Source organism: Vicia villosa, linkage group LG7 (genome assembly GCF_029867415.1).
Source record: "Vicia villosa cultivar HV-30 ecotype Madison, WI linkage group LG7, Vvil1.0, whole genome shotgun sequence".
Taxonomy (NCBI): Eukaryota; Viridiplantae; Streptophyta; class Magnoliopsida; order Fabales; family Fabaceae; genus Vicia; species Vicia villosa.
In genome coordinates this window covers 51,006,957-51,079,045 of record NC_081186.1, presented here as the reverse complement: position 1 = coordinate 51,079,045, position 72,089 = coordinate 51,006,957, and the positions used below count along the sequence as shown (strand labels likewise).

Here is a 72,089-nt window from a genome sequence, read left to right as displayed (position 1 = left end):
CATGGCATTAGAGACTCAAATCTCCCAACTTGAACAAAAGCCACTAGGACACTTACTTGAGGAGTATATGGAAACAACCATTAGTGAAAAACAAATTGAAATTCCTGAGGAGAGTGATTATGAGGAAAGTAATTACGAGATTGAGGAGAGTGATGGTGTGGTTAAGGAGAGTTCTAGTGAGAAAAGAGTGAAGATTGAGAAAAATCCACCAACACCAACTAAAAGGGAGGTTGTAGAAGAAGTAGAGAAGGAAGCACATATCGTTTTTCCTCCTCCCTATACCCCACCGATTCCTTTTCTGCAAAGTTTTATGGAAGCTACGATAAACTATATGAAGGTATTGAAAAATACCCACACCAGTGCACCCTTGTTTGAAGTCTTGCATAAAAAGAGAAAGTTCGAGGACCATGAAACTAGGGATGTCATTACTGTTAAGAGGGGAAGGTTAGCATTTGAGGTGAAGACTGAAATCACTAAGCTCAAACTTGAAAAGCTGATACTTAGGATAGATCCAGAACCACCACCACAAGTTCAAAAGAATGAACCACCCCACAGAAGAAAGAAAAGAAAAGGTGAGGGATATGTGAGATGGCCCGATAAGTGGCCATGGAAAACGACAATTACTAAAAGTTTAACCGAGGATTCATTCTCGAGAGAACCACCATGAGTGCTTGCACTCTTGAGCCGTCGAGCTATCGACGTTAAACAAAGCACTGCGTGGGAGGCAACCCACGAGATTTCTATTTAATTGTTTTCCTTTTATTGTTTGAACTTGCAGATAATAAAGATATGGATCGCCTGTCATGTCTCGACCATATCTAGGCGAAAAACCTATAGACGATCATCTCAAATATGAACGGGTCTCCACGCACATTCCTACGATGTTGCTGTTGGTGGTGACACAATTGATGAGTATGATAAGAGAAGGTATTTCCTCCGGACGCAAAGCAGATTTGGTCGTGATAGCTCGCTAGTAGTATTCACACAGGTTCTATCTTTCCTTTTCCACCTTTTATCAAAACATTGAGGACAATGTTTGGTTTAAGTGTGGGGGAGGAACTTTACCGCTTTCATTTATCGCTTTATTGTTTTCTAGTTGTGTTGTCGAGTCTTTATACGTGATTTTTTTAGTTGCTATTGAATTTCCCCAAAATTTTAAAAAATTTAACCACCAACAATTTTTTTCTTTTTGACGCATGGCATACACACTCTGAAAGTATAGAGGTTGTCACACTTTCGGCTTTGTTATAAAGACTTGGGGATGTTTCAACAACATCAATACCGTCCTGACAACCTAAACCCCCTCATTATGCGAGATCAATTTGGATGCCCATTATGTCGAGACCTTAGGCTCAAGTTTTCAAAGTAGCTCTTAAGTAGTTTATATTAGTAGTCGGCACCATCTTAAGCACAAACTATGTAGGGAGTCGATGAATATAAGTGAATGATCCTATTTTTAATAAATAAATGATTTAATTGAAAAATAACCTTCTAAGTTAGGTGACCCTCACCCAGTCATTTAGCCCAACGGTTGTTAAGCCTATAAGAATTTAATAATTAGCACCCGCTGTTGGTTGGCCCAGAGGTCACTGGTACTGAGCTTGGTAGGGTGGGCTACAGTCCGATCCCCCGCAACTGCAGTTGGGAAAAATGGGGCTGCACCACTTAAAAACCAGAACCCCGTGCTAAAAAAAGGATCATAGTCGCTAACCGATTTCCCCTACTATGTGCGTGTACGAATAACGGGCTTAATGTGATTGCGCTTGAATGAAAAGAGTGAAAGAAAAATGAGAGATATAGGTTGAGTTATAATGGCATGATTCGAATTGGTTTGTATAAGGAGGGAGTTTTTGAACATTGTGTCGATTCGGTGTCCTTGGTTTTGAACATTTAGTACCTATCGATCTAACATTAGCCTAGCATCCACATATGATTAGGAGTCGTGTTGTGCCTTTGTTTTTAAAATAAAAAATGCTTAATCATTTTCTTTTACCGTGTTGGTTGATTGCTTGAGGACAAGCAATGGTTTAAGTGTGGGGGTATTTAATAACACGAAAATGTATCACATATTTGGCTTGATTTACATAGACTATTTCCCTGTTTTATTTTAATTAAGTTGCTTTATGTTGGTATTATGCTGCTATTTTAATGTGTTTCAGGAATTTAATGTTTACAAGGCTCGCTTGAGAAAAGGAGTAAAAATGAAAAGAAATGAAGTAAAAAAGATAGGAAGTATAGAAGAAAATAAGGGGGTGAAGAAAGAAGCATATGTACAAAGCCCAAAGGCCCAATTGGCCCGCGATAAGGGGCACTCTGCAGCCCCTGCCGGTCGGCACACTCCTGCCCCTGCCGGTCGGCATGCTCCCCCTCCTGCCGGTCGGCAACCTTTGCTATTTTAGTGTGTGACGTGAGTCACACACTCACACTCAGAAGCGCTCGTCACGCCTAACTTCCTCCTATTTTCCAGCCTTCCTCATTTCTCTCCAGAACCAAGTCTGAGACGAATCCACCTAAATTTCCTCCATTATTTTCTCGACCCAGAGGCGGAAGCATCAATATAAATACGGAGCATTCCATCAGTAGGGATATCTCTTCTCTTTTCGGCAGAACTTTTCTTTGTTTAGTTTTTAGGAAGATTTTCTACCATGTAAAAGTGGTAGTTTCTCAAATCGAGGAACTACCACACCATTAGATTTAGGTTCTGTTTCCTTTCATTACGCGAAGATTATTTCAGAAGTTAATTCCAGTACCTTTTATTTCATCATTTACAGGTTTTATTTTATGCTTTCTTATTTATTCTTATTTATCGTCACTAATTTAATTGCCATGTCCTTCTTAATTTCAATCCACACATTTAATTTGTTTACGCTTAATTTTATGTCCGACTAAATTGTTTTGAGTCCGGTATGTGAGGACCGTCGTCTCCGACGGGACTTAGTAATTATTTTGTTGGCTTAAATTATTATTATTAAATTCTGTTTTGGCTTTAGTTTTTATTCTTAAATTAGGTAACCTTGTCACGAGAGTAAGAGGTTACTTACCACGATTTCGTCACAAGAGTGAGAAATCTATTAAGGTTCGAACCGGCACTGCGAGAGCGTGGGGGTCGAACCAGATAGTAAAAACTAGGAATTAATCTTAAATAAAGCGAGAGCGCTTTATGATTAATTAGGACTTGTTTAGTTTTCAAAACACGTTCTTTGATTTAAGTGGGCGAGCGAGAGCAGAATCCTACGGTTAAGGAGCGTGACTTTATTCAAAACCACGAGAGTGTGAGGTTTAGTCTTTAAGCTAATATTTTCTACTAAATATGTTTTTAACATTTTTTATAAGCCAACGCATTACAGAGTTCCCGAAATACACGGAATCACATTCCGGTCTCTCTTCTCCTATATTTATCTTAATCTTAGTTTTATTTCAGTTTTAGTTCTTAGGTTCCCCTTAATCAAACATTCATTAGCCTTAGCTTTACAAAGCAACAATATATTACAGTAGGTTGACTTTGGTCTCTGTGGTTTGATAATCTTTTATATTACTTCGATATATCCGTGCACTTGCGGACGCATCACACTACTGGTCGAATTCGTCAGTTTTAAGATAGGAGGCTTGGAAAGCGAACTTTGGGAGTTCGAGAAACAGTTTGTTGTGAAATTTCAAGCAATCCGTATGATCGCGAGCTGTGAATGGTTTACCTGACCAGCAAATGTCGGTTGAAGAATTGCATAAGCTTCTTGGCAGAAATTGGCTAAAGCCAAATTGTCGAGCCACAAGATTGGGTTGATAACTCGTAAACCCATAACATTTCCCTATTGCTTTGATTCGGTAAGAAAGAAGATTTGGGGTGAGGAAGGCTGACCAAATATCATTCGACCTAGCGTGGGATGCGGGTGTTGTTCCAGGGAAAATAGCTCTGAACCAATCAGGGCCAAAACACCTGTTAGAGAAAGGAGCCATGCTATCCAGGAAAACTTTTGAATATAGAAACATTTGAATAAACCTCATAAATGTTGTTTTGTTGGAATCTCCGTAAGGAGTTTGCAGAATCAGTTTGATGCCTTCGATTCGTCAATTGTGCATCACTCTCATCAGAGCTGGTGACATGGTGTAACCTATACGTGGCTCAAAGGTAGCGTTGAGCCAGAGTTGTAAGAGCTAGAAGGGACCTGAAAGAGACATTTGTTTTGGGGTAGCATGCAAAAAATTTACTTTTAGAGAAGCTTGACCCAAAGAATGGTAAAGACAAGCTAGTAAGAGCTTTTCCAGGGAGATCTTTCGAGCTTCATGAATCTGGATAGCCAGAGGAATATATGCTGTAGATGTTATTCATTGGCTGTATTTTTTGGTAAAACAAATAGTGTCTTTATCATGTCAAACCTGGTGTCATGACATGCATTGTTTTGGAGTTTTTCTTGTGCAGGCTTTTACCTGATGTCAAGACCGATGTTATGACATCCGAAGCTGCTGTGTTTTATTATGTTCTCGGCATGGTTGTTTGATCTGTTAAGACTTTGCGCGCCTCTTTTGGAAACTTTGGATAGTGGTTTGTTTCAGAACAGCTTTATGCGATGGTTATTCATAGGATCTTTGCTTTATGGAAATGGTATTAATTAGGTTTAAAACTAATATTGGATCCAAGGCCCAGCTGTTGCAAGGTTATTTATAACAAGTGAAGAAGCTGCTGGATGTCGTTCTTTTTGTTTTTAGGGTTTGCCGTCCAGAAGTTTGCTGTTTTTCTGTGTTAGCTTTCTTGTAAGCCAAACAATCATCATGATGATTGTCTTGGTCTAGGCGTTTTTGTTTTGTGTTGTAAGAAGTACTCAAAGCTTTTAAGCAAGAGTACTATTGTACTTGATTAAAGCTTTTAAGCAAGATCAAGTTGTGTTTTTGAAGAGTGTCTTCTTTAGTCATTCGTTTGTTAGGTCTTCATCACTGCTGTGATTGAGGGGGAGTGAGTAGGATCTCTGGTCTAAGTTGTTTAGATTGAAGTTGCATTGGGTAGATATTAAGTGAAAGGCGTAATATTGAGTTGTATTACCTTGAATTGATATTACTTATAGTGGACTTCCTCCCTGGCTTGGTAGCCCCCAGATGTAGGTGTGTTTGCACCGAACTGGGTTAACAATTTTCCTGTGTTGTTTTCTGTTTACACTTTGTTCATTTGCTTAAAAACATTCAGATAGTGATGTCGTGACATCCTGTAAGACATCGCGTGTCTGAGTCCAGAATTTCAATTGGCATCAGAGCAGGCACCCTGCCTGTTTTTACTGGGTGAGATCTAGGGAAAGTATTTTCTGGTTCGATGGACAAAGAAGGTGGTGGATTTATAATGAGACCACCCATTCTGGATGGCTCTAATTATGATTATTGGAAACCTCTCATGGTGGCTTTTCTGAAATCTGTGAACAGCAAAGCATGGAGAGCTGTGAACAAAGGATGGGAACATCCTGTTATTACTGATAAAGATGGCAACAAAACTCTTAAACCAGAGGAAGAATGGGACAAAGATGAAGAGGCATTGGCGCTTGGCAACTCTAAAGCTCTAAATGCTTTATTCAATGGAATTGACAAAAATATATTCAGACTGGTTCACCAGTGTGAATTAGCCAAAGATGTCTGGGATATCCTAAAGACTACTCATGAGGGCACCTCCAAAGTGAAGATGTCAAGACTTCAACTGCTAACTACAAAATTTGAAAATCTAAGGATGAGGGATGATGAAAGTATTAAGGATTTTCATATGAATTTACTCGATATTGCTAATACCTCAGGAGCTTTGGGAGAAAAAATGTCTGATGAAAAGTTGGTGAGGAAAATCCTTAGATCCCTACCTAAGAGATTTGATATGAAAGTTACAGCTATAGAAGAGGCATAGGACATCAGCAAAATGAAGGTAGAGGAGTTAATTGGATCCCTTCAAACCTTTGAGATGGGAATCAATGAAAATTCTGAAAAGAAGAACAAAAGCATAGCTTTTGTGTCCAACTCTCAAGAAGAAGTTAAGGAAAGTAGAGAAGAGAATGTATCTGAATCTATAGCTATGCTTGGTAAACAATTCAACAAAATTATGAGAAGGATGCATCAGAAGTCAAGACCTAATGTCAAGAACATCTCATCTGACATCAATAGATCTTATGACTCTGGCAGAGGAGTTAAACCAGAAGAAAAGTACAACCACAACAAAGGGATCCAATGTCATGGATGTGAAGGGTATGGACATATTAGAGCTGAATGCCCTACTTATCTCAAGAAACAAAAGAAAGGATTGTCAGTTTCCTGGTCTGATGAAGATTCTGAGAGTGATTTTGAAGAAGAATCAGCCAAACATGTCACAGCCCTTACTGGAGTTTGCAATTCTGATGAAGATGCTAGTGTAGATGAGCTAACCTTTGAAGAACTGGCAATTTCCTACAGAAAGCTGTGTATCAGAAGTGCTGAAGTATGTCAACAAGGTGAAAAGCAGAAGAAATACATAGCCCAGTTGGAAGCTAATAACAAAGAGCTTAATGAAACTATATCTGATCTGAATGGTGAAATTATCCTGCTACAATCCAAACTTGATCAGATGTCAAAATCTGTAAAAATGTTGAACAGTGGCACGGATATGTTGGAGGAGATCTTGCAGGTTGGAAAAAGTTCAAGAGATATGTCTGGTATAGGATTTATTGGTGCAAAGAAATATGTCCAAGATAGTAGCAGAACTAAACCTGAAGCTGAGATGTTGAAGCCGATGTCAAAACATGTGACTCAACATCACGAGAAAGGTAAAATGAAGAGAAAGTTTCAAAGATGGAGATGTCATTACTGTGGAAGATTTGGACACATTAAGCCTTTTCGCTTCAGACTATATGGATATCCAGATCAAACTCCTTCTTACAAACCTAAGCAGATCATGCCCATCCAGAAGCAACAATGGAAACCTAAAAGTATGGCTTTAATAGCCCATACATCTCTTAGAGTTTCAGCCAAAGAAGACTGGTATTTTGATAGTGGATGTTCCAGACACATGACTGGAATCAAAAATCTGCTTGTTGATATCAAGAGTCATTCTACAAGTTATGTAACCTTTGGTGATGGAGCTAAAGGAGAAATCAAAGGAGTTGGAAAATTAGATTGTTCAGGAGTGCCAAACTTAGAAGGTGTTTTGTTGGTCAAAGGCCTGACTGCCAATCTCATAAGCATCAGTCAACTCTGTAACCAAGGATACCAAGTCAACTTCACCAAAGCTGAGTGTGTGGTTATTAATGAAGAAAAGGAAGTCGTAATGAGGGGTGTCAGATCCAAAGATAACTGCTACTTGTGGGTGTCTCATGAATCAAGCTATTCTACTGTTTGTTCTAAAGAAGAAGAAGCAAAGCTGTGGCACCAAAAACTTGGTCACCTTCATCTAAGAGGTATGAAAAGAATTATTTCTCTGGAAGCTGTAAGAGGAATTCCTAAGCTACAAATTGATGAAGGCAAAATATGTGGTGAATGTCAGGTAGGAAAACAAACCAGGATGTCACATCCAAAGGTTAAACATCTGACTACTTCCAGAGTTCTTGAACTTCTACATATGGACTTGATGGGACCAATGCAAATAGAAAGTCTTGGAGGAAAGAAATATGCTTATGTGGTTGTGGATGACTACTCCAGGTACACTTGGGTAAACTTCATCAGAGAAAAGTCAGATGTGTTTGATGTTTTCAAGGACCTAGGTCAAAGAATTCAAAGAGAAAAAGAAAATGGTGTTGTGAGAATTAGAAGTGATCATGGAAAGGAATTTGAGAATTAAAAGTTTTCTGAATTCTGCTCCTCTGAAGGAATACATCATGAATTCTCTTCCCCTATTACTCCACAGCAAAATGGGGTTGTTGAAAGAAAGAATAGAACTATTCAAGAATCAGCAAGAGCCATGATCCATGCTAAGAATCTTCCTATCTACTTCTGGGCTGAAGCCATGAATACTGCTTGTTATGTCCATAATAGAGTTACCTTAAGAAAAGGAACCTCTACCACCCTATATGAGATCTGGAAGGGAAGAAAACCCACTGTCAAATACTTCCATGTGTTTGGTAGTAAGTGTTACATTCTTGCTGATAGAGATCACAGGAGGAAGATGGATCCCAAGAGTGATGAAGGAATCTTTCGGGGCTACTCTACAAACAGTAGAGCTTATAGAGTATTCAACTCAAGAACCATATAATAATGGAATCCATAAATGTTGTGGTTGATGATGTTCACAATCAAGCAGATGTCACAGAAGATGTCGGAACATTCTGGGATTTTACAGCAGAAGGTTCTACAAGAGAAGATGATTGCAGTCCCACTATCACAGAAGCTGAGACTGAACCCCCTAACAAGAGTCCCTCTATAAGAATTCAGAAAGATCATCCTAAAGATCTTATTATAGGAGATCTCAACAGTGGAGTTATTACAAGGTCAAGAGAAGTTGTCTCAAACTCTTGTTTTGTGTCAAAAATTGAACCTAAAAATGTCAAGGAAGCATTAACAGATGAGTTCTGGATTAATGCCATGCAGGAAGAACTAGGTCAGTTTGAAAGAAATGAAGTATGGGAGCTGGTACCAAGACCTTAAGGTACTAATGTCATTGGAACTAAATGGGTTTACAAGAACAAGTCAGATGAACTGGGAACTGTTATCAGAAACAAAGCAAGGCTAGTTGCTCAAGGATACACCCAAGTTGAAGGAATTGACTTTGATGAAACCTTTGCTCCTGTTGCCAGACTTGAGACAATTAGACTATTGTTAGGGATTGCATGTATTCTGAAATTCAAATTATACCAGATGGATGTGAAGAGTGCTTTCTTGAATGGATATTTGAATGAGGAAGTCTATGTAGAACAACCTAAAGGTTTTGCAGATCCAAACCACCCTGATCATGTATACAAATTAAGAAAAGCTCTTTACGGTCTGAAACAAGCTCCTAGAGCTTGGTATGAGAGACTAACTGAGTTTCTTACTAGCAATGGATACAGGAAAGGAGGGATAGATAAAACTCTTTTTGTTAAAGACGAAGGAGGGAAGATTCTGATAGCTCAAATCTATGTGGATGATATTGTATTTGGTGGGATGTCAGACATGATGACTAGACATTTTGTTGATCAGATGCAATCTGAATTTGAAATGAGTCTAGTTGGAGAATTAACCTATTTTCTTGGGCTGCAAGTCAAACAAATGGAAGACTCAATCTTTCTCTCTCAGAGCAAGTATGCTAGAAACATTGTCAAAAAGTTTGGAATGGAAAATGCTTCTCACAAAAGGACACCAGCACCTACCCATTTGAAGCTGTCCAAAGATGAAAAGGGAACCAGTGTTGATCAAAGTCTATACAGAAGCATGATAGGAAGTCTGTTGTATCTTACAGCCAGTAGACCTGATATTGCCTTTGCTGTTGGGGTATGTGCTAGGTATCAAGCAGAACCCAAAACCAGCCATATCAATCAAGTCAAGAGGATCCTGAAATATGTGAATGGTACTTGTGATTATGGAATGCTCTACTCTCATGGGTGTGAACCCATTCTCATTGGATATTGTGATGCAGACTGGGCAGGAAGTGCTGATGACAGAAAAAGTACTTCAGGAGGATGTTTCTTCTTGGGTAATAATCTTATTTCATGGTTCAGCAAGAAACAAAATTGTGTGTCCCTGTCCACTGCAGAGGCAGAATACATTGCAGCAGGAAGTAGTTGCTCTCAGCTTGTTTGGATGAAACAAATGTTAACAGAATACAATGTCACACAAGATGTCATGACATTATATTGTGACAATTTAAGTGCCATCAACATTTCAAAGAATCCCATTCAGCATAGCAGGACCAAGCACATTGATATTAGACATCATTACATTAGAGATCTTGTTGAAGATAAAACAATTGTCTTGGAACATGTTGCTACAAACCTTCAACTAGCTGATATTTTCACAAAAGCCTTGGATGCAAATCAATTTGAAAATCTAAGAAGCAAACTGGGCATTTGTCTTTGTGAAGGATTATAGCAATTAATTGGGTGTGCGACCAGCACTATCGCTCACTTGAATGTCAAGTATACTCTGCTGATGGTGGTGATGATCATATTGTTGGTAGTGATGGCTGAGGAGGTTAAGGATGCTGATGCCCGGACTAGTAGTTCCAGTGAAGTGGAAATGAGTAAGGAGGATACTGAAGATACTGCTGGTTCTGAAGTGTAAATCTTTATCTGTTGTTTGGCTCCTTTTGTGGCTAGAAAGGGGGAGAAGTGAAAGTGATAGATGATGACTTGGTTGTTGCTGGTTGTTTGCTGTAATTGTTTCTCTTTGTTACTTTTGGTTCCTTGGATGTACTATGATTAATCAAGCAGGATGTTGTTGGCTGACAGAATTTATTTTTCTGGATTCTGTTGTTGGCTGACAGAATTTATTTCTCTGGATTCTTGTTTCTATTGGCTGTTGTGCGTTCTCTAATCTCTGATGGTATCATCTATTATTGTTTTAGCCAAAAATTCGCCAAAGGGGGAGTTTGTAGATGTTATTGATTGGCTGTATTTTTTGGTAAAACAAATAGTGTCTTTATCATGTCAAACCTGGTGTCATGACATGCATTGTTTTGGAGTTTTTCTTGTGCAGGCTTTTACCTGATGTCAAGACCGATGTTATGACATCCGAAGCTGCTGTGTTTTATTATGTTCTCGGCATGGTTGTTTGATCTGTTAAGACTTTGCGCGCCTCTTTTGGAAACTTTTGGATAGTGGTTTGTTTCAGAACAGCTTTATGCGATGGTTATTCATAGGATCTTTACTTTATGGAAATGGTATTAATTAGGTTTAAAACTAATATTGGATCCAAGGCCCAGCTGTTGCAAGGTTATTTATAACAAGTGAAGAAGCTGCTGGATGTCGTTCTTTTTGTTTTTAGGGTTTGCCGTCCAGAAGTTTGCTGTTTTTCTGTGTTAGCTTTCTTGTAAGCCAAACAATCATCATGATGATTGTCTTGGTCTAGGCGTTTTTGTTTTGTGTTGTAAGAAGTACTCAAAGCTTTTAAGCAAGAGTACTATTGTACTTGATTAAAGCTTTTAAGCAAGATCAAGTTGTGTTTTTGAAGAGTGTCTTCTTTAGTCATTCGTTTGTTAGGTCTTCATCACTGCTGTGATTGAGGGGGAGTGAGTAGGATCTCTGGTCTAAGTTGTTTAGATTGAAGTTGCATTGGGTATATATTAAGTGAAAGGCGTAATATTGAGTTGTATTACCTTGAATTGATATTACTTATAGTGGACTTCCTCCCTGGCTTGGTAGCCCCCAGATGTAGGTGTGTTTGCACTGAACTGGGTTAACAATTTTCCTGTGTTGTTTTCTGTTTACACTTTGTTCATTTGCTTAAAAACATTCAGATAGTGATGTCGTGACATCCTGTAAGACATCGCGTGTCTGAGTCCAGAATTTCATATGCCTTTGCTACTTGAACAAAACCCGGACAGAATAAGAAATAATATAACCAATACGCCAGAAAAGCAATGTGCTCCGAGTCGGAGACTTTAGCATTCATCTTGTCATGATGGTCATTGATGTATTTTGTTATGGCGGGATTGCGGAAATTAAACTCCAGTTCAGTCGGAAGAGTGGGGTCTAAGATTTCCCCAAGTGGCGAAAGCCCAGTAATAGCAGCCACGTCAAAGAGAGTGGGAGTTAGCACCCCACGGGGCAGTTGAAAGGTTTTGGTTGAACCTTCCCAAAAAAATATGGAAGCTAGCAACATCGACACATTAACCCTATGTCCAGTTTTGGATAGTTGTATGGCGTCGAAGATTTCCAGTTCTTCCCACCTTGATTTCTTTTGTTCTTGAACCCTGGTTAACCATGCTAGGTAGAGACTATTTCCAGGTGGAGGAGTCTGTAGCAACCTGCCCTAAAAATTTAGCTTTTAGAGTCGCCACCTATTCTGAAGGGCGAATAGGAAACCCTACGCAGTTTAGAGATCGGGGTAAGTTATTATAATCAGGTTGAGGGAAGGTGTTAGGCACCCTCAACCCTTTCCTATTGGCTTTGACTCTAAAGTAAAAGTTTATGGCTAAAATATTTAGGTTTTATAGCTAAGGAAGTGAATAGGGGAAAAATTGAGATTTTAGGGAGGGGGGCTCGCCTTGTTACCAAGTGCCTACGTACCTCCTTATGGAGAATCAGAGTCAACGTAGTTCGGGCACAGGATTGTACGCCTTAGAATTGATTATGGAGGTGTTTGAAGTTGTTTTGAGGCTTTTTGAATGGCCTGTCGTAGTTTTTGAAATACGAAGTTCGAAGGTATTTTGAATTACCTTATCGTAGTTTGAACATCGCAGAATTGAAGAGATGAATTTTGAGCGTTTTATGTGTGTTTTAAGATTTGGGCGTACAACCCCGATTTGATATGTCACCGTTAGATGCGATGACCAATAGATTTGGTCAGTATAGCTAACGGATTAAGGAGCATTGCTGGTTACTCAGATCGATAGATTGATCGTCGCGGGCAGCAAATTCAATGTGTTTTGAATTTTATGTATTTTTTATCCCTCGTCTAATGCGACTAATAGATTTAGTCGGGTCGAGAAGAGAATTAAAAAAGGTTAATGTTTTATTATTTTTATCTCTCGTCTAATGCGACTAATAGATTTAGTCGGGTCGAGGAGAGAATTAAATGAAGGATTAATTAAATTATTTTATTACTTTATTCAGATATTTGATCAGTACGACATAGAGAGTCGACTAATTCGAAGGCGGGATGAAATAGATATTCATCCGCCATTTATCCGTTAAAGGGGAAGTTAGAGTTTATTGTTTTTATTATCTTTATCTCTCGTCTACTACGACTAATAGCTTTAGTCGGGTCAAGGAGAGAATTAGTAAGAATTATTGTTCTTTGCCAAATGGGCAGTGGAATTGGGCAAACCCTAATAGTCATAGACTATTCTAGGGTTTTTTTTTGTGATTTTTGTTATAATTAAAATAATTAATCAAATTAATCGACATAATCGAATAATCGGGGAATCTAATTTTAAACCCTGGTCATAACCCTAATCCTAATTTTTATTTACTCCTAATTTAAATAAATTAATTAAACTAAATACAAGTAGTTTTTATTTAATCTAAATAATAAAATAAATAAAACAAATAAACAAAACAAAGGAATTGCATAGAACCTGGCTTCGATTGCATGTGGCACCTCTTTGAAAGTGTATGGTGAATCTGCCTATTCATGGGCGTTAGATCTGACCATGGGTAGATCTGACGGCTTCAAGCTTGGAGACACACGGTGGTCTCCCTCAGGCAGCGAACATGTGATCCAAATGTGAAAATCATCAAAATTATATTGGGTTTGCTGGGGCTCGAACCCCCGTCCCTGGGATTATCAAGAAAACGCTCTTCCATCTCTGCTGCGCGCCTTAGTTGTTCTTGTATGCAAACCATGTGTATATAACAAACTAATACGAATTTCAAATTAAAAAAATAGCGCTGGCTTCTTCTCCTTCCTCGCAACCACTAAGATACAGCAACAGTTCACTTCCATAGCCATTTATCTGCAAACTTCAAACTCCATATACAAACACCATAAATCACAACTAAAAGCTCAGATTGAATATATGACACATCCCGAATCCATTAAACCTCTTAATTCAACCTAAAATTGACCCTAAACAATTTCCCTAAAATCAAGAACATGAACCCTATCAATGGTGAATTGTTCAAATCGCGACAAGAATTGAATTAAATGTGCAGAAACAATCTTATCATCAATCTAAACACAACTACATAACCAAAACCTGTTTATGATGCCTCCATGGGCGTAACCGAGCATAAGGCCGAGGATCCAAACGTGAGCGAGCGTGGGGGATGATTCTGGGCAATTCGAGCGTCTGCGATCTTCAGATTCAGCCCAGAGGAAATCATAGTCATGTATTTAATCCTTAAAACCGCTCGAATTCTCCCCAAACTCCTTCTGCTATGGCATTGATTTTCACGGTTTCTTTGAGTTCTGGGGTACCATTCTCAGCGGCCAAAATTCCCCCCTCTTCTCCTTGTGGTTTCGTAGTATATATGGGAGAGTTTATTAGGTCAGCTATCTTAAGAAACAAATCCAATCAAATCATATAATTTTGATGAAAAATCTTTGATTGAAATCTCCTATATCAAGCTCTTCTATTTTAGTCCAAATTATATATTCTAGCTTTCTCTCCACGTTTTTTTTTGCTCCTTTTTTATATTTATTTTTTTACAACAAAGCCCTTTTTTTATTTTTCCATGATTTTTTTTTGTATTTACTTAATATAATAATAATTAAATAATTACAGACTAAAACAATAATTGACAACTAAGCTTTGATAATCCTAATAAAATAGTTAGTAATAATATCACCTAATATTAATATTAATATTAATAATAAAATTAATAATATTAAATACTAATAGTTAGAAGTAATAAAAATTACTAATAATAATCCCAAAAATGCAAATGTTAGTAAAAGAAAAATAATATTAACAAATGATGAAACCCTTGAAACACCTGTTAATCGCACCCCGTTTCGTTCTCAGGATATTTTATAAGAGGGCGGGTTTGACAATAGGAATGTCAAACCCCGTGACTCTTAATTTTGACCCTTTGATGAATTAAAAGATATAGATCTGATCGGGCAAATTTTGGGGTATGACAGCTGCCCCTGTTCAATCTTCTTAAACCTGAAGAGGCAGATAGGCACGTCTGCCTATCGTGATCTAAAAGGTGGAAGATGATTGAACACTGAAATGCCCTGAAATTTGCCTTTGTTGGGAAAGAATTCCGCAGGAAATGGGCTTAAAGATGCCATCCAAGGTAAATACCGTTTTCCAGAGTGTGGAGCAAACGCTTTTGAAAGGAACCACTGTGTCTTGGTTGTAGCACGGCCTATAAAGGCAACCTGAATTTTATGCAATGTTATGATGCATGCGATGTATGATGCAGTGAACTTCTCAAAATAAATGAGAGTGATGTATGTATATGCATTATGTATGAATGAGGTATGTTATTTAATGATGCATGACTGTTAGTTATGTTAATTGAAGTATGTTAGTGATTCCGAAAAGAAAGATAACACCTTTGATTGTTATTGAAGATGTTTCAGAGAAGATCACTGCTGAGGGACTAACGTGATAAACCCGTTTGAGAAACCTTTTGAAAATATTGTTGCTCGAGCGTGAGAGAAAAGAACCGTCCTGCTAAAGGCTGAGTCTTACATAGCAAGGACATGCACCAATAGGATCATTTGCGAGGGCTATCGCAAACTCACCTGCACCAATAGGATCCTTTACTAGGGTCATAGCAAACTCACCTGCACCAATAGGATCATTTGCGAGGGTTATCGCAAACTCACCTGCACCAATAGGGTCATTTGCGAGGGTTATCGCAAACTCACCTGCACCAATAGGGTCATTTGCGAGGGTTATCGCAAAATCACCTGCACCAATAGGGTCATTTGCGAGGATTATCGCAAAATTTACCTGCACCAATAGGGTTATTTGCGAGGGTTATCGCAAAATTTACCTGCACCAATAGGGTTATTTGCGAGGGTTATCGCAAAATTTACCTGCACCAATAGGGTTATTTGCGAGGGTTATCGCAAAATTTACCTGCACCAATAGGGTTATTTGCGAGGGTTATCGCAAAATTTACCTGCACCAATAGGGTTATTTGCGAGGGTTATCGCAAACTTTACCTGCACCAATAGGGTTATTTGCGAGGGTTATCGCAAAATTTACCTGCACCAATAGGGTTATTTGCGAGGGTTATCGCAAAATTTACCTGCACCAATAGGGTTATTTGCGAGGGTTATCGCAAAATTTACCTGCGCCATTTGGATCATTTGCCCTGGTTCGGACAAATTTCACCTGCACCAAAGGAATTACCTGCCATGGTTCTGACAAGCGTACCTGCATAAGAGTAATCATTTGCTATAGTTCTAGCAAACTTACCTGCATGAAAAAAAAGATTCACCTGTTTGGAGACTCACGACTCGAGGGTCGGAGAAAATACACCTTTCACAACACGAGGGTTGGAAACTCACGACACGTGGGTCGGGAAATACACCTATCACAACACGAGGGTTGGAGACTATGCTTTTGTAGTATGATTTGAATTTTGATGTAACAGTCAGACGGGAACTAACTACCAAACGAGAATTGGATTTGATGGTTTTCCACGACGAGAACTGGACTTTGTAATGATTTGCCAGGACGAGAACTGGACTTTGTAATGATTTGCCAGGACGAGAACTGGACTTTGTAATGACTTGGATTGCCAATAAAAATTGGGCTTTTTGTGATATGTAGTATGTGAATGCCCCGGATGATATGCGTATGCTAATGCGTATGTATGTGTGCTGATGCGTGAAATGAACAGCAAGGTTGCTATCATCGGTGAGGTTACCGGAAAACATCAATCAGGTGATTGGAAAATAAATCTCAGTAAGGTTACTGGCATCGGTAAGGTTACCGGAAAGCAGGTGGACAATGTGGTGTAGCACCAGGGTAATGACTCAGATGTTTTGATGTATGGGATAATGCTTATGCTCATGCATGTAATGAGTGGAGAGAAATAATGTCTTCTATAAGACTACCTGAAAAGGTTTCTGGAATGGATATGAAAATTTGTCTTGACGAAGACTACCTGAAGAGGTTCTTAAAATGGATAGAAATTTGTCTTAAAGAAGACTACCTAAAAGGTATGGTGCAATGTATTAACCAGTGCATGATATGCATGATATGTATTTGCATGATACTCCGATGATAGGTTGTTGATAACCAAAGCCTATTTAGCTTGCTGGAGTTGCAGGTTTGTTTGATAAGATGGGGTGTGATGCTAGCGCGATTCCCCGATCCTTGTTTTTGCATTTGAAGATCGTAGTTAGGAGAAAGATTTGTAAAGTGTGGGAACACCTTTTTTTTTTGTTGCGTGCCTTGCCCCAGTTTGCCCCTTTGAATTACTCCACGCCTTTAACCTTTTGAATTGTTTACTTTATGGATTTGATATCCAATGCCCCAATGTTTAGTGGCAAAAGATGCCTATGATCTCCAAGCCATGGAGGGAGCGCCCCGAGGAATAACCTTGTCATATGCTTTGACGTTTAGGTTGAAGGGTATGCCCTTGATCTCCAAGATATGGAGGGCTATCCATGGCGTTCTATCCTTTGAATTTGAATTCTTCCCATGTTTGACATGCCCCTGATTGTTATTGCTTCGAGGTGTGCCCCAAGTCGATTGCACCTTTAGGATGATTGCCCCTAGTGAATAGGATGTTTGATTGCATGCCCCTGTGATCTTTGAAATTTTGCCCCTGTTTAGGAGAACCCTCTAGATGTGGTTCCCCCCAGTCCAGAGTCTTTATTAGAAGTGATCACCTTTGATTAAACCAATTTCGAGATTTCCTCGATGCTAAGTGTATATTCGTATTCGACGTTGTACCATTTGAGAAGTAACTCCAATGCAATGTGTATGCAAGTTTTGAAATCGAAGTCCGTTATGAATTAGGACTAGATGATTAGAAGTGAATGCTTGAAGAAGCGCAGTGATTAGAAGTAGTTTTAACAAACTTTAGGAGTCAGTATAACAAAATCCTGCTTAGTATGCTTTCGTGGTTAACCTTGCCTCAATTAGGACTTTTAACTGTTGTAACTTGGCCTGGTTCATGTTTTAAGAAACAATGGATATAAGGCTCAAAATTTTATTTGTCCCACCCCTTTCTCCTTGATGTTCTCCAAATCCTAAAAATTCGCTTAATCCAATGGATGTGCTTTGTTTGCAAGAGAATCGTTTCCGTTGAGCAGAAGCTTTTAGTGAAGATCCAAGCATTGATGTGAAGCTTTGATGGTTTAGCAGTCACAAGATTATCCTTTGTATTTCGCCTTTGTTTTGTTTTTATCCCTTGTTTTGTATGAACCAATTCTTTTTGGATTTGATTCATCGGGATGCCCTAATTTTTGCCTAAGTCATTTTGTTTTCTTTTCATGGAATTTTCCGTTTTGACTTAGCGGGCGTTTTTCTTTTGAAGGCTCCTTTTGCGATTTGATCCTTGGATATTGAATGTCGTGACTGCCATGTTGACTTTGATTCGTAATCTTCACCTTTGATACTTCCTCGATCTTGAATGATGTAATGAGGAAAAAGATTGTTGTGAATGTTATCTCCATTACTTCCTCATTCTTGGCTGAATACGAGGAAGAAGATGTGCTTGAACCTTTGCTTTGCTTGATCCTTTGCTTGAATCCTTTCTTGGATTGACCGATTCTCTTGACAACCAAAATACACCATTGGATTAACCAAAATCTACCCTGCCCCTGGTTGAAATCAAGGTTTATTTGAAAAAGTAGAAGCAAACTCCAACTCCTGGCTCGAGGGGGGTAACGAGGGATTATCATCCTTATATCTCCACTGTTTTAGGAATTGAAGCAATGCCTGTACATCCTCGGCTCGGTCTTACCTTGAAAGCATATGTTTAGCTGGACTTAGTTATTTGTATTCGTCATTCTCCCTTCAGTTTGTTAATAACCCTAAATTTGAAATTGAAAGTCGTAGTAGTGAGCGAATGTATTGACTCCAAAACCTGCATGGTCTTCCCATTAGAATTGCTAATCCGAAGGTACAACTTTTATCTTGAGTGACACTTAGCGATCGTAGGGGTTGAAATTCTGAGCATGACAAAACCTATTGATCCTAGGGACAATCTCCCTTGTATATCCGTTGACTTTGTTTTACTCCTTAGTTAATGAACTTGTAGAAGTGAGGGTAATCTCGAATTCTCCTTGGACATGTCAAACCTGTTAGGAATAAATCGTTGGCGGTGGGTTTTCGTCGTATCGGAACTTCATGAGTTTCCTTTGACTGATACTCTTTTGCTTTTCTTAAGGATAGTATCACCTATGACCCTTTTTCGCCTTGGTGTGGAGTTAACACAGGTCGCCTTCCCTCCATCGTAGTTATGCATCTTTGTTCAAGATTTTGCCCCAGTTGGACAAACCCTTGCCTCCAGGTCATCGTAGAGCGTCCACGTAAGTTTTGGTATGTTCATAGATGAACCCCCTTATGACTAGATACATCTTGAGTGTATCTATGAGGGAACTCTTTGTTGAACTAATCCTTGCTCGATGACAACCTTTATTATATTTATAATCCTGTCATGACAAGGCATGGACATGCGGCATGACGAAAGGCATCCTTTTTCCTCCTTGTGAGACCAAGTTCGTTCTCGATAATTTATCCTCCCTTCTCCATAGTCTACGATCCTTTGATTTTTTTCTTTGCGAGTTTCGGGGAATCGGCTAGTACGGGAAGCGTGGATGCGGGCGAAGATACGAACGTAAATGTATGATTGCATGAAAACGCAAATGCATGCGTATGCGAAAGACTCCTTGTATTGTAACTCCGTGTATGCAATGCAGATGTGTGACATGTAATCCTAGGGATAGCCTTAGAGGCGACATTAGACCCTCGTAGAATCTTTGCAGGATAAATGTTATGACACGCTAAGGGAAATCCCTTAGATTCGAGAGTATGCAGAAGGTAACGGCTGGTGATCGTTCAAGACAATCACCAAGTCTCATGGCCATCGAGAGGCCAATCAACGTGTACCAATGAAGTTGTCCTTAGTGGGAAGGTTCTCTATGCGGAACACAACCTATATAAGGACGATATCGGATGAAGAGAAATCCCTACAGGCTAGGGGTGAAAGATGTATAGATGGGAATCCAAACCCTACAAGTTAGAGGGTGGCGGAAACAAGCATGGAGTGACCGTTCAGGACAGTCACTAGATCTCATAGCCATCGAGAGGCCAATCGAACGCATGCTAATGAAGTTGTCCTTCGGGGAAGGACGCGTCGTTGTGAAAACACATGGATGTAAAAGAAAAATCCCTACAGGCTAGGGAATTCGTAGGAGCAAGCATGGGGTGACCGTTCTAGACAGTCACTGAATCGCATGGCCATCGAGAGGCCAATCAATGTGCGTAAACGAAGATGTCCTTCGTGGGAAGGGCACGTAGTTGTAAAAATACACAGATTTAAGAAGAAACTCCCTACAGGTTAGGGATGCGTAGACGTAGGCACGGAGTGACCGTTCGAGACAGTCACCGGGTCTCATGGCCATCGAGAGGCCAATCAACGTGTGTGAATGGAGGTGTCCTTCATGGGAAGGACATGGTCTTGGAAATAGAGTCCTTGCAGGCCAGGGAACGCGTAGGGGTACCTGCAAAATTGACACGCAAGACATTCGCAGTATATAAATTGCATATGTAATAAGCACGTAAGCACATAAGCCCTAGGTTCATAGGTTCGACGTAACGACTTAGGGCGCCTACCCTTCCCATGGGAATGTTCTAGAAGGTCTCATGGGATCGTTCGTAGCCGCCGAGACTTTTTGTCTCTTTGGATTTTGGAACAACTCATTGGTCCATGAGGTTCGAATTTTAGGGGTTGGTTCCCAGAGAGATCAGCTAAATACCCAGTCCAGCCCTCAACAAGGTCAAGCCTCGTATCAGACCTTTCCGGATATTCAACCCACTCTGAGTGGAATTATAATAAGACTCGTAGGCGATGTAATTCCCCTCTGGCCATTATTATAATTCCCACGCTTATGCTTAACAGCAATTTATATATCCCGCAGAATATGATAAAACACAAATATTCACATCAACAAATATTTAATGAAATTGCTGAATAAAATGAAATAGCAAATAAATAAATTGCCAGTAAATAAATAAATAAAATTTAAATATTTACAATAAACCATAAACCCTAATCTGAAACCCTAAAAATGGCAAAATTTGCCAAACCCTAAAATTCGCCAAAACCTAAACCATTGACCAGAAACCTAAACCCTCTCAAGCCTTAGGAGCCTAATAATTCACCATTAGGTGTTTAATCCCCAGCAGAGTCGCCAGCTGTAGCAACCTGCCCTAAAAATTTAGCTTTTAGAGTCGCCACCTATTCTGAAGGGCGAATAGGAAACCCTGCGCAGTTTAGAGATCGGGGTAAGTTATTATAATCAGGTTGAGGGAAGGTGTTAGGCACCCTCAACCCTTTCCTATTGGCTTTGACTCTAAAGTAAAAGTTTATGGCTAAAATATTTAGGTTTTATAGCTAAGGAAGTGAATAGGGGAAAAATTGAGATTTTAGGGAGGGGGACTCGCCTTGTTACCAAGTGCCTACGTACCTCCTTATGGAGAATCAGAGTCAACGTAGTTCGGGCACAGGATTGTACGCCTTAGAATTGATTATGGAGGTGTTTGAAGTTGTTTTGAGGCTTTTTGAATGGCCTGTCGTAGTTTTTGAAATACGAAGTTCGAAGGTATTTTGAATTACCTTATCGTAGTTTGAACATCGCAGAATTGAAGAGATGAATTTTGAGCGTTTTATGTGTGTTTTAAGATTTGGGCGTACAACCCCGATTTGATATGTCACCGTTAGATGCGATGACCAATAGATTTGGTCAGTATAGCTAACGGATTAAGGAGCATTGCTGGTTACTCAGATCGATAGATTGATCGTCGCGGGCAGCAAATTCAATGTGTTTTGAATTTTATGTATTTTTTATCCCTCGTCTAATGCGACTAATAGATTTAGTCGGGTCGAGAAGAGAATTAAAAAAGGTTAATGTTTTATTATTTTTATCTCTCGTCTAATGCGACTAATAGATTTAGTCGGGTCGAGGAGAGAATTAAATGAAGGATTAATTAAATTATTTTATTACTTTATTCAGATATTTGATCAGTACGACATAGAGAGTCGACTAATTCGAAGGCGGGATGAAATAGATATTCATCCGCCATTTATCCGTTAAAGGGGAAGTTAGAGTTTATTGTTTTTATTATCTTTATCTCTCGTCTACTACGACTAATAGCTTTAGTCGGGTCAAGGAGAGAATTAGTAAGAATTATTGTTCTTTGCCAAATGGGCAGTGGAATTGGGCAAACCCTAATAGTCATAGACTATTCTAGGGTTTTTTTTTGTGATTTTTGTTATAATTAAAATAATTAATCAAATTAATCGACATAATCGAATAATCGGGGAATCTAATTTTAAACCCTGGTCATAACCCTAATCCTAATTTTTATTTACTCCTAATTTAAATAAATTAATTAAACTAAATACAAGTAGTTTTTATTTAATCTAAATAATAAAATAAATAAAACAAATAAACAAAACAAAGGAATTGCATAGAACCTGGCTTCGATTGCATGTGGCACCTCTTTGAAAGTGTATGGTGAATCTGCCTATTCATGGGCGTTAGATCTGACCATGGGTAGATCTGACGGCTTCAAGCTTGGAGACACACGGTGGTCTCCCTCAGGCAGCGAACATGTGATCCAAATGTGAAAATCATCAAAATTATATTGGGTTTGCTAGGGCTCGAACCCCCGTCCCTGGGATTATCAAGAAAACGCTCTTCCATCTCTGCTGCGCGCCTTAGTTGTTCTTGTATGCAAACCATGTGTATATAACAAACTAATACGAATTTCAAATTAAAAAAATAGCGCTGGCTTCTTCTCCTTCCTCACAACCACTGAGATACAGCAACAGTTCACTTCCATAGCCATTAATCTGCAAACTTCAAACTCCATATACAAACACCATAAATCACAACTAAAAGCTCAGATTGAATATATGACACATCCCGAATCCATTAAACCTCTTAATTCAACCTAAAATTGACCCTAAACAATTTCCCTAAAATCAAGAACATGAACCCTATCAATGGTGAATTGTTCAAATCGCGACAAGAATTGAATTAAATGTGCAGAAACAATCTTATCATCAATCTAAACACAACTACATAACCAAAACCTGTTTATGATGCCTCCATGGGCGTAACCGAGCATAAGGCCGAGGATCCAAACGTGAGCGAGCGTGGGGGATGATTCTGGGCAATTCGAGCGTCTGCGATCTTCAGATTCAGCCCAGAGGAAATCATAGTCATGTATTTAATCCTTAAAACCGCTCGAATTCTCCCCAAACTCCTTCTGCTATGGCATTGATTTTCACGGTTTCTTTGAGTTCTGGGGTACCATTCTCAGCGGCCAAAATTCCCCCCTCTTCTCCTTGTGGTTTCGTAGTATATATGGGAGAGTTTATTAGGTCAGCTATCTTAAGAAACAAATCCAATCAAATCATATAATTTTGATGAAAAATCTTTGATTGAAATCTCCTATATCAAGCTCTTCTATTTTAGTCCAAATTATATATTCTAGCTTTCTCTCCACGTTTTTTTTTTGCTCCTTTTTGATATTTATTTTTTTACAACAAAGCCCTTTTTTTTATTTTTCCATGATTTTTTTTTGTATTTACTTAATATAATAATAATTAAATAATTACAGACTAAAACAATAATTGACAACTAAGCTTTGATAATCCTAATAAAATAGTTAGTAATAATATCACCTAATATTAATATTAATATTAATAATAAAATTAATAATATTAAATACTAATAGTTAGAAGTAATAAAAATTACTAATAATAATCCCAAAAATGCAAATGTTAGTAAAAGAAAAATAATATTAACAAATGATGAAACCCTTGAAACACCTGTTAATCGCACCCCGTTTCGTTCTCAGGATATTTTATAAGAGGGCGGGTTTGACAATAGGAATGTCAAACCCCATGACTCTTAATTTTGACCCTTTGATGAATTAAAAGATATAGATCTGATCGGGCAAATTTTGGGGTATGACAGAGTCGAACGAAAAACCCTAATGGAAGGGTCCATGAACTTCAAGTCAAGTTCACGTTTTTTCTCAAATACCACTGGCATAGTGGAATTAAATGCAAGAAAGAAGTTGCTAACCTTGTTAAGGTGAGTCTTGGGATCAGGATGTGGCCCAAGGAAGGCTAGAAGTTTGTCTGAAACCTGATAGGGGATGAGCATTTGGTTTCTCCAAATGATGTTCTTCATATCATTAACAGGAAGTTGAGGAGCGAATGATAAGTCTTTTTCTTCATCTTCTCGCGATAATATAGTGGCCAAGAGGTTCATCCTGGTATCAAAAGCAGTGGACTTAGCAACGACCATTGTTGCAGATTTGCAAGGGTTTTTGAAGCAGGAAATAGGTAAAATCTTGGAAGTGAAAAGTTTTTGAAGAGAAAGATTGATGAAACGCATAAGGAAAAACAAAAAATAAAAATGAAGAATTGCTTTTATATATGGAATCGATTTACCAAAACTCCTGTTTGATGCGACAGCAAAAGGAAAAAGCGTGTAAAGTTCAAATCATATCAAACGCTTTGGAAACTGAAAATAGGTGACGGTGGCAGTTAAGAGCCCACTAACCTAGGGAATAGGCAATGATGATTGCCTTGGAAACAGTAATATAATCATTGCGTTAACAGTTATCACAGTAGTCGAAATCTAGTAGAATTCAAAACGCCAAATTTCTCCTTTTCAGTATAGTTGAAATTGGCCTTTTGAGGGGGAAATTTGTTACCTTAAAGATTTCAACTTACTATTTGGATATATAATGATAACATAAAGATGTCCAAAGAAAGGAGTTAGGGAAGTGAAGTTTTCGATTGTCAAAAGGGAGATTTCATCAAAGGTGTTCGACTGTGGTTGAGTTAGAAAGTCGAAGAAGAATTTTATGTAGAGAGAGTCGGAGAAAAAGACTTAAAAGTTTTTGGACTTATTTCAACCATTTGACGCCAAGAATCGACAGCGAATGGATAAGATCAGACAATTTTTCTCTAGGACACGTGGAAGATTAATGGACGAAGATTGCATGGTCGAGACACGTGTTGGCAGATTATTAGTCGACCATTAGGACAATTATTATTTGAAAGTCTATATAAACGACTTTGTTCATAGGATTTAGGGTCCGCATTGTTACGTTTGCAAAAGAATACTCAATCTATGTGCAAATTAGTGAGAAACGAGTGTAACTTTCTGAAATGTACGTATGCGTACCATTTTACATTATTATGGAATGATTTCCTTTTAATCCCTTTAAATTCTTATTGGTTTTTGCACTTTTTATCACCTTTTATGTCATTTTCTGTCACGTTCCCTTAAATTATGTGCATTTACACCCTTTTCAAGTTTTATCCTTTATGCAATAAATACAAGTCAAAACTACATTTAAACCAAACATAACACAATTAGTTCTGATATTCTCTAGTTGATCTCGTCCGTAACCTTTAATAAAAGACTAGCGTTGTTTACCAGAAATCTGGGTAAGCAAATTGGCACACCTGGTGGGACCCTGTGCTAATGATTATTATAGTTATAAATTGTTGTTTTGAACGTTCTTCATTGACACAAAGTAGTGTTTTTAATTATGAATGAGATTAAGGAGTGGTAGACAATTAAACGAGATGTCTAATAATAACACCAACGCTTCTGATCCCCCTAGAAATGATGTGGAAACCATCCAAACTGGTACACTTCCACAAAACACAACGGCTTTGTCTTCACCAAGAACGTCAACCACCCAAGGGTCGACACCAACGATAGTTTCGTCCCCAATGATTCAAATACGATCGCCTATGAATCTGGAAAAACCATTATTCTAAGGAGGAACCGTTCCTCCTTGTTTTTATCCTTACAAAATGCCTACGTCGATGATGGCAGGGTTACATACAACCCCATCGACTTATACAGAGAATATGATGGCTATTGGGACTTCGTCCAACCCAGGCGGTCAACGACAAGGGACAAGATACTTCCCTCAAGCGCCGCCTTCGTTAAACACAACGTCCATGCTGTCGATAAGGCAAAAAATGGACAAAATTAATTATGATATGGTAAATTCCTTGACTCAGCAAATTGGGACTATTTTTACTCCCATGATAAATAACACCAATCAAAGTTACGAATTATTGGCTGGTCAAATAGACAGAATAGCAGATTTCTAGGTACCCCACAGGTTCCACTTAGACCTACCCCAAAAACATCGAATGTGAGGATTGTCGAAACACCAGAAAACGGGCCTGTTCTAGAAAACTAAAGGCAAGTCCCACATAGGGACGAAAAGAAACGCATTGATCAAACAGTTCCTAGGATGGTCCTGCGTCATCAAGATGCAGACCAAGTACTTAGACATGTCCAACAAAAACAATATTTAGGACATAATAATATATCAAACGTGGTCGAACAAATTTTGCTCCAAAATGGTCTTAACATAGGACTTCATAGGCCAAATTCTGTGTCCCCTTTGTCAGAATACATTCGACAAACTGAGTTACCTAGGGGTTGGAAAGTACCGAAATTTACTAAGTTTGCAGGTGAGACTGGTGAGTCGATAGTGGAACACGTTGCCAGACTTCAAACTGAAGCAGGCGACATATCCAATAATGAGAACTTGAAAATGAAATATTTTCCAAGTTCTTTGACAAAAAAAGTCAGAAAGTTGAAGAAGCAGTTTGTGGAGAGGGAGTCGGAGGAAAAGACTTAGAAGTTTTTGGACTTATTTCAACCATTTGAGGCCAAGAATCAACAGTGAATGGATAAGATCAGACAGTTTTTTCTCTGAGACACGTGGAAGATTAATGGACGAAGACTGCATGGTCGAGACAGGTGTTGGCAAATTATTAGTCGATCGTTAGGACAATTATTATTTGAAAGTCTATATAAACGACTTTGTCATAGGATTTAGGGTCCGCATTTTTATGTTTGCAAAAGAATACTCAATCTCTGTGTAAATCAGTGAGAAACGAGGGTAACTTTCTGAAATATACGTATGCGTACCATTTTACATTATTATGCAATGATTTCCTTTTAATTCCTTTAAATTCTTACTGCTTTCTGCACTTTTTATCACCTTTTATGTCATTTTCTGTCACTTTCCCTTAAATTCCGTACATTTACACCCTTTTCAAGTTTTATCCTTTATGCATTAAATACAAGTCAAAACTACATTTAAACCAAATATAGCACAATTAGTTCTGAGATTCTCTAGTTGATCTCGTTCGTAACCTTTAATAAGAGACTAGCGTTGTTTACCAGAAATCTGGGTAAACACCTATCCCATCCAATACGACACCCTCTACTACTAACAAGAGATTAAGGGTGATCAGTTCCTCAATTTGTCAGTATGTAGCCGAAAACCATAATGGTAGCATAAACCATCGTTACCCAACTGCAATAACATCCTCTATCTTATGCCCAAAGTTACCTAAGAATAATGTTGCACGTAGAACAACTTCTCCCCCACTTGTTTCAATCCCACCTTTGCAGACAAACAACTAGGAACAGACCGAGTACCAACAGTGTTTCACACATATGTTGCATACCAAGGGAATAATTAACAATAAGACACTGGCCACAATGACCGACTATGCTCTGATACCACTATTGTAACACCCTTCTAAACCCCCGCGAAATATTAACTAAATTCAGAGTAAAAACATGTAAAAAGATGTTACAACTCATTAAATAAAAATAAAACATATATTTTTCATGCTTTTCGAGGAACATAATCACATTATTCAGTAAAACATGTTAAACACAGCGAAAATAAATCTCATAATATGGATGATGTAAATCTTTAATAAATCATCACCAAAACCACCATCTCGATCCAACTAAAATCATCCAATAATTGAAAACAAGAGTTCATTTAAAATAACTCTAAAACAAGCGTTCTCCAGTGTTACAAGACTAGATCATGACACCGACATGAAACTAAACGGACTAGCCTACAAGCTATCCTCACTAAGCACAAATGTTGATACTCCTCAATCTGAAAATGATCAACAGTAATGGTGAGACATATCATAATTAAGTTATATTATAAGTTCATAACGACAAAACATCATAAGCAGATTATTCACCTAACTGCAACATATTTAGATTTTCAAAATTATTCACCAATAGATACGAAAATGAAATCAAACACATCACTACGATATAACACTAGAAATCTTCCAATCATCTTATAACAACACATATACAAATTCAATGATTCTATGCATGTGGTACCAATCACCATGGGATTAACCCATCTAACCGATACAACCAACACCATAATACGGCCCTGCCAAGCACAAATTCCACACAATAGGAAATAGCCTCCACTGATCCAAACAACACCGGGATACGACCACTAAATTATTATGAATGCATGCATAACATATAACATACTCATCGCCAACACCGATTATGATGAACAAAATCATCTCAATATAACTCACCGATAGCAACACCAAATTCAATATGTTCATGTTTCAGCACCATTCAATAATCACATCATACATATTCACAACGAATATAACATCAATATCACAGGCATGTTATCACAACATCACCACACCGTCACATTCATCAATAGCATTCACATAGCATTTATCAATAACAAACAACATATTGCATACAAGACAATCAATGTCATTCTCAACCGAAGATTCAAAAAACACAATAAAGGGGTTGGATTGGGTTTTTAATAAAATAAAAACTTTAAACACGTTTGGTTATCCTGGTTCGTTTGAACTCAAACTACTCTAGTCTACCCGCCAAGGTGATTTTGCCTTTCTTACGAGGACTTAATCCACTAAATCAAGCTTGATTACAACTTCACAATGACAACCGTCAAAGTCTTCTTGAGATAATCCACAATTCGGTTTTTCAAGGAACAAAAATAATAAAATTTAATCTTATGTGCTTACGAAAGTGATTCTAACAAGCTGTATCACAACTATGTTGTATACATAATGTTTAATAGCAATGCACAAAAATAAAAGAGTGGATAATAATTTTGAGAGCTTTTCGTAATGATTTGTGCGTGATGATTCTTGTCTTTAACTTCAGTAGTGTCTTCAATATATAGTGAAGCTTTTGGAACCGTTAGAGAGACACACTTTTCACTTTTGGGATGTTGAAATAATATGATTTAAGACCTTTCCAAAGATAAAGATTCTGTCCGTATAATTGATGATCCAGCCGTTAATAGAAGATCTTAAATTTAATACTTCGTAACAGAAAAGAGTATCAGAGCATTATGTCAGCATTGGTGCAAGAAGAGTTTTCATATCAGAACTTTATTAGAACTTCCGCTTCTGAGAAGTCACAGTCAAAACCTGAGCAATTTATAGCCTTAGAATTTGTTGTAGTGGCTTTTAGAACATGATCTTATTAGAACGGAGATCAAGTGGCAAATACTTCTTGTTCTTATAGACTTCCTTCAAAGTCTTCGAAACTTCTTGTTATTATAAACTTCCTTCAGAGTTTAGATCTTCTTATTCTTGTAAACCTCTCTTTATGAAGCCTTTCGATTCTGAGAGACGAGTGTTCAGAATATCTTCTTCTTATAAGCGTCCCCTCAATGCAGCCTTCTGCTTATGTAAAATCACTGTTACCTGTATCAGAACTTCTGTGACATAGATAAACAATTAGGGAGCATATATGTTCACATTAAAATTATGTGTTTGTTATCATCAAAACTATTTCAAAGATGTAGAACCAAACTTTTTTCTAACATCAACAACCACCAAAAATAACATATACATTTGATAAATTTAAGCATCATGTATACATACAATTACCAAAACCTGTGCAATTAAGAATTATCCATATAATCTTAACATTTAAGCATATCACCATAATTCAACATATTGAATTATCTACCTATTATTCAACATACATTCATCATGTAACAATCATAACAATTAGTATTCATCAATTTCATGTATCACAACTAGCACATATTATACAATACCAATAGATGTTATTTCCAAATAACATTAATCCATGACATACACATATACAATTACATGTCATTTACACCACCACATAATTATTAGATCATCTAGTTCTAATCAATTTATTTTCATCACATAGAGCATTTCATTATCTTCCTAACACTTCGAACGGCACACAAAACGGACTTATGGTTCAAAAGTTACGGTTTTTAAAAATCTGTAAAAAAAATTGGATAACCTACGGGAATGCTCAGGCCGACCTATGAGTCGACTCATGCTAAAGAACCCCAGAATTTTGCCCTTGCGGGTTAGATCAGGCCGACCCTGGCTTCAGTAAAGGTCGACTCATGTTGTGTAAAAACCCAAAAATCCCCCTTTTGACAGCATTTCATCTTTTCCAATCCAAACCAAAACACACCAAAACAATTGTAATCATCAAAACAGTACCAATTCAGCATTCTAACTCATTTCTATCATATATTGGGGTTATCTAACATCAACCATAACCTATATCCATTCAATTTCATCAAAATCATCCAATTTACTTTATAGATTCCAAAACCCTAAAACCATTAATACATTCAATTGAGATAAACAACATACATAATAAGTCCTATCATTTTTAAATTGATAATATAAGCTAAAAGGATTAGTCACCCCTTATCTTAGCCAAAGACTTTTAAAAATCTTTTTCCTCTTCTTCTGCTCTTTCACGTACCCTTGATTCTTCTCTTCTTCTCCTCTTTGCTTTCTATTTTTCTTCTCTCCGATTTCCTTTATTTTTATTAAAAATAGAATGACTTAATATGAGGCCTATAAGATAACACCTCCCCTTTTACTGGCTGTCACACCGACCCAATCACTTATTTTCACAATTTTCCCAATAATTCACCAAAAATGCCAATTAATCCAAATAAATAATTTAAATTCTAATTAAATTAAATAATGAAAATTATGGGGTGTTACAACTCTCCCCCACTAAAAGAGTTTTCGTCCTCGAAAACGTACCTCAAGTAAAGAGTTCAAGATAAGAGTTCTTCATCTGACTCTCTAGCTCCTCAAGTAAAGAGTTCAGGATAAGAGTTCTTCATATTATATTGTATTTTGTACTTTAAATTAAAATATAAAAATAAATCTTAGTTATCTCGAAGAAATTAAGAAAATAAGATGAAAAAAAACCTTATGAACAATGTCATAATTTGCTTCCGTAATTTTTATCAAACAAATAGTATCACAAAATTTATGCTACTAGATAAACTCAAATAAGTCAATACAAACAAATATTTAATCTCTCTGATATTTTAATTTGTTAGTCTATATAAAGTTGAGTTGATTTACTTATTTAGAAATGTTCAAACGAAATAGGCTTTTAAGTAGGCTAATAGGCCAATCAGGCCTTCAAAAAAGTCAAATTCAAGTCAAAAAATAAGTCTACGATATACTACAAGCCAAACTTAAACTTTGTATTTTCTAATAGGGCATACTCATACTTGACAAAACCTAACTCGGTCCAGCCTATTCCCACCGCTAATCATAACATGTGTAAAAGTAAAACTCATATTTTATAGAATAGAAATTATGACAAAATTTTCGAGAGCGCGAGTAAGCTAAATAATTAAGTCAAATTAGTGTTGCACTTCTGTCGTCTCTTATTTATATTTCTTTACGCTATATTTTTATTTTTTCATCTCTATGCAATATTTTCTTTTACTTATTTTATTTCTCCCTCTCTTTTGATTTATAAAATTAAATTACATTTTTTAAAATATAATTGGAGAATTAGCATCTTGTCTGCCGAGCTATGCATTATTTTCCAGAAAATCCTAGATCCCTAAGGTCAACTAAAACCTCGCAAGGGGAATCACTAGTTCTCGGGATACTCCCATTAGTCATAGGTAAAAAACACTTTTCCTTCCGTCGAAGGTCTTATGCATGAGGGACTATGTAGTGTTATATTTGCAAAAGACCTTTCCTAGGGCGAGGCCTTGGGATACCATAGGAGAAGGTGACAACATAAAGTCCCCCGAAGGGAGGTATCGCCTCTCCCTTAAGTCTTACTTGCCGATGGAGGAAAATAAAACGTGGGATGATAAATGTCTTAGATAAAGAAAAAATAAGAGTCATTAATGACCCACGTATTTCTTGGAAATAAGGATTCAACTGTCCACCATTTGACTAAGTGGGTGGTGACCTTTTCCGAGAAAACCCTAGATCTTAGAGACCTTTATAAATACACTAACCCTTAAGGGGAAAAGGACAAACTCTAAGTCATACACACTCTCCACTACTCAAAGAGCACTACACTCATTACCACCGTAACAAAGACAACCAATCTAACCGCCCTCCTACAACTAAGCAGCACCGACAGTCTGTAGGATCTCTCACCTCACATGGGATGGTCCCTTAAAACATCCTCAAAAACCACCGCATAAGGCTTCTCTCTGCCATGAGGAACCCTCACTATCCAAACGTGGTATATACTAGAAGGGTTTCTAGGTTTCCCTGTCCTTATAGGGGAATACACAAACCTTGTACTTTTTGACCAGCACAAGTCCCACATTGAAAGTTTTCTAAAACACAGATAAAAATGTGTGTGTTTAAAGGAATACTCATCCTGACATCTAGGAGGCACCATAGACCATAGTAGATACTCCTTGAGAGGAGAGGAGCCGACCACACCATCGTCTAAGGAAGCCTTAAATTTCCAAATATATAGAGGTATTTGCCTCCAAACCAATAAGAAACTTCCCTAAATTGGCCTTATGCTTTTTAGCCTTGGGTGAGGCTTCATTGGGAGGGGATACCTCATGACGGAGGTAAATGTGGTGTGATTAATCCTACTTTCATCATCAATTGAGTTCATTTTCTTGGAAACGCGAGTCAACATGCCATAAAAATTGCTTTTTTGATTGGCAACTCCTACCATGATCCTAATGACCCCATAATGTATTTTGAATCCCTTCACAAAGAGCCAATTATTTAGATGGATTCGTTAGAAAGATACACTGATTGCATTCAAAACTATGCCTTAAAAATGGTTAAAGGGATCTCTACCCAACAATTTAGTTATAATGCATGTGTACATGCAGAAGTACCCCCCCTCTACCCATTGAGAACACCTCATTCAAGCCTTCTTGTTTTCCACACAAGGCTCTAACAAAACATTGTCTTCTTTTCTGGTGGTTGATATGTATAGGTCTTCACAAAATACCTTTACCCTTGTTTCATATTTGAATAAAGTATTAATGTCACCACCCCATAAAAAAATGGCCAAAATTGTGTCTCAAGTCCCCATCGGTAACCCTATTGGTCTTGGGTAAGAAGATACCAAAACAATGTCATTATTTCTACTCTCATCACTACAATGACTATTAGAAATACTATCATAACTCTCAAACATAACCATTTCAAAGAATCTCCAATTTACTTTGCCATTCGCTCACCTCAATCTCTCTACACAATAACACCATAACTCTCACCTCTCCTCGTGAATTTAGTTATGTTATAACTTAAAACTCAGAAATAAATGTATTTATTACAAATTTAAATGAATTTTTCATAATAGGTAAATGAATAATGTTAAATAAATTATATGGGGAGTATGTCTCACAATCTTGTCCCTCCTATGCTTCATATACTAAAGTGCACTCTTGCCTCTTTTAATATCTACTTCATCGTATCCCATATAGAGGTGTATTCATGTAGATATCCTTTATCATTGGCATCCTCGACTAAAGTGATGATACAACTAAATACAAACAACACATCAACAACATGATCTACCTTAACATATTCCTCCTTAATGATATCCTAATGAGTTGGCCTTGGCAGTTTTCCCCATGAAGCTAGCAGGATGTACACATGTGATACTCTATAATACATTTGATGTTACCAAATGCACTAATTAAAGGCTTATCCCCTAGTATACTTTGTACGCCCTCTATAAACAAATTCTATAGGTAGTTATCAAACAATGCATCAATACTCCCCATGAATCAATGTAGGATCCACAACAATTGTGTGATCCCTTAGAATGGTCTACATAAACCTGAATTGCCTTAATATATGCTCTAGTTGGTCATGTGCTAGCCACCCAGAGTACCCATAGATATTATCCATTGGTCATGTTAAGCGGTGATTATCGTACACAGTGAAACAAACATCATCCGCCTAAATATGATCTAGAGAATGCCTATAAGTCTTAGTCGTCATATGCCCCCTATATGAAGAAATTTATTATGCATTGGGAAATACTTTATCATAGTCATCAATAATTAGACGGATAGCAGGAAAATGCTAGAGTACCTAGGACTAAAAATAGGTTAACCTAAAATATTATTAATTATATAAGAATTATATAAAAATAATAAGTTACATGAATATTACCGGAAAGAGACAATTGTTTTTAGCCAACTGTCCACTTTTGAACTTACTTGATTTTTCTAGATTGATGTACAAGCAAACCAAATAGGAAGCTCCCGAAGTATACTCAAGAATCCTCTGTAGGTTTAAGAAGTAATGAAGTAGAAAAAGTATATCATTAAGGCACATTGTTTGTGATACTCTCTAAGTTCATTATTACTATAAGGATTAACAACTCCATACAAATGACACTTGTATATGGTCACCAAAAATTTAAACTATGCATGGCATCCATGCGTCTGCGTAATCTGGAGTTCGACCTTACTAGGTTCAACTCTTATCTGTTGAACCATCGAGTTTAATGCATCAAACATCTGAATTCTATAGTGATCTAGTAGTTCTCTTTTAATAAGTAGATGGAGAAGATAATAAATATCATCAACAATGATGCTCATCTCACCAACGGGCGAATGAAAGGACAACATCTCTAAATATCGCCTCTCGACAAAAGCTGACAATAGTCCAGGTTATATGAATATGTATTTAATCCTAACTACATCTTTTAGCCCATATACTACTAATACATTATGAAACCATACATCCTCGAGCGACGTTTGTGGAGAAACATGGTTCAGATATAGAAGAATTAGTGATCCACCTCATGGGCCCCTAGGACATCCTTAAGGTGCGGGAGTCGAACCATAAGTAGGTGCAAGGGGATGAACCGAGCATGAGGTATGTCAAGATACCGAGAACCCTAACTCTAAGACGACAATCCCAACTCATATTGTGAACCCTTAACAACAATAGTTTTAATATTGATCTTTTAAATACAGTAAAATGCATAAATACACCAAATACTAGTAAATGCCCAAAAAAAAAAATCCATTAAAAATTCACAATGATATAATATTTTTTAAAGAATCTAAAATATTTTATTTTAGTATTTCAATTTCACCTTTTGTTAAAAGAGTATTTTGGTTAAATTGTCCAAGATGTAGTAGGGGTGCTAGATACAAAAAAAGGTGTGTATTAAGAATCTTCCTTATAAGTTATAACTTCTAATTCAAGGCCCAATCATATTTCTTTTGCAGAGCTTCACATCAAGAATTCAAGTCTCAACATGCTTCATCAAATCAACGAAATTACTACTTTGTCCCTGTCCTTGTAGTACCGGAAACAAGCTGGTGTCCCTGCACCGAACTCGCGCAATCGTAAAATCCAAAAGCCGGCCGGAAAACAGCCGGAGTTGATCGTCGGCCGCCATAAACAGTAAGAAATCCCGTCCGTATTTCTCAATTTATTACTTTTCTCGAATTTCCCTCTCCTTTCCTGTAATGCGCATAAGATTGCGATCCCAGCGCGATCTGCAATTCAGCGATTGCATGCTGAAGTGATAATTGACAAGTTAGATTAATTTTTTTTCAATGTTTATATATTGAAATCTTTCTATCAAATTTGATTTTACGATTTACTTCATATATTAGGGTTTTGTCACTCACTGTGCTCACTGTCACAAATAAAGTCAGAAAAATGTCACGAAATAAATTATTTATTTTCTTTGCTTCGACACTCTTTAAATCGGTGTCGGTTTGACGCTCATACAACACATGAGAGACAATTCACACAAGTGATTGAAAAAGAATTTGTTTTTTAACTTCAACACACCTTATACATTTTTAAAACAAATCTCACACATATTTAAAAGGGTTAAACATTAATGTTATCAATGGAAAATAAAGACAATAATTTTGATTAGAATATTTTTAACTCTTTTAATAAAAGATGGATAAATTAAGTTCAGATATTATCATATATGTAGTAGTGTCATTGTCTTTTGTTTTTGACATTATCAGTGTCGGAGCGTCCCTGTCGTGTTCCGGTGTCAGTGTTAGAGTTTATGATTCGTAGATTGCCTCTTCCTCCTCTAGTAGCCTGATTTGTTCCATTTTTCATAATCTATCTGATGGAATTGATTAACATGTTATAAATTGTTTAACAATATTTATCTGAGCTATTTAACTTTTAAGTACTTCCTTTTTTCAAGTATTTTAAAGTTTATTGTTGGCTTAATTCACCTTGTCTTGCTTTAGTTTTTGTGAAAGTAGCTAGCTATAAGTCACACCAAGTTAAAGTAGCTAGATGTTAGTCTTTATTTCGGAGAGGTTAAAATTCTTGTCTCAGTTCAAATGGGTGGAAAATTTTAAAACAGTTTTGCCCATTTGCAGTCAACTTCAAATAGTAAGCAAAAGTCAATTGGTTGCAAATGAGATGGATCATCAATTTGTCATTGTCATAGTCGGTACCCAACTTGTGTCAATGGTAGTATCTAGTGAGTAGTGACAATAATGTGATACACTACCAGAGTGAACTTGATAGGAACTCGCAATATAATCTCATGGGAATCTCTGTCTTGTGCAAAATTGAATTTGTAAAACGTGCGAGATTGCGATTTCCTATTCAGCGATTGCATGCTAAAGCGGATTGATTGGCAACATATATTAGTTTTTTTTAATGTTTATATATTGAATTCTATATATCAAATCTGATTATTCACTTCTTCGTAGATTAGGTTTATTTTTCGTACTCACTGTGACGAATTAAACTTATGATAAACCCCATTTCACTTATATCTATCCAAACAGAATTTCAAAACTAGGTTAGAATGCAATTCATTCGGGTTACCAAACTTACCGTATAAGAAGTTAGAAAAATAGGGTTTGAGTTTGAGTGATTCTTTAATCATTGACCTTTTTTTATGTATGTCTGATCTTTCCTCACTGCTAATCTGTTTTTTTTTTTTCAGATTCTAAATGACAACTAGGCACTTTGTTCAACTCTGCATCTATTTGTTAGCTGGATATTCATTTATATGGTCACCTGGAAATTGTTCGGTTGGTGATTCAGTATCAGGTCAGGTTAGTAATGAATTTGTAGAACCCTTGGAATGGCAAAATTAGAATTCTTTGCAAGAATCTGTATTCTGTGTTATTCTTGTTGAAATGACTTCTTTCAAAATGAGCATAGGACTAGCACCATAACGACCAATGTACAATACATGCTGCTCGTCGACTGTCCCATAATAAGCCACAAAGAATTTAGTGTTTAGAAATATTGAGAAAAAAAGCACTCCACGTATGATTGATGGGTGTGATAGGGGGAATAGCATCAAGGGAAAGGGTATACGAAGTAAGCATGGTAGTAGTGCCTAAACATTAAGAACAAGCAAATGCTGTTTTGCATATTCTTAAAGCCAACTAAAAAGTAAATTTAATGTTGTTTTAAGAATGGTACATTGAATGAGGGATTATACAAGACAAGGTTAGAAATACAATCTTGAGAGAGAAACTTCAGGGCAGCCCTTGCTGTAACCAGGGGTGTTCATTTTAACTGGATAAGCATGTTATTTATACCGATTTCCAAATCCAGTTATACAAAACGGGATAAATATATGTATGGTTTTAACCAGGCCCATATTTTGGACATGTTGGACACTCATATCCGATATGCTGGACATCTATATCCAAAAACAAAAACCAAGTAAATATTTCTGCCTAGCCTCTATGCATCTGTCTCCTTTTCACTCTGCTCGCAAAACTTCAAAATCCTTAATCCACAAACTCTAAGTCCATTATACCGTCATAGTTTTTTTTCACCTTTCAAACACGTTCTTTCATCATCATCACACTGTCCCTTTCAAACACAGTATTGTCATCCATTCTGTTGTGTTATTATGTGTACCATTGATCTTGTTGTATTAAGTTTGTAATGAATTTTTGAAATATTTACTTTATTAAGTTGTGAACATATGATTGTGTATGACTTATCTATGAAGTTTAACTCCATATTAATAAGTTATTTATTTATTTATTTATTTATTTATTTATTTATTTATTTAATAAACTATTCGACTGTAGGTTTAACTAGTTAAAAATCAATTAAACCTTAAACAGGAGGTCTCGCCAGTTCGCCCTCCGGTCCGATTTTTAAAACATTCGTATAAAGTTTCCCTTTTTTCTTTGGATCTTCTTGAACAATATATTTCATTTTCATTTCAGGTGACTGGCTCCCCAAATTCTATGTCTAATAGTAGAAATGCTAAATCTTTTTCTCCCGTGAAGCAATTTCTGATGCAGTCTTATTATGACAGATATACGGGCTTACTTGATTCAGACTTTGAAAATTTCATGTCTCATGAAGTCACTTCTGGTCTGTGTGAAGTGCTTCCAGAAAACCATAGTTCCATATTAAGATTGTCCATTCTAAAACGCAATCTTGTTGGGGAAGGTTCTCACCGTCACATGTCTACATTAATCAAATTACAAACCCAACAGCTGAACTCTTTGTCTGATCTTTTAAACGACTCATGTGAATTAATAATTATTGAAAGGCTGCCTTCTGGAGTTTTTGCTGATCCATTTGAATTACAACATCTTGCTCAACGTGGCGGTAAATACTCATCACCCGCTTTTCTGATTTGAATAAAAAAACGTGGGAAAGAAGTTTCATATTTTTACTTTAAGGAACATCTCCATATTTCTTTCAAGTTTCAATCGATAACACATTTTATTGCAGTGTTCAGTGATATTGCTGTCTTTGGTGATACAAATCTGGAGCTGCCTTCCTTCTTGTCCAATCGATCTGCCGTTGAAATCCACTTAGATATTGATCCAAATACATTGCTACAGCCAGCTAATATCAGCATAGAGTTTCCTTTGCACGCACGATATCAAGTAAGGCTGTTATAACTCAATTTATACCTTAATGCCACTTTTAGCTAAACCTTCCTTTTTTCTCACTCTTTTGCAGCCTCTGAATGAAAGTGGCTACTCAATAGTCGAATTTGGTGAACCGGATGCGATACTGCGCTGCAGCACAAAGGAAACGTTGGAAAATAGCAATTGTTTGGTCAAATTGAAAAATGATAATGCCAATCTGTATGATGCTGGTCTTGTTTGGAGAATACCATCTGGAAAAAAGGCGCACTCTGATCTTGTATCTATCGTTACATTTCTTACAGCCTTCTTATCAACTCTTGTAATTATGGTAACATCATTGCATTATTTTAATAGCAGAGTGAGTAAAGATTTGAAACAGTCGTGAAGGTTTTCTTATTATTAATGCAGCTTTTATTCAGTGATTATATACATTCATGTAAGGATATTTTCTCAGCTTGTATTTATCTAAGGATATTTTCTCATTAGTCAAGAAAAATAATTTGCTTGAATTTTTTAATCACATAACCACAATTCTTCATTTATAAGTAAAAATAGTATTAAGGTACTTGAAAACCAAAAAATAGTTTCGCATTTGTTATACTAAGCAAGTGGAAAATAATTTTTATTGCAAAATTTGCCCTTGAAACTACCATGAACTCATTCGTAGACCGTCAACCTAAAATCAGTTATTGTACTAATATTTGAATCATTTACCAAAGGAAAAGTGTTTGTTGAATTTAATTATGTAGCTCCTGGACATTTTTTAGACTCAATATGTTGCTCACCCACTACGAAAATTCAATAATGTTCCTACAATATAAATTTTATTCTTCAGATGCATTTAAAATGTTAAATTCTCTGATGTTTTTGCCAAATCAAAGGTAAATTCTCTGATATTATTCTTCAAAGGCTTTGTCATTATGTCGGCCAGCTGCTCAGTGCTGCAATAGACTAATTTAACGACACTTTCCTTTGTCAATTCTCTGAGAAAATGGTATCGGACTCTTATGTGCTTTGACTTCCCGTGCATGACTGCATTTTGTGACAACTTGATAGTGGACGTGTTGTTGCAGAACATAACTATCTCTTCATCTTGTTCATGCCCGATTTCTTTCAATATCCTCCTAATCCAAATGGCTAGACAAGCACATGTAGCTGCTGTTGTTACATACTCTGCTTCAGTAGTTGATAGAGTTATGATTGGTTGCTTCCTTGAGGACCATGCCACATCTCCTCCACTCATCAAGAAAACATAGCCTGAAGTGCTCCTACCGTCATCCACATCTCCCGCGTAGTTACTGTCGCTGTAGCCTAAAAGTTCACTCTTCTCTTCACGTTGATACCATATCCCGAATTCCAGAGTTCCCTTCAAGTACCTCATGATTCTTTTTGCAGTAGCAAAGTGTAACTTAGTAGGATTTGCCATAAAACGACTAATAAGACTTACCACAAACATCAAGTCAGGTCGTGTGGCTGTGAGATACATTAAGCTGTCCACCATTTTCTTATATAGCGTTCATTCGACCTTCACACCAGCTTCAGCTCAGCCAACCTTCTGTCCAGGGACTATCGGATTACAAACGGAGTTGTAATTTTGCATCCCAAACTTCTCGATCAACTTAGCAGCATATTTTCTTTGACATATAAAGATGCCATCAGCCTTCTGCATCATTTCAATGCCAAGAAAATATCTCATCTTTCCCAAATCAGTCATGTCGAATTCATCCTTCATGGAGCGCTTGAACTCATTCAACAACTCCTCATCATTACTAGTGAACAATAGATCATCAACATAAATGCTCACAATTAAGATTTTACCTTCCTTGACGAAATAAGCATCAATGCGATTGAACCAAGCTCTGGGCGCTTGTTTTAGTCCATAAAGATCCTTATGTAGCTTATAAACCATGTCCTTCTTCTCTGCTACTTCATAGCCTTGTGGTTGCTCTACAAATACATCTTCCTTCAGCTCACCATGCAGAAAAACAAAATTGACATCGAGCTGATAGATTTCCCATCCTCTTTGCGCTACCACATCAATGATCATCCTTACTATATCCATTCGAGCCACCAGTGCGAATACCTCTGTGTAATCTACTATGTACTCTTGAGCATACCCTTTTACAACCAGCCTAGCTTTGAACTTTTCTACCTTCTCCAGTTCATTTAATTTAGTCTTGTAAATCCACTTAACCCCAATAGCCTTAGCTCCAACGAGAAGTGCAGACAGCGACCACATGTGGTTCCGTTCGCTGGATTGTATCTCAGCAATCTCAGCATCCATCGCTTGTTTCCATTTCTGATCTGCTGCTTCTTGAAAACTGGTCGGATATGATATGACCATGAAAGCTAGGTTTTCAATCTCGACTCTAGCCATGATTGCTTCTTCCTCTGTATCTGATAGCCCTTCTTCTGTGACATAATCTGCAGACCAGATTGGTAGTTTTCTCTCCCTTCCCGTTGTTGCTATCGTTTCTCCAGTTGGTGGATCGTTTGGTGAAGGAGTGTCATCAGTGTCTTGTTCTGCTTGCATTCTCAGCATCTTCATAATCATTTTCCCACTCAAGTTCAATGCTTTCTTCACCAGAACGACCAACATCTTACCAATTCCACTTCTTATCTTCCTCAAATATCACATCTCGGTTGATGTGAAACTTTTTTTCCACTGGATCGAACATCTTAAAGGCCTTGGATTCACTGCAGAAACCTAACAGGACACACTTCACGCTTTTGTCAATGAGCATGCTTCTTTTAACATCAAGGATATGAACATATTCGATACATCCAAAAACCCTAAAGTGTTCGATTGATGGCTTTCTTCCACTCCATGTCTCTTCAGGAGTCATATCTTTTACAATGAGTGTAGGAGATCTGTTAAGAATGTGATTCACCCATTGCACAACATCTGGCCAGAAATATTTTAGTACCTCTTTCTCTAATAAGGTTGCCTCACCATGTTCATGATTGTGCGATTTTTGCGTTCAGCAATGCCATTTTGCTGCAGCGTGAAGGTGATGGTCAACTGTATTTTGATTCCATGCTCTCTACAGAATTCCTTGAACTCATCTGAGTTGTATTCTCCTCCTATATCCATTCTTAGACATTTAATGAACAACCCAGTTGGCTTCTCCAAAAACGCTTTGAATGTCTTGAACTGATGAAATGCTTCTGATATTTCTAGCACAAAATATATCCATGTTTTTATCGAGAAATCGTCAAAAGCTTATCAAGTACCTTATTTGACTATTTGATGGTGGATTCATCGGGCCACAGAGATCAGAGTGGATAAGCTGTAATCTTTCAGTGGTTCTCCACTTGCCCTGTTTTGGAAATGGAACACGATGGTGTTTCCCTTTGACACACGTCTCACAGGTGGTTTTCATATCTCCAATTTTAGGTAAACCCACAACCATCTCTTTACTGCATAATGTGTGAAATCCCTTGTAGCTGAGATGCCCATATTGGTGGTGCCACAACTCTGCCTTGTCTGAGATATCAACCTGCATGAATCTCTCCTCCTTTGTTTTGTCATTTGATTCACCCAGTAGAATAAACATCCTATTAGCACTCATAACATATTCTGCTATTTTTCCTCTCAAGGGAGGAAAGATGCTGCATGTTTTTTGATCTTCTCCTTTGAATAGAACGTCTAAACCCCGTTCTTGAAGTTTCCCAACACTCAGCAGGTTGTTCTTTAATTTTGGAATATAATACACATCGTTGACCACATAGCTTATTCCCTTGAGCATTATCTTCACCACTCCTTTCCCACCAATCATCAGTTTGTGATTGTTCCCAAGCTTAACATTATGTGTGAAGCTAGTGTCCAAGCTTGAGAACATGTCTTTTTCTCCACACATATGGCTTGAACATCCAGAGTCCACGAATGACACATCTCCTCTTCTAGTACCTTGAAATTCCACATACACCATGAGAAGAACTTCATCATTTTCTTCGATCTCTGCAAAATGTGCCCCATTATTCCTATTTGGACATTCATATTGGAAATGTCCAAGTTTGTGGCAGTTGTAACACTCGATTGTTGATTTGTTGAATGAGCGTCCTCTTCCCCTGCCTCGACCTCTGTACGATCCTCTGCCCATGCCTTTGACACTGAGAGCTTGATCATCTTATTCATGACCGATCTTTTTAAATTTCTTTTCATGTACGGACTAAGAGCTCTGTAGCTAGTCAATCGTCATCTTTTCTGTGTCTTTTGACTCCTGATGGACACCACCACATATGTAAACTTGTCAGTTAGAGTCCGAAGTATTTTCTCAACAATCTTCGAATCTAACATGTCTTCTCCATTGCTTCTCATCTTGTTGGAGACAGGCATTACTCTTCCAAACTAATCATCGATGTTCTCTTCATTCTTTATTGCAAGAACCTCAAAATCTCTTCTTAAGGTTTAGAGAAGAGACCGCTTCACCCTTTCGTGGCCTCCAAATTTTCTCTTCATCGATTCCCAAATGATCTTGGATGTTTTGCGATCCAAGATCTGTTCAAACACAACCTGATCAATTGTCTGGAACAGGTAGTGCTTCACTTGACAGTCCTATATCTTGAGCTCCTCAGGAATCTTCTTTTGCGCTGCATTCAATTCGATTCCCTCTGCCGGTTCGATGTAACCCTCTTTCACTAGACTCCACAAACCCTTGACACGCAAGAGGTTTTCCATCAGTTCACTCCAATGGTCATAGTGACCATCAAACTGTGGAATCTTGGTGAGTGTTTTGTCGTCGCTCATCTTCTCTCTCTTGGATCACATTGCTTTACTTTGGCTTTGATGCAAAATGTAAACCATAAGTTTCACTGAATTGCAAATGCACTAGAAATTATCTACTTTATTCATAGGTTTCAATAAAAACTACAAACAACCGAAAATCCTAAAATAAAATACATGAATCCACTAGCTCCACTAACAAGAACAACGAGAATTTAGCAAAACATAAAGTGACATGTTCTACCCTAAAGAATAGGTCATTATTGAAATAACTAAAACTTACACAACAAGATCCATATCCCTCAAAGACTATATCATGAATTTGTCTTTGGACCCTTGACTATGTTCATACTGTGGGCCTTTATAATGGGACGACAAAACGACACGCCCATAGGTTTTCATAAAACAACTCAACGGTTGAGATGAATCGGAGACCAAAACTGAACGGCAGCGATGAAAGCACAAGAGACATGAAAAAAAAACTGCTATCGATCGCTAATTGTGGCGGCTGAAGAAAAATGAAAAAACTTGCGCAACAGGCAATGAAATGATTATATTAAAGTTCAGACAACATAACTACATTATTAATATTTAATTTAATAATACCGTTAATTAAAGTAATTAGAAGAAATTAAAGGTATATCGCGATCATGGTGCTATGGGAGATTGCACTTGGAACTGCGTATTTTTTGGGTCTCAAACGAACTTACAGGCACGCTATAAGGATTCAACGTAGGATCATAAACCCTAACCACTCTCAGATCCGCCAATTTCTTCACAGGTATTCACTTTTTCAATTTCAATTCAATCTTTCCATTAATTACTGGATCTGTGTTTCAACTTCAATTCTATGGTTCACAGCCTTGAACGGCTTAATGAAAAAATGGAACCTCTATAAATTTTGGTGTTTGTGTTTGCATCTGCCCTGATGATAGTTTGACATAATACAATATCGTTTATGTTGTCATTTCACAGAAGAACTCGTTCTGTATTTGATGTAGCAATCAAAGTTCATCAGAATATTCAAGTAAGGGACATAGAAGTTGGCCGGAATCTCGGAAACTTCATTTTACGATGTCTCGATCGAATGAAACCGTCAGCTCAGATTCATGGTGGATCACCCACAAATGGTGCTAGCTCAATTATAAGAACGACAGAGCTTCAAGCTAAGTCTTTCAATCTCGGAAGACCTAGTTACTACAGGTTATTCAAGAGGGGATCAAATAAGCGCTTATTTACCCCATCATCAAGTATATGGCCAAAACCTTTCCCCACCATTGCAAGTATGTTGCGACCACCAAATCCTGCTGGGACATCCACCCACTATCGGAACCTCAGTATCTATCCTCATGATGGTTTTAGAACAAACTGTAATGCTTACCGATCGGAAGGCGTTATTAGGAAGGACATCATGCAATGGATGCTGCAAAACTAAGGACCAATTTATTTTCCTCAGAGAGAAGCAGTGGCTCCTGAAGCTCTTCATATTATCTTTTCCTATCCAAAGAATTCATTTTTTTTGTTTGTTTTAGTTTCTTTGGACTTCATATAATCTGTTGAGCTTCCTTGTGGAGAATGAACTGTGGAATATTTGTCTGTAGTTTTTGGTTTAAAGAACTAAAAGATAACAATCATGTTGTTTAATAATAATGAGGTTTTGTATTTTTGTTTTTGTTTCTCTCAGAAAATGGTGTTTTCAATTAGATTTAGCTTATGCAACTTGTAGATTGATTTTTTGATGCACCAGTTGAATCTGTTATAAGGTGGCAAAATAATTCGTTTGAGAATCCATTATTATACCATGCATGTAACTCATTTAAAGGTAATCCATTCAATCCTTATTCTCATGAGATTCAATTGAGTGAATTGTCAAAATCCATAACATGTCAAAGATAAAGATAAATATTAAAATAGAGAGAATGATAGAGTAGGTTTTGATTTGTCATTACTGCAATCAGTCACAACATAGCACTTATAGTGCCTGAGAAATGACATGCTACATGTTGTAACGACCTGTTACTGACCACTGTTAGTCATTGGTCTATGTCTGGAATATGGACTAGTTGTTTTTCAATGACTTTTTCTTTCTCAAAAAATAAATAAATCAATCTCCATGTACTTGTGGGTCAATAACTGGTTGATTGATTATAGGATCACATGGGATGTATAGCAGTCGGCAGGGAACAGACACCGTATATACTTGCTCACAGTAGTAGTTCCTTAATGCGACAAGCACCACCATCCACTCCTGCTAAGGTATCTTGTGCATGCCACACACACATGTGTGTCTGTTCATATAGGCCTATGCTTATTCATTTCAATATGTTGATATATTGCAAATCTTAAGCATTATGATTTAAAGTGAATGCGTCCGGTAACTTGTGTGTTCTATTCAAATTTTAAGTATTATGATTTGAATATGATGATATATGGCAATTTTAGATATGCTGGCAATTTTAGATATATTGGATTCATGTAGGCCCATGCTTATTCATTTTAATTTTTGGTATTAGGCTTATGCACAGGCAACACTGCTTTTTAGAAGTGATCCATCAAACTATCTTGATATTGAAACAATCTTCTTTTCTTGATTATAATTTTTGGCAAGTAGGTTCCTGGGAATAAGAGTTGCAGTACTCAATATTCTTCTTTTACGTGTTGGACACGTTCCTCCGACCGGTTCTAACCGGAAACGAAGGGCTGAACAGGCGGGTAGGGGGTTCCGTGCACCTCGCCGCCGGGGTAGTAGAGCATCCACTGATGTGGACGAGCAGGTGCATCAGGATGAGATTGCTGAGGTTGAGGCGGTTGATGTTGTGCGGGAGCCGGCTATTGGTGAGGAGCTGGTGGCTGTTGCTGAGGAGCAGGTACCTGTTGCTGATGAGGAGGTGCCTAGAATTGAGGAGCGGGTGACTTTGGTTGAGGAGGGGGTTGCCGAGGAACGGGTGGTGCATGATACAGACACCACCACAGGTGCATCTACGGAGCCTTCAGTACACACTAATGGAGGTTTTCCACGAGGACCTTCTAACATGTCCGTTTTGACAGGATATGCTGACCATGTCGCTTATAGGATATGGAAGGGCTAGGTATGAAGAGCGTCCAGTGTTGAAGCTCACTTCTCACGGGTCAAAGTTGAAGAACTTCTCCGAGAGACCGATGCCTGAGCAGGTGGCGAGGATAGTTCGGGACTTCCATTTGATGGACTTTGCTGGATGCTCCCTGACGATGCTGGACGCCCCTCTATTATCAGCTTTTGTTGAGAGATGACACCCGGAGACATCATCCTTCCATCTTCCATTCGAGGAGATGACGGTGACTCTGGATGATGTGCATTTCCTATTTCACCTTCCAATAGCTGGTACGTTTTTTACACCAGTTCATAGAGACCAGGCGTTGTGAGACTGATGACCCTTGTGCGAGGAGGTGGAAGGCCAGACAGACCCTTCCAGGAAACAGACCCTTGTTGTAGTACATGCGGAGGCTGAATGCTCTGACGTTGGATGATGTCATCTAGACACCTTATACAGCTCACCACGCACATCGTCCTTTGAGGTATCTTCCTTATATTCAAGGTATGTCAGATGGGAGAGCCATGTGGTTAGACACTTGCGTGAGAGGTTTCTACGCCAATATGGTTATATACAGGGCATCCCACGCCCGGTCCTAGAGGCTCCAGCTGGTGGCATTGATCGCTGGTTTCAGAGCCACATCCTCAGCTCCCCCGTGAGATTATGGATACAGCCATTGCGGTTCAGCAGCCTGGGCAGTGTCAGGATGGTTACCTGGAGTGGTTCCTCAGTGTGTCACACCCTAGGGTCAACCCATCTTCCGCAGCATCTGATGTTCCAGGGCCTTCAGGTACCAGGGCTTCTTCACCACCACCACCTCCACCTCGCGCTGGTGACCAGGACAACCGCCTGCAATACATCGCAATTCACTTGGATAGCCTCATGGGTTTGGTGAACCCTGATGGTGAGGTTCACAATATTTTAGCTAGGTGGGGGGATGTTTCTTGTGGAGGACCTATGTAGATTTATTTTGTTATGATTGTTATTTGTATATTTGTATATTTTGTACGAACATCTTATGTATGAACATCTTTCTTATTGCATAATCTTTTTGGCTAGTACATGCAGTGTTTTAAAAACCTGACCGGTCGGTCAGACCGGTCGAACCGGGACCAGCTAGATAACCAGTCTTGTTCAATAGTTGGATCGGGAATGTCATTGAGTCGGTGTGAACCGGTGTAAACCGCTAAAATCGGAAAAATCGGCGGTTTTTGTGAACCGACGGTTTAAATTCATTTTTATATTTTTTTATTTTAAAAAATTAAAATAACGTCGTTTTGACTATTTTAATGAAAAATTAAAATAAAAAATAAATAAATAAAGTTCAAATAAAAAAATAAAAGAATTGTTGGAGATGCGGTTGATTTTGTTACCGATAATTTTGATATTGAAGAAGGAAATCCCAATATTGAAACAATTTTTTTTTCTGAAATTAAATTACTAGACAATTGAATTATTTTGTTATAAATTATTCAATTAGATTATGTTGCGATTAAACCTTTGTTTGCAATTATATTTTATAATTATGCACTATTTTATTGTGTGTGATACCTATGTGTAAAATTTGAATTTAAATTATAAACTTGTGAATTTATTTATAATATGATATTTTTAAAAAATTTAAGTGCTAGTTATATTTTGTCGAAACTCCGATTCAACAGATTTTATACCTATATAATTTTGTTATAACGACTGGGCTATTCAACCGAGTTATCCGATTTAACCTGGTTTAGTCATGGGGTTCGTCCAGTGACTAAGTGATTCGATCAATAAACCAGTGACCCAGTACCTTCACCAGTTTGATGTCCGGTCTGATTTTTAAAACAATAAGTACATGTTGCGAGTATAAAGAAAATAACATCAATAACAAACAAACATCAGATGACAAACAACACGCATAAATAGTACTCCGAAACATGAAAACCTAGGCACTACCGGAAGACTCTGGACGAATTAGACACTTCATTATATCGTCAACGGATCTTTGGATTTGCGCATCCAATTCGATCGGACCTTTAGTTATCCTAAGGCAAAATAATTTCCACATGGCCTTCACATCTTCATCACTCTTCAACTCGATTAAGTTGTATTTCACCCTTCCATTTGTATCAATCCAGTCCTCCCGAAACTCGATCTTTGTCACCCTTTTGTTATCGGAATCAGGCAACAAATTATTCAACGTTTCTTTCAAGGTGGCAAAGGATTCAGCGTCGTCTGGAATCTTGGTTTGAACAGCAGGCTTGCGGCCATTGAAATACATAGATACTTTAATCAAATACTGAGGAAGAGACATTTTGTTGAAATGATGTGTTATCCAATAACCCTAACACCCCTATTTATACAAATGGTGGTGCATTCTAGACCACACAAATGCACCGGTGCAATCAAGACCCTCCAAAAGTGTCGGCAAAATCTCAACCGTTCAAAAAACCAAAAATTGAAACATAACAGAAATTTAGTTAATTTTAAAATTCTGGTATACCAGAATTTTGAAAATTCCGATATACTTAAAATTTGAAATTTTTGATATACTGAAAATTTCAAATTAACTATATTTTTGATTGCTGTACCAAAAATTTCAAATTAATTGAATTTCTGTACCGAAAATTTTGAGATACATACCAAAAATATATTTCAAAAATTTTTTATTTCTCACATTTTTTTAACCGGAGTGAAATTGGATTAAATAAAATTGAGGTGGCAGATATAAAAAAAGTGATCACAAGTTAATTTCTCCAAGAATTCAAGTCTCAACTAGCTTCATCAAAACAACGAAATTACTACTTTGTCCCTGTCCTTGTAGTATCGGAAACAAGCCGGTGTCCCTGCACCGAACTCGCGCAATCGTAAAAACCAAAAGCCTGCCGGGAAACAGCTGGAGTTGATCGTTGGCCGCCATAAACAGTAAGAAATTCCGTCCGTATTTCCCAATTCACTACTTTTCTCGAATTTCCCTCCCCTTTCCTGTAATGCGCATAAGATTGCGATCCCTGCGCGATCTGCAATTCAGCGATTGCATGCTGAAGTGATAATTGACAAGTTAGATTAGTTTTTTTTTCAATGTTTATATATTGAAATCTTTCTATCAAATTTGATTTTACGATTTACTTCATAGATTAGGGTTTTGTTACTCACTGTGCTCACTGTCTCGAAATAAATGATTTATTTTCTTTTGCTTCAACACTCTTTAAATCGGTGTCCGTTTGACGCTCATAGAACACATGAGAGACAATTCAGACAAGTGATTGAAAAAGAATTTGTTTTTTAACTTCAACACACCTTATACATTTTTAAAACAAATCTCACACATATTTAAAAGGGTTAAACATTAATGTTATCAATGGAAAATAAAGACAATAATTTTGATTAGAATATTTTTAACTCTTTTAATAAAAGATGGATAAATTAAGTTCAGATACTATCATATATGTAGTAGTGTCGTTGTCCTTTGTTTTTGACATTATCAGTGTCGGAGCGTCCCTGTCGTGTTCCGGTGTCAGTGTTAGAGTTTATGATTCGTAGATTGCCTCTTCCTCCTCTAGTAGCCTGATTTGTTCCATTTTTCATAATCTATCCGATGGAATTGATTAACGTGTTATAAATTGTTTAACAACATTTATCTGGACTGGTATTAATATTATGCTCTTTTAACTTTTAAGTACTTCCTTTTATCAAGTATTTTAGAGTTTTTTGTTGGCTTTATTACTGAACTGGAGCTTATTTTGTTGGTTTTATTCATGTTGTCTTGCTTTAGTTTTTGTTAAGTAGCTAGCTATAAGTCACACTAAGTTAAAGTATCAGCTAGATGTTAGTCTTTATTTCGGAGAGGTTAAAATTCTTGTCTCAGTTCAAATGGGTGGAAAATTTTTAAACAGTTCTGTCCATTTGCAGTCAACTTCAAATAGTAAGCAAAAGTCAATCAGTAGCAAATGAGATGGATTATCAATTTGCCATTGTCATAGTCAGTACCCAACTTGTGTCAATGGTGATGGGACGACGCCATTATCTAGCGTCAATAATGTGATACGCTACCAGAGTGAACTTGATAGGAACTTGCAATATAATCTCACGGGAATCTCTGTCTTGTGCAGATGGCTTGTGCAAAATTGAATTTGTAAAACGGACAGCCTGATATATAATCTCAAAGTCAAACTGATAGTTCCTCTTCATAAGAATAGATAAGGTGATCTGTTTCTCTCATAAGATATGACTAAATGAAAATAAGGGCAGTTGCATCAATATTATAAACCACCCAAAACCAAAACAATTGATTCATATTCTCATTATCATGGTGCCTGATTTGCTGCTTTTTTTTTAGTCTGTAAATAGGGAAATCGGTCGAATAAGAACCAAATGATCAAGCAGTTTTTGAACTGTTTAAACCTGTTCAGAAACCAGTTGTGAAACCAGTTCGTTTTGAGAATTTTAAACTGTTTCAACAATTCAAAAAATCATTTCAGTTTGGTTCAGCAGAACTCGTTTCTGATAATGTTTGTTTTGTTGTCAACAGGAAGCAAAAATCAAAGGATTTAAAATGGAATTGGCAGACAGAGCGGTTGGATTCCTATTGTCCATTATAAGCTTATCGATTTTCACTTATTATACTTTCTGGGTTATCATCCTGGTTAGTAACTTGTCTAGTACTTTTAATGAATTATGTCTTCCTGATTTTAACTTCCTGATAAGTTTATCGATTTTGTGCTCTTTCAGCCATTTGTAGATGGTGATCATTTCGTACATAAGTATTTCTTACCCCAAGAATATGCCATATTAATACCCGTTTCTGCTGGTGTGGCTCTTCTTTGCCTCTTATGCATATTTATTGGGTTCGTGATGCTCAAATCCAAGAAGAAGAAGGCATAATGCATGTTTTGCACTATTTTTTTGATGTTTTGAAACAACAATGTATTTCTAGCATTTTACACCAGAAAATGAAATAATTGTAATTTTGTATGTCTATACTGTGTTAATTGGTGTCAATGCTCTGATGCTCTGATTTACTTGCAACATATTACACACACACACACACATAAATAGAATTCATATGTTTTGATTTATTTTGTTCTAAACCAGTAACAAACCTGTTCTAAATAGCTTATTTGCAGTGTTTATCAAAATAAGTGTTTATGAATAAGTTTGTATAATCAATTTTTATTACAAAAGATAAAATAAATATAAATGATTTATATATATATATATATATGCTATAAGTTGTTTTTATAAAGTGTTCTTGAAGTTATAAAAAGAAGTTAAAAAAAAGTTTATGAAAAATGTCACAAGCTAGATAAGGTCTTTAAAAAAACATCACAAAAACTTATATTTGTAGATAAGCTTAAATAAGTTGTAGCAAAAAAAGATAAGCTCTAACAAACAATTTCAAATAGGGCCTAAATCTTTTTAACAATAAGCAAAGTTATGCTTGTCATAACTTGGGTCAAATTGTGCGTTTGCAGGTGTTGTATATGTTGATGTTTAATTTTAATTTTTTTTTATCACTGAGCAAATTTTTACGTTATGATGATAATGCTTAAATGTGTTCATGTGAAAGTTTTCAAATTAGGCTGTGGATTATAATAAGGAAGTTTGATTCTGGTTCTGATAAAAGAATGTCCTTCATTACAATGAATTGTGAAAGAAGTGGTAAATATAAAAAACATATTTGGAAAAATGTGATACATCGAAATAAGAAAATGTGGTTGTCGTTTTAAGTTGCACGGCTACCATATATCAATTTTTATTGAGCATTTAATATGTTATGCATTGTACATAATCATAGATTCAACTCTAAGCTAGTTGGACATCCTATTTTCAATCATTTAGATTCTGACGAGAAAAAAATTGTTACTGAATGAACATTGTTTAGCACTAAAACATACTCGTGACTTTGAAGGTAAAATCATGTTCCTTACTACGAAGAATGAGAAACTAACGAAGTTTTATAATGAAACAATGACAATAATCCTTAAGGTTGGACTCTAGAGTTTTGACATTGCCATTACTTAGATCCCTTCCTAAACTCTGGATTCCAACTCCAAACTGGCAATATGGATTATTTTAAAAACATTCAGAATGGGAGAATTGAATGAAGAATTACATTTTTCGGAGACATGGATATGTACATGGTTTCTTTATTTATCTATTGTTTTATCGTATATTTTATGGATCCATTGTGCATGTACTCGTTATCCATATTATATGTTGCTTATTTTCCGTGGGTTTATATCCTTACTTTCCCTCTCTCTAGAACTTAGCGTGACTTTTCATCTCTCATCCTTTAGGGTTTGAGAGTCTTCCTCATCACTTCTGTGTTCCTTTTCCAGTTTTTTCTGGTTTTCCCACCACTCAGTGTGGTCATTCTTGAATCTCGGTATTCAGGGCTCTCTGTGTTTTCTTTTCTTAACCTTTCTACCTTTCGGTATCATGGAGAAGTGGAGATCTGTTGATTTTTCGAAGGAAGAAGAAGAAGGGATCACAGCGGAAATCGAAGAGCTTTGCGAAGGAGAAATCTTTCAGCGAACATTAGCAGGTAGACTATGGACGGACAACAGTTTCAATTCAAAAGCTTTCATCAGTACCATGCTTGGAGCTTGGAAGCTTAAAAATGCAGTAGAGGTACAGGAGCTGAATAAGAATCTATTTCTCTTTCGCTTCACGACAAGGAGAGAAATGGAAAATATCCTGAAGAATGGTCCGTGGAGCTTCGACAGGAATTTGTTAGTACTCAGCAGAATTACAGGGGAAGAACAACCTTCGGAGTTGAACATGCATTTCGGAACGTTCTGGGTCCGTGTTTATGAATTACCTTTAATGCTTAGATCTGAGGCAATGGCGAAGAAATTAGGAGGCATTCTGGGAGATTTTGAAGAACTTGACACAAAGGAAGCTCACAGGAATGGTCGATTCCTGCGAATCAAGGTCAACATTGATTTAAGGAAACCGCTCAAGCGAGGAACGATGGTGCGATTCAAGGAGAAGAACCTGAGAGTACACTTTATATATGAACGACTGCCAACATTTTGCTTTGTCTGTGGGAAGCTAGGGCACCAGATCAAAGATTGTGATGTAGTGGGTGACCTAAGCGAAGAGGGTTTTGAAGATATTGAGGAACAAGATCTTGCATTCGGAGCCTGGCTGCGCGCGTCTCCTTTGCCAAGAATCCAAGAAGAAGTCAAAAAGAAGGACACATCGTCCAGCTCGTGTAGCAAGAATCTTTTCAATGTATCCTCCGGCCAAAGTAGACACGAAACGAAAGGTAAAAGTAAAGACGGGGAAGAAGGAGAAGTAGAGCAGCAACGGACAATGGTGCAAGACGAACCTGGGGCAAAAATCGCTACAACTAAAAAGAATACTCAAGAGATACAACTGATGGAAAGTAATAGGGTCCAGAAAGGTAAGGAGCCCAGGAAAACAAATTTGGAGATCGAAGCTATGGCGGAATCACTAGGAGCGGTGGATATCTCAAATGTGGGGAAAGGTAGTAAGGAGCTATCAGTGGAAGGAAAGAGCAAAAAGCGTAAATGGATAAGGCGACAAAACACGAGAAAGGCAACTTCATCAAAGACAGTGGAAAAAGAGGTGGAACGTGGGAAGCGAAACCTTGTTGATGTCATGATAATAGATGGAACAGTGGACACTTGTGGAAAGGGAGAGAAGAAATTGAAAGGCCCAAAAGAGGAGGTAACAACCGAGCAAGGACCAGAGGTGGTGTTGGATAACCAACACCGCCTACCACAATGAAAGTGATTAGTTGGAACTGCCGGGGTTTAGGGAGTCCTCGGGCAGTTCGAGCCTTGTTAAGGCTCTTGAGGAATGAAAATCCCGACATGGTTTTCTTAATGGAAACCCGCTTGAAACAACAGGAAATACAAAAAGTAAAAACGAGAACTGTTTTTGATGGAATTCTTAGTGTGGACTGTACAGGAAATGGAAAGGAAAGAGCAGGAGGGTTAATGTTAATGTGGAAGGCGAATATGGATGTTGAAATCGTTTCTTACTCTTCAAATCATATAAGCGGTAATGTGGCAGACAATATGGATACTCAGAGTTGGGCTTTTAATGGGATCTATGGTTATCCATATTGTCATACCCCAATTTTTGACCTAAGATACCACCTCATATCATTGCATATGCATCATTTGCATCTCTAACAAATTGCATAGCTTGTGTTTGCTACTTGTGCTTAGCAGGGTTTAATCAGGAAATCACTCATCAGTACAAGTACAAATCAATTAGGGTTTTGTTCTCCCTTCATCTCAAATGAATCATCTTCATCAGCAATCAACATTTGGTCCTCAGAGATTCACTTCAACAAGCTCAAAGACTTTGAATCGACTGAATTAGGGTTTTGCCTGAAGATAGCATACTCCTGACTTTTGCTCAGGATTTGACCTAATGACTTGGGACATGACCTCAAGACCCCAAGTGCATCATTTTGGCCTAATCTATTGACTCAATACATCTCCTACACAAGGATTGATCAACAGTGAAATTTCAAATCATCAGATTAGGGTTTTGAACTATCAGGGACTAAAATCAGGGATCACATTTGGGAAACCCTAAAAACCCCCTGGAAGTCAATCAAAGGTTTCAATCATCCTCAAATAATCCCTATGACAATATACAATGGAAATTACATCTCAATTCAAGACCTACAGGCATCAATTTCATCAGGTCGACAATTAGGGTTTTTGACCTAATTCACTGAGCAACTGACTTTTTAATCAGGACATGGTGCCACAACTCAAATCATGGCTCAATATCCTCTAATGCCTCAATATGATCCATTCATACCATTCATTTGATGAGGATAGCCTGTTTCATTTGAAATCTCCAGAAACGCGATTCGTCTGAAAAAGTCAACTGTACAAGATCACCATTGACTTTTGGGGAATTTTGGTCAACCATGACTTTTGAAGTTTTGAATCATCAATATATGATATGAGAAGTCATTTGATCAAGAAAAATCAAGAAAATCAATCAAGAATCAAAAAGTCAAAAGTTTGACTTTCATACTTAGAAAATTTTTCTAAGTGTTTTTCAATGGTTTTTTCCAAACTTTGGAAGGGAATTTCTCAAAATTTCACCTACAAACTGAAAAAAACTTCCAACATGAAAGTTGTAGATTTTGATCCAATAAACAACTTTGACACATATAAATTTTTTCCATAAGATCAACCATTTAAGAGATATGGTGCTTCAAAGTTGGTACTTTTTGAAAACTTCACTTGAAATCTCATTTTCTTCAAAGTTCATGGATCTTTTCCACCCATTTCCTTAAAGGTCTTGAAGAAACTTTCAACTAGGGTTTTGAAGTGTGTAATATGAGCTTTCCAAAATGTCCAAGAGCATGAAAAAATATGGAGTGTAGCTATGGTTTTGAATTTTGACATTAGTGATCATTTTCACTTGAATTTTCACCATTTTTCACTAAGTTTCAAGACTACATGACCTATAATTCAAGTGATGACACACCAAAGCAATGATTGAGAGATATTTTCTGGTTTAAGATCAGATAGGAAAGAGATAAGAAGCTTGGCCAAAATAACCATGGTTTAGTTACTTTAACCATTTGCATTTAATGTGAAAGATTCCATTTTATCTCTTAAGCCAAATCATCACTTCTTGAAGCAACTTGCAAAGCTTTGTATTCAGAAACCTTGGCCTATAAATAGAGGTCCTTACCACATTCAAATTCACACCAAAACCTCACAAAAGATAGGTTTCTCTCTTCTTTCTTGAATTACAAGTTTCATAAAGTTTCAAAGAGGAGAAAATGCAAGTTCCATCCCTTGCAAGTTCTGACCAAAGTGATGTTTCCCACAAACCATAAACATCACATATGATGTGTTTGAACCATCCATACACCCCAAAAACACCTAAAACTCAAAATCACTACCTCACTTTCCAAATATGCATAACATGAGACTTATCATGCCAAATTTTATTTAAGCTCATTTCTGACCAAGTTAATCATCCAAACACCATCCATGTACCATATATGAACTATCCCAATCATCATCCATGATCTGAAACATCAAAATCATCAGATTCGATTCTCACACCATAGCTCTGCAGATCGGGTGCCACAAACTGATCAAGAGGTTTTCAGTTCATTCCAAGACTTCAAACATGTTCCATAAGGTCCACTGAAGGTGTTCAGATCAAGAAACAACATCTGGAATCCCTCATTTGCAGAATTCGATTTCCAGTTTTGACATTTTTAAGGTAAGCTCTCTTGAACTTCAAACTCTATCATACATGCATCATAAATGAAAAACTGCCATACTATCTTGTTTCTGCACATGCATGGATCATTAACCCTCAATCAATTGCCAATTATCTTGCACAAACACGATTTCAGATTGAATTAGGGAATTAGGGTTCTTCGTGTTCATCAGAAAATTAACCATCTTAGAGAAAAAATAAATGAAATTAAATGGTACCATCATGTTCCTGGTGAAAAATCGAGCAAGATAGGCTATTCACTTGATCAAAACAACACAGTTTTAGAGATTTTCAAATTTCAGTTGGGATTGTGTTCTTGGCGCGTTTTTTGGTTCAGAAATTTCAAATATCAATTTCAAAATATAATTAAATGAACGCGTATGTTTAACAAGCCACAAGCGTGGCTCAGTTGGTCCATGTTTTAGTCTGCAAGCGTGGGTGCGTGGGTTCAAACCCTTGTGGAGACAAAACCAATTTTTTAGCACCTATTTTCTTTCATTTTCTTCACAACTTCACCAATTAATTTAACCAATCAAAATTCATTATTTTCACTTCATTTTTTGCATACTCTTTGTTTAATATACATATTTTATGAATACCAAAAAAAATCATCAAAAAAGATTTATTTAATACATTTTTAAATAGGTTTAAAATGACATGTTTTAAGTGTTTTTTTAATACTTTAAAATATTGTTTTTCATTTGATTTTCAAAGTTAATCACTTGTAAATATTTTTGAATAAACCCTAATCATCTAAGTGTTAATTGAAGACGATCTTTTTGTTTATCTTGATTAATTTGACTCCTTTCAAAATTCAAATCGTTTTAAAACGAGCGATCGCATTTCTTCTCAAAAACGATAAACCATTTCTGTTTGAAACTTTTGATTAAACTCTTTTAATTGATCAAATGATTTTCAAAATGAAGTGGGGCCTCTCGAATATTAGAGAGTATAAGACCCACTTTTTTTTTCCTTTTACAGTTTTTCTTTGTACAGAAAACTTTTTCAAAACAATACTTTTCAAACTGTTTTTAAAACAATAAATCTCACATCTCTTTTTCAAAACCATCCACCCTGTTTTATGAAAATAAAACAGGGGCCTCTCGAATATTAGAGAGTGTAAGTCCCATTTCTTTTCTTTTTGTACAGTTTTTCTTCAAACAGAATAAACTTTTCAAACAAATCTTCAAACAGTTTTTCAAAAGCGAAACCTCGCGTCTGTAAATAAACAATCAACCATGTTTTGTAAATAAAACACGGGCCTCCACGTAGGTATAAGTCCCAAGCCCTTTTGTACATACCCATTCCTGTACATGAAATTAGGTATTTCATTGTACACACCGTTTTGTACATATCTCAATCAGTTTGATTCTTAACTTTGAATAACAAACCAAAATGAAGGTTTTTCTTTAAATCTTCCCAAAAAATACCATGGGCCTCCATGTAGGTATAAGTCCCAAGCCCTTGTAAAAACCTGTTTACATAACTTTGAATAAATTCAAGCGGACCTCTCCCTGAGTGTGAGTCCCGAGCCCCTGTGTATACAAATGGATCATGCTTACAGGTATATTTCCTTCATAAACTCCATTATATACACACACTTTGTCATATATATAATTATTCATAACTTGTTCATGTTTGTTCATGTTTGTTCATACTTGTTCATGTTTGTTCATATGTGTGATATGTGTGCTTGTTCAACTTAGTACAACACTAGGTTCCCCATAGCCTCCTATTGGGCTTCGTGCAAAGAATCTCCACTAGTTTAGGTTAGGACATAGAGTATGGTTTCCCGGTGAAATCGCTCTAAGAGCTCAGACCAACTATACCATGCCTCCCCTTGGGCTTTGTACAAACGAGTGACCCTCCCATAGCCTCCTCTTGGGCTTACAATGCAAGGACCCTGGATTGTCCCTCCCATAGCCTCCTCTTGGGCTTACAATGCAAGGACCCTCGGATAGCCTCCTCTTGGGCTTCGTACAAGGACCCACGGGCTTCTTATAAGCATCCCCAATATCCAAATCAAAAAAACCTAGGAGATTAGACATTTATCATCTCTATGATAGGAGTATCTCTTCTATATCATCACAAACAATCAATCAAATCAAACTTTTTTCTGCCACAAGGCTGGCTAATCAATCAAACTTTTTGCCACAAGGCTGGCTAATCAATCAAACAAGTTTTGCCACCATACTGGCTGATTAATCAAAGTTTTTGTCACAAGGCTGACTTCATTGAAACTTTTGCCACGAGGCTGGCTGATTAATCAAAACTTTTTGTCACAAGGCTGACTTCATTGAAAGTTTTTGCCACAAGGCTGGTTAAACAAGAAACATCTTTATCATTCTAAGCACCCTAAGTGGCATGGCCCCGGGCTTATAATGAAAAGATTTTCAAACAAAAATCAAACAGATGTATGTGATGATATAGATTAGATACATCGAACATTGAGATGACATTTGTCTCTTATCCTTTGCTTCCACTAGCATAAGTGGGAACTACGATTGCTCTGACTTTCTCAACATCCCTTTGAGAATACGTAGGCACAAGGTCGATCCTTGGCGAGCAAAATAAAACAAAAAAAACCATTCAAACCTTAGCACCCGTAGACCCCGAGCTACAGATGCTCTGATTCCCTCTAAGGGATATGTATGCAGAGGATCGCGATGATCTTTGCGAGCATAATCAAACAAACACTTTAGGTCCCACCTTTTTCACAACAGAACCTCTCAATAACATGGAATGAAAAAAAGCAAAGAAACCTATAGAGTACTATAGATACGTTGGGTGCTAATACCTTCCCTTCGTATAACCAACCCTCTTACCCAAAGATCTCTCCCCCCACTTTTTAGGTTATTGCAACTTTTTTCCTTTTCCTCTTTTGGAAACAATAAAAAGTTTGGTCCGTACAAAAGAAAAATCATTTTTTTGAGCACTCGAGCCCAAAGAAGGCATCAGGTGTTTCATCACAAAAAAAGACAACGATTTTTCCCCGCGACAGAAAAAATGGCGACTTCACTGGGGACCATCTTTTCATTGTTTCCAAAGGAAGGGTTAATTCTATTTTATTTTTTTCATTTTTTGTTATATGTGTGGTTCTGGTTCTGTTACTTGCGTGGTTATGTTACAAGTGATACATTATGGACAAATCCTAACCCGGATTAAGTACACATAAGAAATTAGGTGGAGGGTATAGTCATGTGCAGGCGCACTTGAGAATCCTTCCGCTCAGTGGAGGTTCCTTGTTGGTAATATATGTTTAGCATGTTTCGTAGCGAAGACATTATTACTTTCATTGAACTGTAGAAGCTGAGAGACCGTAGAACCCCAACCCATCCTGGCCTTATTAGGTTGTGGTGCAGAAACTATTCAGGTGAAGACTTGGATTAGTTGTCATGCGGAGAACCACACTCAGACGAGTTTTTCTTGAGAATATTACTGGCTCATGAGTTTAATTGTGGAAGGTCGGTAATATCCGAAAGAAAAATGTAGACTCTGACGTATCAGTAGAACATGTTGTGCAGGTGATTAACTAGAACTATCCCATTTTTTGGTTCTCTGACCTCATGCTCGTGACTTTGGACCTGTGAACCTATGCGTTACCATGTTTGCGTTACCATGTTTGTATACCATGTTTGTAGTACCATGTTACCATGTTTGAACTACCATGTTTGCTTTACCATGTTTGAATATGTGGCATCCATGCATCCATGCATTCATACATTCATTAGAAAACCATCTTTTTCCATAAAAAAAAAAAACATGATTTTTCCAAAATTTAGAGAATTTTCTTTGCAAACATTATAGGATTAAGTTATGGAAAAAAGGTATACCAAAAAGTACGGTTTCAAAGCGCCTGATGTAGAAAGACTGATAGAGTTGGCATCTTCTGTACAAGATCCTTGTAATTTTAGGAAAAGTTATGGAAAGCTTTTGCCTATTTTGAACACTCATGTTGATGAAGGACTTCTCAAGACTCTGGTTCAGTTCTATGATCCCGTCTACCGGTGTTTTACCTTTCCAGACTACCAGTTGGTACCGACCTTGGAAGAATATGCCAATCTTTTAGGTATTCCTGTGTCTGACAAAATACCCTTCAATGGTTTGGAAGCCATTCCTAAGGCACACGTCATTGCAGCAAGTATCCACATGAAAAAGTCTGAAGTAGAGAGTAATTGGACTACCAAAGGAAACCTCTCGGGTTTAACTTCACACTTCCTGGTAAAGAAAGCCTTTGATTTCATCGAAACTGGTAGCATGATAGCTTTTGAAGCTACACTAGCCTTGCTCATCTATGGGTTGGTTCTGTTTCCTAATGTCGACAACTTTGTTGATATCAATGCCATAAAGATCTTTCTGATTGGAAATCCCGTTCCGACTTTGCTTGGTGACATGTATTTCTCTATCCATCATAGGAATCGCCAAGGCGGTGGAATCATTGTTTGTTGTGCACCTCTGTTGTTCAAATGGATTGTTTCACACTTACCTCAGTCTCCTATTTTCACAGAAAACCGAGAAGGTTTGCGTTGGCCTCGAAGACTTATGTCTCTTACTAATAATGATATCCGTTGGTACACCTTGGCTCGCTGTGGTACAGAAACCATTGATAGTTGTGGGGAGTTCGCCAACGTACCCCTCATTGGTACACAAGGAGGAATTAACTACAATCCGGTCCTAGCCCGACGACAACTCGGGTATGCAAATTCAGCTAAACCCATTGGTCCTACAGTGGAAGGCTACTTCTACCGAGAAGGGGATAATCCTAAAAGTTTGAAAGCGAGAATGGTGAGAGCTTGGTACGACGTCCGATGGAAAGAAAAAGGCGAGGAAAGAAATTGCATTGCCATGGACACCTACACTTGCTGGGTAAAGAAAAGAGCAAAAGAGTTCCAAATGCCTTATGCTTATGAAAAACCTATGTTTCCTGCAGTATCTCAACGACCCAACATTCCCGCTATGGAGGAATACCAAGACACTTTGGCTAAGATGAGGATAGAAAAAGACGCTTGGGAAGAAAAGTTTCGTAGAACTGATGTGGAAAATAGAAAGTTGAAGAAAAGAGTGAAAGATCACGAAGAAACTCTCTATTACCAAGATGGATGGCTCATGAGCAAAGATGAGAAGATTCGTCAGAAAGACGCTGCAATCAGAAGATACATCAAAGAAAGCAAGAAGAATCTTGAAGGCTCAACTAGCAACGCTCCGACTCCTGATGATTGGAAGAATATTGTTGACAAGCTGAGGACTGAAAAGGCCGAATTGAAAGCTCACTATGGGAAAGAAATCATGAAGCTCAAGCTGCACAATGCATTTGGTTCTTCGTCTGATGAAGATGCTTAGGATTTGTTTAGGTTTTCTATTTATTTATCATTTGCTTTTGTAAGGAGCTACGCTCCAATGTTGTAACATTTCCCATTGTTGTAATAAAAAATAAAAAAAAAAATGATGAATAAAAGATTTGTTTGTGTTCAAATGTTTGCAAGGAAATAATCTTTAAAATATTTGGAAAAATCATAAAACTTCTTTTTACATGCATCATTCTGCATATCGAGTCTGTTGTATAGAGTCTCATCTTTTGGATCTTTCTCCAATAGATCGTCAAGCTGTCACGTCTCAAAGTTTCTCGACCGCGCTCGCAATCAGAACACAGATACAATACTCGTTCAAGCAGAAGAAGAGTAATGGAACACTCTGAACAAGAGAATATTGAGCTCCGTGGTACAGTGACCACCCTTCAGGAAAAGCTGGAAAGTCTCACTACTCTGGTTGACTCCTTAATGGCCGCACAGAATCAGCCGCCGCCACCCAACAGCCAAGCGACGGTAACATCTGAAGTCACTACTCCAGTTTCTACAGTTGCATTCGGTATTCCATCTTTCTCCATGCCAGAAGGTTGGGGCACGCCTTTCAGCTTTGGTACAGGATTTCGCCATAATTTCTCTGGGGTTCCAACATCCACAACTGAAGCGCCTGCTGCGCAAAGTTCACAGTTTACTCCAAATCAGGGGGTAACTTTTTCTCAAGTCACTATGGCGCTTTCTCAGCCCACTATGACAGTTCCGACTCCTATGGTTCATACTATTCCTTACGGAGACAATGAGATTTATCATGATCAGGGTGATAGCACAAATCAGCGTAATCTTGTGGGAGACCTCCAAGAGCAGTTTAACAAGATTCAGTTGGAAGTCAAAGCTATTCGGGGAAAAGATTTGTTTGGAAAGAATGCCCAGGAGCTATGTTTGGTTCCCAGTGTACAGATACCTGCTAAATTCAAGGTCCCTGACTTTGAGAAGTACAAAGGAAGTTCTTGTCCACAAAGCCATCTTGTGATGTATGCCCGGAAGATGTCTACTTATGCAGATAATCATCAGTTGCTTATCCATTACTTTCAAGACAGTTTGACTGGCGCCGCACTGAAGTGGTACACAGGCTTGGATAGCACTAATATTCGAACATTCAATGACTTAGGTGAGGCCTTTGTCCGACAATACAAGTATAACTCGGATATGGCTCCAGACAGAGATCAGCTTCGATCCATGGCTCAGAAAGATCATGAAGCTTTCAAAGAGTATGCCCAACGATGGAGAGAAACTGCTGCTCAGATTAATCCACCGTTAAAAGAGAAAGAGATGACAAAGATTTTCTTGAATACTCTCAGTCCGTTTTACTACGAACGCATGATTGCTAGTGCTCCAAGTGATTTCACCGAAATGGTAAACATGGGGATGCGTCTAGAAGAAGGAGTCCGAACCGGACGTCTAACCAAAGAAGGTGGATCTTCAAGCGGAACCAAAAAGTTCGGAAGTGGTTTCCCAAAGAAGAAGGAACAAAGTGTTGACATGGTATCCTAAGGAAAGCCAAGAGGAAATGTCAATCGCCAACGACAGATTGCTACTATTGCGCCAGCCGTTAATACTGCACCGAATCCGGGTTTTACTCCGCAGTTTCAGCAACAGCCTCGACCACAGGTTCAGCAGTTTAACAATAATCAGAACCGTGTACAAAGAGCTCCACAGTTTGATCCGATTCCAATGACCTACACAGAGTTGTATCCTGCTTTGATTGAAAGAGGTCTTGTTCAAACTAAAGCACCACCACCCGTACCTGAGAAACTCCCATGGTGGTACAAAGCTGAGGTCTCATGCCCTTATCATCAAGGAGCACCTGGCCATGATCTCGAGCATTGCATAGCTTTGAAACATGAAGTTCAGAGGTTGGTAAGATCTAATCTCCTCTCTTTCAGAAATTTGAATCCTAATGTGCAAGCAAATCCGCTGCCCAATCATGGAGGGCATGTTGTAAACATGGTGTATGGATGTCCTGGTCCATACCGAGTCTATAATATCAATCACTCAAGAGCCAATTTGGTACAAATGCACGCTACTCTCTGTCGAGGGCAGAATTTTCGCCAGCATCACTACGGTTCCTGTAACATATGTTGTGTAGATCCTCATGGATGTTCGGTTGTGAGAAGAGATCTCCAAGTACTGTTGGATAATGGTACTATTCAGATCTACAGAAATAGGAATGAAAATGAAGTTAACATGATAGGATGCTATCCGCATGAGCTTTTAGTCTCAGATATCAACTCGGAAATGCCTACAGTTAACGTCATCGTTCCTCATTTCAACATGCCTGAGCGCATGGAAGTTACTTACAACAAGCCGAAGGTTCCTATTGCTCCTTTGATCATTTGTCTACCTGGACCTGTTCCTTATAACTCTGACAAGGCAGTTCCATACAACTACAATGCTACCATGATAAAGAATGGACAAGAAGTTCCTTTACCTACTCTTTCATCTGTCGTGAATATCGCCGATGTGAGTCGGTAACAAGAAGTGGACGTGTGTATACTCCACTACCTTCAAAGCAGCCTGTTGCCCCTGCAACCGGACAAAATCCTGCCAATGTTCCAGTGGGAAATCCTGTGGAAACTCCTGTCAGTAATACAAACACTGATGTTGGCCAATCCAGTAGAACCAATGTGAATCCTGATTTTGATGAAATTTTGAAGCTTATCAAAAGAAGTGAATACAAGATTGTGGATCAGCTTATGCAGACTCCTTCAAAGATCTCAATACTTTCATTGCTGTTGAACTCTGAAGCACACAGGGAAGCCCTGATGAGAGTCTTGGATCAAGCTTTTGTGGATCATGATGTGACTGTTGATCACTTTGATGGGATAATAGCCAACATAACAGCTTGTAACAATTTAAGCTTCTGTGATGAGGAACTCCCCGAGGAGGGCAGAAATCACAATCTTGCTTTGCACATTTCTATGAACTGTCAGTCAGACTCTTTGTCCAATGTATTGGTAGACACTGGATCTTCCTTGAATGTGATGCCAAAGACAACTCTTGCTCGCTTGTCTTACCAAGGAATGCCTATGAAATTCAGTGGTGTAGTAGTCAAAGCATTTGATGGATCGCGAAAATCTGTTATCGGCGAAGTCAACCTTCCCATGACAATTGGTCCACATACATTTCAAATCACTTTCCAGGTCATGGACATTCAAGCTGCTTATAGCTGTCTGTTAGGACGACCATGGATCCATGAAGCAGGGGCAGTAACTTCTACTCTCCATCAAAAGCTAAAGTTTGTAACAAATGGAAAATTGGTAACGATAAGTGGAGAACAAGCCTTGATGGTGAGCCATTTATCCAATTTCTCTTTTATCAGTGCCGATGATGTGGAAGGAACTCAATTCCAAGGTCTCTCTTTAGAAGACGAATCTTCCAAAAAGAAAGCATCGATCTCTTCTTACAAAGAGGCAGTGAAAGTAGTGAAAGATGGAACTACCACTGGCTGGGGGCAAGTTGTGATCCCGACCAAGAATGAAACTAGAGCAGGTCTCGGATGTTCACCAACATTCTCAAACTGCACCAAGAAGGATGAAACCCTTCGTCCGATCAAAGAAACATTCATTAGTGGAGGATTCCTTAACCCAATTCCTCAAGAGGTTAATGTCCTTATCGAAGAATGCATCGAAGAAGGTCTACCTGATCCTGAAGAAGAATGGAAATGTTATCTCAATGACTCAGGATACATATCTCAGGAAGAACCATATCCTCCTTCAGAGAAATCCAAAGGCGATGAAACTGAACCTGTTCCTGCAGAAATTTGGGACACCTTGGGACAACCAAGTGGAAAATTTGATTATATGGTGAAATATACAGCACCTGAAAGTTACAAGATTGCGATTGAGGATATCCAACCAACCGGATGGGGAGATTCCTTTGACTATAATGGTCAACCAGAAGAGGTTTATCAGCCCTGTCAATTTTCTCAGCAACCTGAAATTACTGAGGGTTTCGGATTCAATGCATCTGCCAAGATTGATAATCCTGATGATGGTTATTATCACATAAATGCCATTTTTGAAGATGAAGGGGAAGATGATCCCACAGCTGACTTAGAAAGTGTCGCTGACAATGAGTCTCTTCATCCTGAAGACTGGGAAATACATCCTGAAAATTCTGAAGATTGTGACTCATCTTATGCTCTTCAAGAAGTAGAAGAAGACCGTTTCAACTCTACAAAGAACAAGGGTGACAAACCAGGACCTTCAAATCCTGCTCGACCAGCAGACGATGTCAATGCTGAAGATAATTCTGGGGAGAATTTTCCTGAATACATAATACACAGAGGAGTTCGTTGCTACTGGAAAGCTGTCGACGTTCCGAATGTTGTTCGCCGCTCAAAGTAATCACCTCGCTGTTATTTTGACCTCCTGCCTTGCCCAAAGCAGAGAGATGTTTTATAGGGCTTTGCTTTTAAATGTTCCGCCCAAATAACTTTGTGTATAGGGCTTTGTTTTAAAAGTTTCCCTCTTTGTCCTGCCCAAGACAAATGAGTTTGTGTTTAGGGCTTTGTTTCAAAAATGAATCATAAATAAAGTGTCATTTTGAATTCCCTACATTATATGTTTTTATTTTTGTTTTTTTCTGGAAATGGTAATCCTAAAAAACCAATAACCAAGAAAAAAAAAAAAAAGCTTTTCAAAAAATCTGCATACACTCTTGCATTCATAAATTTTCTGAAATAAATATAAATCACATGTGCAGATTAACTATTGATAAACCCATTGAATGCAATAACCCTATGCCCTCTCCCAACTTTGAGTTTCCTGTGTTCGAAGCCGAAGAAGAGGAAGAAGAGGAGATCCCGGACGAGATCTCTCGATTACTTAAGCACGAGGAAAGAGCCATTCTGCCTCACAAAGAGCCTTTAGAAAAGATCAATTTGGGTTCTGAAGAAGACAAAAAAGAAGTGACCATTGGATCGCTGCTTGATACTGATGTCAGGAGTAAGTTGACAGACCTTCTCAAAGAATATGTTGACGTGTTTGCCTGGTCCTACCAAGACATGCCTGGGTTGGATACCAATATTGTTCAGCATTACTTGCCATTGAAGCCAGAATGTCCGCCGGTTAAGCAGAAATTGCGAAGGACTCACCCTGATATGGCTAACAAGATCAAAGTGGAAGTTCAAAAGCAACTCGACGCAGGTTTTCTTGTCACCTCTGAGTATCCTCAATGGTTGGCCAACATAGTGCCAGTTCCGAAGAAAGATGGCAAAGTCAAAATGTGTGTTGACTACCGTGATTTGATCAAAGCCAGTCCAAAAGATGACTTTCCATTACCACATATTGACATGTTGGTTGATAACACCGCTAAGTTCAACGTCTTTTCCTTCATGGACGGGTTCTCCGGTTATAATCAGATCAAGATGGCTCCTGAAGACATGGAGAAGACATCTTTCATCACCCCATGGGGTACCTTTTGCTACAAAGTGATGCCGTTTGGATTAAAGAATGCAGGCGCAACTTACCAAAGGGCAATGACTACTCTCTTTCATGACATGATGCATAAAGAAATAGAAGTTTATGTGGACGACATGATAGCCAAGTCTAGCACAGAAGAAGAACACATTGAATACCTTCTTAAGTTGTTTCAACGACTAAGGAAATATCAGCTTCGCTTGAATCCTAACAAATGTACTTTCGGGGTTAGATCTGGAAAACTCTTAGGTTTCATTGTCAGCCAAAGAGGTATTGAAGTAGATCCCGACAAAGTCAGAGCTATTCAAGAGATGCCTGTACCAAAAACTGAAAAGCAAGTAAGAGGATTTCTCGGACGATTGAACTATATCTCCAGATTTATCTCTCAAATGACTGCTACTTGTGGGCCGATTTTCAAGCTTCTCCGCAAAGATCAAGGGGTTGTATGGACTGAAGATTGCCAGAAAGCGTTTGACAGTATAAAAGAGTACCTGTTAGAACCACCAATATTGATTCCTCCGGTTGAAGGAAGACCATTAATCATGTACCTTACCGTGTTGGAAGAATCCATGGGTTGTATGCTTGGACAGCAAGATGAAACTGGTAAGAAGGAGCATGCCATCTATTACTTGAGTAAGAAATTCACAGACTGTGAGTCTCGTTACTCCATGCTCGAAAAAACGTGTTGTGCTTTGGCTTGGGCTTCAAAACGTCTCCGCCAATACATGATCAACAATACTACTTGGTTAATCTCCAAAATGGATCCGATCAAGTATGTCTTTGAAAAGCCTGCCTTAACAGGAAGGATTGCCCGATGGCAAATGCTGTTATCTGAATATGACATTGAGTACCGTGCTCAAAAAGCGGTCAAAGGAAGCATTCTCGCCGATCATTTGGCGCATCAACCAATTAATGAATATCAATCTCTCAAGTTGGACTTTCCTGATGAAGATGTCTTGTACTTGAAGATGAAAGATTGTGATGAACCGTTACCTGAAGAAGGTCCTGAACCTGGATCAAGATGGGGCCTAATTTTTGATGGAGCAGTAAACGCTTTTGGCAATGGAATTGGGGCAATCATCATCACTCCCAAGGGTACTCATATCCCATTCTCCGCCAGATTGCTATTTGAGTGCACCAACAACATCGCAGAATATGAAGCTTGTATCATGGGTCTCGAAGAAGCCATTGACTTAAGGATCAAGATCCTCGACATATATGGAGATTCAGCCCTCGTGATCAACCAAATCAAAGACAAGTGGGAAACTTACCACCCTGGCTTGATTCCTTACAGAGATTATGCAAGACGTCTGTTGACTTTCTTCAACAAGGTTGAATTGCATCATATACCTCGAGATCAGAATCGAATGGCAGACGCCTTGGCTACTCTATCTTCCATGTTCAAAGTCAATCATTGGAATGATATGCCTACAGTCAGAATTACGCGCCTTGAAAGGCCCGCCTATGTGTTTGCAACCGAAGCAGTCATCGATGATAAACCGTGGTTCCACGACATCAAACGCTTCCTTCAAACTCAAGAGTACCCACTTGGGGCATCAAACAAAGATAAGAAAACTCTAAGGAGGCTTTCTGGCAGTTTCTTCCTGAACGGAGATGTGCTATACAAAAGAAACTTCGACATGATTTTGCTCAGATGCGTGGACAGACACGAAGCAGACATGTTAATGCATGAAGTGCATGAAGGGTCCTTTGGAACTCATTCAAACGGGCATGCAATGTCCAAGAAAATCTTAAGAGCAGGATACTATTGGTTGACAATGGAATCTGACTGTTACAAACACGTGAAGAGATGTCACAAGTGCCAGATCTACGCAGATAAGATCCATGTGCCACCGACTCTACTCAACGTTCTCTCATCTCCATGGCCTTTCTCCATGTGGGGTATCGACATGATTGGAATGATCGAACCAAAAGCTTCAAACGGTCATCGTTTCATCTTGGTAGCAATTGATTACTTCACCAAATGGGTCGAAGCAGCATCTTACGCCAATGTTACAAGACAAGTGGTTGTGAGGTTTATCAAGAACAACATCATTTGCCGATATGGTATTCCCAGCAAGATCATTACTGACAATGGTTCAAACTTGAACAACAAAATGATGAAAGAATTGTGTGAGGAATTCAAGATTGAGCATCATAACTCTTCTCCTTACAGACCAAAAATGAACGGCGCAGTTGAAGCCGCCAACAAGAACATTAAGAAGATCGTCCAGAAAATGGTCGTCACTTACAAAGACTGGCATGAAATGCTACCATTTGCTTTACATGGGTACCGTACTTCAGTGCGTACTTCAACAGGGGCAACTCCCTTTTCTCTAGTATACGGCATGGAAGCTGTGCTCCCCGTAGAAGTTGAAATACCAGCAATGAGAGTCCTCATGGAGACTAAGTTATCAGAGGCTGAATGGTGTCAAAGCAGATATGATCAGTTGAACTTAATCGAAGAAAAACGTATGACTGCTCTATGCCATGGACAGTTGTACCAAGCAAGGATGAAACAAGCCTTCAACAAAAAGGTTCGACCTCGTGAATTTCGAGAAGGCGACCTCGTGCTTAAAAAGATCTTGTTTTTTCAACCGGATTCTAGGGGCAAATGGTCTCCTAATTACGAAGGCCCGTATGTTGTCAAAAGAACATTTTCTGGCGGCGCCATGACTCTTGCAACCATGGATGGTGATGAACTCCCATATCCTGTGAATGCTGATGCAGTCAAGAAATACTTTGTCTAAAAAATACAAAAGAACAGCTCGGTAAGTTGAAAACCCGCAAAGGGCGACTTAGGCAAAAATGAGCGTCTCGGTGGACTGAAAACCCGAAAGGGCGGTCCAGGCAAAAATTAGAGACAATAAACAGAAAAATTCATCCTGGTAGATTGAAAACCTGAAAGGGCAATCTAGGCAAAAATTAGGGATTTATGACAAAGTAACTGCATCAGTCCGTACTTCGTCACCTGAGGAGTCTTTTCATCAAAGGATCTACGATCAAATCATCTCCAATCTGAAGCAACAAGCACAGTTGGAACTCAAAGTTGTTAGGGGGAATAGTGGTTATTGCTTTCAATGTAGCCTTTTCCGCATAATTACCATTTCCAACTTTTGTAAATACTCTATGGAATCACGCCTTTAGCTGGTTACCATTCTATTAAATAAGTTTGAGCCTTGTGCCCATTTGTCTGCAATCTCTAATTTCTTTTAGCTTTCAAAATGACGCTTTAATTGTGTTATTCACTTTTGAAAAAAAAAGAAAAAAAGTTTTAAATGAATTTACTTCACTTTTCTTTTTCAAAGTAAAAGCGAAATTTTCCTTTGAGTTGTGAACAACGGAAGGAACATCAACAGTCGTCTCCATAGGATGAACAAAAGGGTTCTCCCTGAAAAATTGTTGAGACAACGGTATTCTTGTTCCAGAAAAGAATTCTTGAAGCAATTACCCCTCGAGGTAAAGAAGCTCTTCTATCCCCAGTGAAGAAGGTCTTTTATCCCTAGTGACGAAGATTTTCCAATCTCCAGTGAACAAGCTCTTCCATCCCAGTAAAGATGCTTATCTTCCCCAGAGAAGTTTAAAGCACGCAGCATCATTCATCACCCGTGTTATCTACACCGTGTTGAAAAACATTTGCCAAGTATCTGGTTGTATTGCGACGTCGGTCCCTCTCCAGTATATACTCTTTTGTCTGTCAGTCTCGTCAGCATGCATGCTACATTCATGACATTCATCATTCATACATATTTGCATCATTTATGCATTCTTGCATTTTTCAATGTTTGCTTTAAAATCACTTGTTCAGGATATATCTATCCTCGAAAAAAAAAGAAAAAAAGAAGAAAGAGAAAAAAAAGAAAAAAAAGAAAAAGAAACAAATATGGGCGTGTCATCTCTCCAAGTAGGTCGTCACCCATAAGCAGAAAAGAACATATTCTTTCTCCAAGTTCCCCACTGAGATCATTCCTCGTGGAAGAAGGTTGCTTTAGTTTCTCCTTTCAAAAACAAAGGAGGAAATCCCCAGTTGAGTTCATTCCTCATGGGTACAAAGTCTTGTTTGGACTATTTCTTTCCAATTCATTCTTGGTTAGAACCCTGTCTTTACCGAAGATTCAAATTTTGATTCCCCAAACAGAGTCGTGAAAAACAGACAATAAGCAATAGCCTTATCATCTGAGCAGCTTATGTCTCTTTCAAAAGCTTTTTCCTCTCAAGGAAATCAATCATGAAGACCATTTGACAATCAGGGTCTTATTACTGTTCACAAGGCTGAATAACCAGTAATTTCCCTAGCAAAGTCTCCAGAATCATTTTATCACTTGGCTGATAATTGATCATGTCTTCAAAACCACTATCACAAAGCTGGTAGTCGGTAACCTTTTGTTCTGGTTATATTATTTAACATGTCTATCACAATGCTGATAGTCGGTAATATTAACCGAACCTTTGAAACTCTTTTTACCTTGTCAAGTCTATCACCATGCTGGTAGTCGGTAACACAGTTTCGTACCTTTCACCTTCGCATTATTAAACAAGTCTATCCCTGTGTTGATAGTCGAT

General features: G+C 37.9%; 3 protein-coding genes and 1 pseudogene across 10 annotated transcripts; all 4 read left to right on the top strand.

The window, feature by feature from the left end:
* The first annotated feature begins 35,084 nt into the window (after positions 1-35,084).
* On the top strand, positions 35,085-51,502 carry LOC131620553 (dolichol-phosphate mannose synthase subunit 2). Of its 8 annotated transcripts, none has more exons than XM_058891669.1 (5): positions 35,085-35,279; positions 36,814-36,920; positions 38,066-38,456; positions 38,583-38,740; positions 38,817-39,499. In XM_058891669.1, the coding sequence occupies exons 3-5, from the start codon at positions 38,087-38,089 to the stop codon at positions 39,108-39,110; spliced, it is 822 nt and encodes a 273-aa protein (XP_058747652.1). In that variant the 5' UTR covers positions 35,085-35,279; positions 36,814-36,920; positions 38,066-38,086; the 3' UTR covers positions 39,111-39,499. The 8 variants fall into 8 exon arrangements, with proteins under 8 accessions (XP_058747652.1, XP_058747654.1, XP_058747653.1 ...); XM_058891671.1 differs by having other exon boundaries at positions 38,158-38,456; positions 38,817-39,497; XM_058891670.1 differs by having other exon boundaries at positions 36,814-36,925; positions 38,158-38,456; positions 38,817-39,497.
* On the top strand, positions 43,978-45,384 carry LOC131620555 (uncharacterized). Its single transcript, XM_058891677.1, has 2 exons — positions 43,978-44,232; positions 44,427-45,384. Exons 1-2 carry the CDS (start codon positions 44,102-44,104, stop codon positions 44,884-44,886), a joined length of 591 nt encoding a protein of 196 aa, XP_058747660.1. The 5' UTR covers positions 43,978-44,101; the 3' UTR covers positions 44,887-45,384.
* A 1,440-nt stretch (positions 51,503-52,942) lies between the features above and the next one.
* LOC131619028 (uncharacterized) lies at positions 52,943-54,259 on the top strand. The gene has a single exon (XM_058890171.1). The coding sequence runs from the start codon at positions 52,943-52,945 to the stop codon at positions 54,257-54,259; it is 1,317 nt and encodes a 438-aa protein (XP_058746154.1).
* Positions 54,260-64,434: 10,175 nt separating this feature from the next.
* Positions 64,435-65,609, top strand: LOC131618610 (uncharacterized; annotated as a pseudogene).
* The last annotated feature ends 6,480 nt before the right edge of the window (positions 65,610-72,089 follow it).

Bases quoted from the DNA above. Each gene is read 5' to 3' on its own strand.
- LOC131620553 (XM_058891668.1), top strand. From the start codon at position 36,821: ATGACAACTAGGCACTTTGTTCAACTCTGCATCTATTTGTTAGCTGGA. The intron at 38,457-38,582 runs GTAAATACTCAT...ATTTTATTGCAG, and splicing joins ACATCTTGCTCAACGTGGCG to TGTTCAGTGATATTGCTGTC. The intron at 38,741-38,816 runs GTAAGGCTGTTA...ACTCTTTTGCAG, and splicing joins CTTTGCACGCACGATATCAA to CCTCTGAATGAAAGTGGCTA.
- LOC131620555 (XM_058891677.1), top strand. From the start codon at position 44,102: ATGGTGCTATGGGAGATTGCACTTGGAACTGCGTATTTTTTGGGTCTC. The intron at 44,233-44,426 runs GTATTCACTTTT...GTCATTTCACAG, and splicing joins ATCCGCCAATTTCTTCACAG to AAGAACTCGTTCTGTATTTG.
- LOC131619028 (XM_058890171.1), top strand. From the start codon at position 52,943: ATGGAGAAGTGGAGATCTGTTGATTTTTCGAAGGAAGAAGAAGAAGGG.